At 46.9% G+C, this 71962-nt stretch overlaps 2 protein-coding genes across 2 annotated transcripts; both read left to right on the top strand.

The window, feature by feature from the left end:
* Positions 1-32906: 32906 nt before the first annotated feature.
* Positions 32907-45598, top strand: LOC146342955 (vomeronasal type-2 receptor 26-like). The gene is made up of 4 exons (XM_084808671.1): positions 32907-33197; positions 39455-39676; positions 41977-42103; positions 44697-45598. Exons 1-4 carry the CDS (start codon positions 32907-32909, stop codon positions 45596-45598), a joined length of 1542 nt encoding a protein of 513 aa, XP_084664797.1.
* On the top strand, positions 34862-35716 carry LOC146342956 (vomeronasal type-2 receptor 116-like). The gene has a single exon (XM_084807083.1). The coding sequence runs from the start codon at positions 34862-34864 to the stop codon at positions 35714-35716; it is 855 nt and encodes a 284-aa protein (XP_084663209.1).
* Positions 45599-71962: the final 26364 nt, after the last annotated feature.

Below are 71962 nucleotides of genomic sequence, written 5' to 3'. Positions count from 1 at the left end.
CTCCCTATACAAGGTGATACACTAATGGTGCTGCCATTAGCGTATTGCAGGAAAAAAATACAGACATAAATAGCGTATTGGACACCACTTGCAGCCGTAAAGCCCTGACTGACATAATTGCAGCCATTTACGGCTGTATTTAGGTCAAAATCAGTGCTTTACAGCTGAAAGTGGCATCCAATATGCCTTTTGCATCTGTATTTTTCCCAGCGATAGGCTAATGGCAGCCGCCATTCATGTATCACCTTGTATAGGGAGCCGGAGAGCTGCTCTGTGAAGTGCCTGGCGGTGGAGCAGCTCTGGAGGATTTCGAGGGGCCCTGAGTGGTACGGATGGCCTCTCTATGGACCCCCAGCCCTGGAACCAGAAAGTGGGGGGTTTGTAAATCACTAGGAGCAGGTGAATGACATGGTAATAAAGTTGACTGCTTCATCAAGGTGGTTGTATGCCCCAGCCATGGGCTTCCAAGTTTTAGAGGTGCCTAGGAAGTGATAAGTCAGATCCAGGTTTGCTTACAAGGAGATTTTTATCGAGTACTTACAGCGCATAGGCATACCCAATGGCTGGATTAGGGAAAAGCTGTGAACAAAGAGCTCTGCTACAAGAAGACTTTTATATCATACATGTTATTCAGGCATAGCAGTGAGGTAGTATGACAGGTGTAAGCATTAATTAGAGTCCATCTACAACTTTCCCAGCTTAGCCTAACAGTGCTTAGTAACATATTTGGCAGAAGCAAGACTATCGTAATATTCTCAGCATAGATACCTGTGGCTTCAAATAAACATACTGTAGCTTCACTCTCAGGCACATCCTAGGCTCTGATAAGATAATGGTACCAGATCTCGTTGGCATGGAATGTGCTGAGGGGGCTCTACACTGGCCTTTGACTCATTTTCTGAGCCAAGAGGCCCAAGTGCAAGGAATTGCAACTAATAATGAACCAAAGCAGAGAGCATTATAGATCTCTAAATGAGTCTAAAACTACTATTAGCTTGCTTACAGGCCCAGGGCCCTACATTTTTTTGGTCCACATTTTTTTTAAATGGAATTCTATCTCATTATTGATTGCTTAGGTCGCATCAGGGCAAGGCTATTAGGGGAAGCCACAATTTTGATGTCACAAAACCAAGTTCTTGGAGACTACAAGCATAGCCAAAACAATTATTCAAGTCAGATCTGTGAAGAATACACCCTTCCTGGAGTAGGGATATTTGTTACCAGGAAATCCAGCACTATGCTGGGGGCCTGACAGATTCCTGTGGCATCACTGCCTCAGCTTGCATTTGTGAGACAAGCTGGGGGTTTGTTCCCCAAATCTGGAAATGGGGGGGGGGTAGCAAAAACAACACCAAAAAGCAATTCACACAAAATTGCAGGTGCAATTTGTGCAAAATCACAGGCATAATTTGCATAATTAGCTCAAATTACCATGTAATTTGCTCAAATGGGTTTTCACACACACACAAGTGCACACACACAACCTGAAATCCATGAGCACAGCCGGCTCATTCCAGATTCAGTCAGGCCAGCTTGCAGGAAAGTGAGCTGAAATCCAGGGGGTCGAGCTGACTAAACATCGGTGAGCTTCACCCCCAGGTAGGGATGCACGAAAGGTACTAACCTTTCCGCGGATTATGCTGATGCTGGGGGGGAGGTGTTCCGTCCCTCCCCCCGGAATCCTGGCTGGGGGGGAGGCACTCCCTCCCTCCCCCCGGAATCCTGGCTGGCCGGCTCCGCTCCGCAGGGATTTTGCGAAGCCACCGGCTGGCTCCGCCAGCAGCCGGACATCTGGCCGCTGGCTAGCAGGGATGCAAATGGCGGCGGCCATAGCCGCCGCTGTTTGAGTCCCTGCAGTCAGCCATGATAGGCTATGTAGATGTTTACATAGCCTATCACAGCTGATTTTTTTTTTAAAAAACGCTCCTACGCAAATGGTGGCGCCCATGGGCGCCGTTCCTTATTTTGGCACATCTTAGTCTACGTAAACATTTACGTAGACTAAGACGGCGAAAATAAGGGGAACGCAAATAGCGTAGCGTCCATTTCAAATCTTCACCAAGGTTGGCCGTAGAATCCCTGTCCAAATGTCTGGAGACGGTGAGTGGCTGGATGGGGAGGAATAAGCTGAAGCTCAACCCTGACAAGACCGAGGTACTTTTGGTGGGAGACAAGAGGAGGCTGGGGGATGTTGACCTGGTGTTGAATGGGGTACGGCTACCCTTGAAAGACCAGGTCCGCAGCCTGGGGGTCATTTTGGACTCCCAGCTGTCCATGGAGGCTCAGGTGTCAGCTGTGAGCCAGACAGCACTGTATCAACTCCATCTGATACGGCGGCTGCGCCCCTTCCTTCCCGACCATCTGCTCCCATCGGTAGTACATGCCCTGGTCTCTTCTCGTTTAGACTACTGTAATGCGCTCTACGTGGGGTTACCCTTGAAGACGGTTCGGAAACTGCAGCTGGTACAGAACGCGGCGGCTCGCCTGATTAAAGGCAGCCGCCGGCAAGATCACATCACTCCAGTGGTGAAGGAGTTGCACTGGTTACCAGTTGTTTTCCGGGCCAAATTCAAGGTGTTGGTTTTGACCTTTAAAACCCTATATGGTTCCGGCCCAGCCTATCTTAAGGAGCGCCTCCAGCAACACCAGACAGGCCGCTTAACAAGATCAGCCTCGGATGGCCTTCTCTCTGTCCCATCAGCCAGGACAGCTAGACTGGTGGGGACGAGGGAGAGGGCCTTCTTTGTGGTGGCCCCCACTCTGTGGAACTCCCTCCCTAGGGAACTCCGTCATGCCCCCTCTTTAATGAGTTTCCGTCGTGCATTAAAAACGTGGTTGTTCAGGCAGGCATTTGGGGTGGGTTAGGGTATTTAAAAAAAAAAAATTATGGTAAAATTTTATTGTTTTAAATTGTTTTATGGTGGGTTGTACATCGCCCAGAGTGGCTGGGTGACCAGTCAGATGGGCGATTAATAAATTTAATAAATAAATGCAAAATAAAATTTGCGTTCCTTATTTTGGCACATCTTAGTCTACATAAACATTTATGTAGACTAAGACGGCGAAAATAAGGGGAACGCAAATAGCATAGACGCTACGCTATTTGCGTTCCCCTTATTTTCGCCGTCTTAGTCTACGTAAATGTTTACGTAGACTAAGATGTGCCAAAATAAGGAATGCAAATGGCGGCACCCATGGGCGCCACCATTTGCATACGCACATTTTTTTTTCAATCAGCCGTGATAGGCTACGTAAACGTTTACGTAGCCTATCATGGTGTTTTTTTAAAAAATCTAGCCATGATAGGCTACGTAAATCTTTACGTAGCCTATCTCATTTTTTTTTTTTTTGGTTTTTTTACCTGGAAATGGTGGCGGCGGCAGCTGGTTGGAAGACCGGCTGCCGCAGCCGCCGCTGCCGAACCGCCGCTGCAGCCGCCGCCGGAGCCGCCGCCGGAGCCGCCGCCGCCCGAAAGATCCGCCCCAGGTGAGTCTCGTCCCGGGGGGGATCCGCAGGGGGGCGGGGGGTGGCAGGCCATTCCAGCACGGAGTTCGGGGGGCCGAATGCACTGGCATTCGGCCTCACTGTGATCTGTGGCAGAATTCTCTGCCATCCCTACCCCCAGGACGGATTCCTCCAAGAACCTTATCCTGGAAACCATCAGCCCAGCTCTGCTCAAGTACATAAAGAACCACAGTGCTGTATCTCTACATTTTGTTTGGCATAGTAGTTAAAGTACTTGAATTGATGGGGTTTGTCTCCTTCACTTGGTGATGTTAATTCAACTTGAAGGATTTGGGTTCAGAAGGGATTCTCACTGAGCGTATTAAACTCCTTTCTTCTAATTTCGTCATCCAGTGTATAGCAGTTTGAATCAAATTGGAAATCTGCATGTAGCTCCGTGTAAAAGAGCAATACAGCCCTTTGGCAACTTATAACCTATATCTCTTAATGTATGCACAGTACACATTATTTGGGAGAGGGGGAACAGATAGGGAACAGTTAGTTGTCATATCTATTTACAGCCATAAGACAATAATGATGAGGCCAAAGCATGTGACAACACGGAAGGTTTAGAAAATAAAAATAATTATTATAGGGATGTCAGAGAATTCCGCCACGGATCTCGGTGAGGCCAAGTGCCAGTGCATTTGACCCCCCGAAATCCATCGCGGAACGGCCTGCCACCCCCCTGCCCCCAAGGATCCCCCCCGGGATGAGACTTACCAGGAGCAGATGTTCCGGATGGCGGCGGCTCCAGCAGCGGCTTTGGCGGTGGCGGCGGCGGCTGGTCTTCCGAACGGCTGCCGCTGCCATTTGCAGTCTGTTCCCCCCCCCATTCGTGATAGGCTACGTAAAGACTTACGTAGCCTATCACATCTGGGTTAAAAAAAACCCAAAAAACCGCATACGCAAATGGCGGCGGCTACGGCCACCGCCATTTGCGTTCCTTATTTTTGGCTTAGCCTACATACATATTTACGTAGACTAAGATGGCAAAAAATAAGGAACGCAAATGTCGGCGGCCGTATCTGCCGCCATTTGCATAAGCGTTTTTTTTTTTTTTTTTTAACCCAGATGTGATAGGCTACATAAGTTTTTGCATAGCCTATCACGGCTGAATACAGGGACGCAAACGGCGGCGGCTACAGCAGCCGCCATTTGCATCCCTGCTAGCCAGCGGCCGGATGTCTGGCTGCTGGCGGAGCCGGCCAGCTAGGATTCTGGGGGGAGGGATGGAGCTCCTCCCCCCCAGGGTAACCTGGTCAGAGCCAGGTAAGCGGGGTTTCGTACACCCCTAATATTAACTTAAAATGCAGTAGCTCAACAATGAAAGAAAGAGTTGCTGAATCTCTCCTAGGACTTATGGCTACCCACTAGGGTTGGTTTAAGTTTAATATCCCACTTGGGATATGTTGGTATAGACCTAGATCAAGGTTGTAACAGATTTTGCCCCCGAGGGTCACATACAGTGTTCGTTGTGGGGCTAAGGATGGCATGTGTGTATGTAGATGCAAACTCTGGGGGTGGGGGTGGGTCAGTAAGGTTCCTCTTTTTTTAGCTAAAGGGCAAGAGAGAGTAGATGGAGAGTATCTGCCATCTTGTTTGTAGTGACTGGTGAATTCCACAGCATTCTCTCATACAAAGGGTCCATTAGTCCATCATTCTGTTCCATCCAGTGGCCCACCAGGTGTCCATGGGAAACCCCAAAGCGGGACATGAGTGCAAAAACACAGTCCCACCCATGTTCCCCTGCAACTGATGTCCATAGGCATATTGCTTCTGATACTGGAGGAAGCATATAGCATCAGGCTTCTCCATGAATTTGTCAGATCCCCTATAATTAGATATGATAACTACCTGTTCTCCATCTTCCAAATAATGTGTATTGTACATGCATAAAGATGTATGTGGAGCTGTATGCAAATGCAGGCACAAATTTCTCTTTCAACCAGTCACACCCTCCCTCCTGCGCCAGGTACTTCAGGAGACATTACCCTGTATCTCCTAGAACTTTCACGCGATCAGCAGGATGTGTCCATAGACTTATATGCAAAACAGAGCTGTGAATCTTGCATATAAGCCTATGGACATATAGACTTATACACAAGATCCATGACTCTATTTGCATATAAGACTATAGGCACATCCTCCCAATCGCGATTTTTTTTTTTTTTTAAGATATGGCAATTGGCAGGGTCAGGGAGGAGGTGAATGGATCTGGCTGGCAGGAGGGAAGGTAAGCGCCCCCAAACCAGTTCCCCCCCCCCAGAATCTGAGCAGAGCAGAACTGCTCTAAAGGATTCTGGGGGGGGGAGGAACGGATTGCCTCCCCCCCATGGATTCCCCACCGGAACAGATGGTGGGGAATCCATACACCCCTACTTCTTTGGGTGGTTGAGGTAGGAATTCCCAATGGAGGGTCCTAACACTAAGAAACATCACTAACCCCGAGACTCAGCTCTCTACTCAGCTCTCCAAGATCAAGGAACCCCAGTTATGAAGCGTCTCAGCCCCGGGGACAAAGCGTCAGCACACAAGTGAGTTAAGCACCTGTGCAAGTATAGCAACAGGGCAAGGAAGGCAGGGCAGTTGACTCTCCCCTCTCTACTCATAGTACATAACTGTAAATGAATAACTATAAATAAATTCCCTGCTTTGTCACAGTAACAACTAAGTTTTCCAGGGAAACCCCCCTCCCCCAAAAATCAGTTATGGAGTTAGAAAGCCAGCAGAGGTGTGGCTGTATTGCACTGAGTGCCACATGTACGACTATCTGCCTGCTGGGCAGAAGTTGTAGGTGTATGCTCAGTGTAATGAACTACTAGTTCTCAGGAACAAGTTCATTCCCTTGAAGGTTACTGACCTGGACAAGCTAAGAGAGACAGGGAGGTTTTTGGATGAAACCTTCAGGGACCTAATAGTGGTGTACCACTCCCAGGGTGACAGCTCTGCAGTCATGGAGAATGGGGGTCTCTGGGAAGGAGGGTGTGATTCTGAGGAAGAGGGAAATGATCCTTTCGAAGGGACCCATTCTTCAGAAGACGAGCAAATATCATTTCACACCAAGGATGTGCCTCTGGGGCAGGGGGTGTTGTGGTAGTGGAGGATTTGATCATTAGGCATATAGACAGCTGGGATTGTGATAAGCATGTAAGTTCCTCCTGTGCAAGCACCGAGTCATTACTGACTCCTAGAGGGACACCGCTTTTGCAGGTGTTTTCATGGCAGACTATAGCAGGGTGGCTTGCCATTGCCTTCCCCAGTCGTGGCTACCTTTCCCCTAGCAAGCTGGGTACTCATTTTACCCACCTCGGAAGGATGGAAGGCTGAGTTGACCTGAGCTGGCTACCTGGGGCCCAGCTTCCGCTGGGATCGAACTCAGGTCGTGGGGAGAGTTTTGGTTGCAATATTGCCACCTACCACTCTGCGTCACACGAGGCTCGATGAGCATGTAGACCACATGGTAAATTGCCTGCCTAGTGTGAAGGTTGTGGATATCACACGTCACCTCTATAGCCCAGTAGATAGTGCTTGGGTAGAGTCAGTGGTTGTGGCCCATGTTGGTACCAATGGTGTGGGAAAATGTAGTCATGAGGTCCTGGAAGCCAAATTTAGGTTGCTAGGCAGGAGGTTCAAATCCAGGACCACTGAAGTGGCTTTCTCTGAAATGCTACCTGTTCCATGCACATGGCCAGCTAGACAGGCGAAGCTGAGGAGTCTCAGTGCATGGATGAGACAGTGGTGCTGTCAGGAGGTCACTCCCTGTTGCCTTCTGAAATCCTCAGGTAGCCAGAATCAACACAGAGACAATAGGGCTTTTTTCCAAGGCTTGATTCCCATTCAACCTAATGACACTTACAGATGCTAATTGCTTGACCCTACGAGTAAGACTTAAGGGGGCTGCCTACTCTGGGGTTCTAACCTTAGGAATCAGTTGATCTCCATTTGAAGGGGAAAGCGGGAAACCACTGTACTTATGAGCTAGGAGGAGAGAGTCCACCCTTTTCCCGCTGGGCATCGGGGCACTGCTGTTGCCGATGTGCCAAGCGAGCTGAGCGCCGCCTCTCAGCACCCGCCATCTTGTGCTTGAGGGTGTGCCAGTGCCTAGAGTCCAGAAACTGCTGTTGCTCCACCCTCTCCCTGCCAGGGTCACTATCACTCTCAGGAACATGTACCGGGAGGGGCTCTCCCCATGGCTGCTACTATGAAACGTGCGCGGGTTCCTCTCCCGTGGTTTCTAACTCTTCCTCAGAACCAGAACTTCTTTGGGGCTCTCTGGGCTCCGATTCCAACCCCAACAGGTGCAGGGAAGAGAGGTTCAGATTTGTTAGGCACTGCGGAACATTTCGGGACAAGCCAGGCATGTACAAGAGGGATGGGCTGCACTTAAACCAAAATGGAACCAGACTGGTGGAGTTACACACAAAAATGGTGTCAGAGCAGCTATTAGAGAAAAGAGGTCTTCTTTCAGAAAATGGAAGTCTTGCCCAAATGAAAAAAACAAAAGGGAGCACAAGTTTGCAAAAAGGCGATGCAAGCAGACAATAAGAGAAGCAAAAAAAAATGCATTTTGAAGAACATATCACTAACAACATCAAGGTCAACAATAAAGAATTCTTTAAATATATCAGAAGCAGGAACCCAGCTATGGAGGCAGTTGGGCTGTTGGATGACAATGGAGTTAAAGGAGTACTAAAGGAGGACAAGGAGATTGCAGAGAACCTGAATGAATTCTTCTAATCTGTCCTCACTGCAGAAGATTTAGGGTAGATACCTGTGCCTGAACTGATGTTTTCAGGAAGGGAGTCTGAGGAAATGAGGCAAATAGTGGTGACATAGGATGATGTTCTCAGCCTTATTCAAAAATGAAGTTCTCAACTATGGAATTCACTGCAACAAGACATAGTGAAGGCCAGCAATTTGGATGACTTTAAAAAGGGGTTAGACAAAGTATTTGAGGAAAAGGCTGCCAATGGCTACTAGGCCTGATGGCTATATGCTACTTCCAGTATCACAGGCAGTATGCCTATGTACAGCAGTTGCTTGGAAACATAGGTGGGAGGGTGCTGTTGCACTGATGTCCTGCTTGTTGGTTTCCCATGGGCAGGTGGTTGGCCACTGTGTGAACAGAATGCTGGACTAGGTGGACCTTTGGTTTGATCCAGCATGGCTCTTCTTAGATTTGTATGTTCCCACTGGCTCATCACTGTAGGGTCTCAGTAGCAGCATTCCTCACCAGGACATATGAGGGAAAGTGTTAACTTTCATAGGCAGAGCAATCAGGAACAGTGTGTCTAAGAGGATTAAGAAAGAAGTATGATTAGTAGGGATGGCAGAGGATTCTGCCACGGATATCAGTGAGGCCGAATGCCAGTGCATTCGGCCCCCCAAAATCTGTAGCGGAATGGCCTGCCACCCCCCTGCCCTCCGCGGATCCCCCCTGGGATGAGACTTACCTGGGGCAGATCTTCCAGGCGGCGGCGGCTGCAGCGGCGGCGACGGCGGCGGCTGTGGCGGCTGGTCTTCCGACCAGCTGCTGCTGCCGCTGCCGCCATTTGCAGTCTTGTCGTTTTTGTTTTTGTTTTACAAAACATCCGGCTGCTGGCTAGCAGGGACACAAATGGCGGTGGCCGTAGCTGCCACCGTTTGCGTCCCTGTAGTCAGCTGTGATAGGCTATGCAAAGACTTACGTATCCTATCACGTCTGGCTTAAAAAACAAACAAACGCATACACACACAAAAAAACCGCGTGTACACAAATGGTGGCAGCTACGGCCGCTGCCATTTGCATTCCTTATTTTCGCTCTCTTAGTCTACGTAAATATTTACGTAGACTAAGACGGCCAAAAATAAGGAAGGCAAATGGCAGCGGCCGTAGCCACCGCCACTTGTGTACATGCGTTTTTTTTTTTTAAGCCAAATGTGATAGGCTATGTAAGTCTTTACGTAGCCTATCACGGCTGACTACAGGGACGCAAACAGCAGCGGCTATGGCCGCCGCCATTTGCGTCCCTGCTAGCCAGCGGCCGGATGTCTGGCTGCTGGCGGAGCCGGCCGGCGGCTCTGCAGAATCCCCGCGGAGTGGAGCCGGCCAGCCAGGATTCCGGGGGGAGGGACAGAGTGCCTTCCCCCACCCAGCAGAACCAGGCGGAGCCAGTAAGGGGAGTTTTGTACATTCCTAATGATTAGTGAGCACCATAAGGCATCAATCTAGGATGATGGGGGCTCCCCTGGAACAATGTCTAAAAACATGACAAAACAAAGCCCCCCTCACAAAAAACGACAGAGAAACAAGTCCTCAGCAACAGTGCAAAGCCCTAACAAAGTTGTGTAAGAACAGAGGAAGCTCCCAAAGAAGCAACCAGCTAGGCAGTCTCAAGGAACTGAGGAATGGGCAGGAACCCACTGGGACATGCACAGTGGATGGTGTTGGAGGGTGCCCACCAAAAACATTCCTCAGTTTTAGAAGCTTCCCAAAAGAGAAAATGTAGTCATGAGGTCCTGCGTAAGTGCAGAGCCCATATGTGTGATGCAGAGACCACAACGAAAAACAAAAGAAGAGCAGTTCTGGATCAGACCAAGGGTCCATCTAGTCAAGCATTCTGTTCACACAGTGACCAACCAGCTGTCAACTGGGAACCTGCAAGCAGGAGAAAACTAGAGATGTACGAAAGTCACTCATCTTTTCAAAGGGTGACATTCACGGTGGGGGGGAGGCGCTCTGTACCTCCCCCCAAATCCTATCCCAGCCAGCTCTGCTCCACAGCAACTCCGTGGAGCCGCTGGCTGGGTGCAACTGCACGGCAGGTCTGCGGACACAACTGGCGGCTGGCGTAGCAGCCGCCATTTGTGTCCCTTCACTGAGCCATGATAGGCTACATAGATACTTACGTAGCCTATCACGGCTTGCCAGGGATGCAAATGGTGGCCGGCGTAGCGGCCGCCATTTGCGGCCGCAGCCCGGCAGTGGCTGGAGCCACCAGAGCTGCTGCTGCTGCCAGAACCACCACCAGAGCCACAGCCAGGTAGGCTCCGTTTCGCGGGGCTTTTGCGGGGTGGTGGGGTGCGTTGCTCCCTTTCACCATGGATTCCGGGGGGGCGAATTCACTGGAATTCAGCCTCCCTGGGATCCGTGGTGGAATCCTCTAACATCCCTAGATAACATGTAAGAATCTAATTAAGAGCAAAACATTGCTTCCAAAATGGTGTCATTACTGCTGCTGCTGCTTCTCTTCCATCACATAGTGTGCAAAGTAGATACCAAGGATTGCCCTACAACAGATCCCCTCCTGGTTCCACCAGCCAGGTGGCCTCTCCATTGCTGAGAGTGCTTCTTAGATGATGTACTTGTCCTCCACAGTTTCCTACAATTAAGAGCCTCCTCAGGAGCTTGGCTTTGATCTTCCAGTGAAAGGAATTTCTTATTTCTTTTATCCTTCCTGTGTAATGTGAGTTTATATAACTAAGAATGCAGGGACAGATCTCAAAGAATACATGCATGACTTCTCTCCACATCACACTGCCTTCTTGGTATAATGCACATAGCTTTCTTTATGGCATGGATTTTCTCTTGCCATAATGAAAGGGTATTCCATTATGAAAGGTGGAACTCAGTATTTTGTTTTATTTGAACCCATGTTCATATAGCCATGTAAGTTTTCAACTGATATATACCTGGATATAACTTTAAACAGTGCAGTAATTTGCTCCCCGCTACCCAAGAATCTGAGAACCGAAGGACACCCCCACCAAACAACAACAACAACACTTGCAGGAGATAAAGAAATATGCTGACATAGGGGAAATGGGTGAAAAGAAAACAGAGTTATATAAAAAGTACCTTGCTTGAAAACAGATGAGCTGGCAAGCTAGAAGGTTGTTGTTTTTTTTTTTTAAGGAAATGCTACATAGTGATGGGATTATTTATTCATTACATTTATTTAATAATGATGCCTCCTGTTAGAAAGATAATGAGCAGAGAGAGAGAGAGAACAAAAGGCAAAACACAATGTGTGTTTACCAGTCCTGCATGCACACAGGCCATCTTAGAATGATAAAAGGAGACCACACCCTTCTTCAGTAAAGAAAAGAAAACAGTTTTCCTCACAAATATTCTTGCATATACATTACATGTGTAGAGTTTCAAAAGGGTTTGTTGAATCCATTTTCTATTCTATTACACCAGCAGGAACAAGAGAGCAAACATGTGGTCCCAGCAATGGAGGAGGTCAGAGAGGTGGGTGGGAGGAGCAAAAGGAGGAAATCACAGGAAACCACGTTGTAGGCTATAGAGATCCTGTGGCTAGCTGTGGTTAAAATTCCCATGAACTAACTAACAGTAATACTGCCCCCTTCCAGTAACTTGCAGGCAAGGTTGCAATATTCCCAGTGCATAGATGCTTAAGTTAAACATCCCAATAAAACTGGCTGCCCCAATGGAAAGAGTGGAGAATGTGTGTCCAAAGGACCATCAATGGTGAAAGAGGGATTACTAATTTTTGTATATTTCTAATTTGGAAACAGTGCTCAGCATAATAAAGTATGCAGTGTTTAGTGAACACTTGCGATCTAGTAGCTACTATTAGGACAAAACAAATTATGTCAAAAATGAACATAAAGCATTGTCATATTGTAGGGACTCACCTTTGATCGCTGGTAAAGTATACGCCTTGCATGTGGAATGTTCTGTGTTTGGTTCCTGACAGCGGCAAAGGCTGAAAAAACAGGGAACATGATGTATGAGCTGATATCCTTGTGTAGATGGATAACACTGAAAAAAGTTATGAACATGAGACAGTGTTTGCTCTTTGGTCTCTGTCAATGTCTCATAGTCACAGATCTATGGGTAAACAGGTGTGTGTGTGTGTGTGTGTGTCTGTGTGCATTTGTGTGTGTGTACCATGGGACCTGGGTTCAGGTGCTTAGAAGTGTGTGAGACAGAAAATTTTGATCCCACTCCCCACCCTACCCCAAGTAGTGTGTGGTGTCTCTAGGCCACCAGGGCCCCTGCTCCCTGAATGGGCTGTGTGGGTGTGGGGAAAACAGTAAGGAACTTGCATACAAAAGGACTAGGATTCATTTAACATGGAAGGGAAGCTTGCTGGATGGCCTGGTAAGGCCATGCTAATGGATAAGCATAGCATTTTACAACACTGGAATGCAAATAAAAAATAAAACCCAAATATACACAGTTGGATTCAAGACTGATTGCCTTAGATGACCGTGAAAAGGCATATTACACTAAGGGTGCAACCCTATGGCCGCTAGACATCTCCACCCTGTGTTTGAAAATCTCGTGTGGCAGAAGTGCAAAATGATGTCATTGTCTCAGAGCTCCCCTGCTTGTGACAGCCAATGAAATGGAGAATTTCAAACACCACAAACAGTGCTTTATAAACATGACGTGTTGCTGTTATTATAAATAATGCAACCACATTTGAACCAGGACAAGCACATTCTTTTTTCTAGGATTGTGCCATGAAAGGACAGATGCAATTGTACAGACCCTGATGACAGTGTGCTGCCACCTATTTAGATGCTGCGATTGCTCAAGAAGAGGTGTTTCCTGCTAAGAAAAACTCAAAGACGTTAGGCCACATTGTCTTTAAAAAGATCTGTTAAAACCCTATATGATGCAGACCAAACTGTATTTGTGGAGCAGCCATGGATTGACCAAAAGGGTTTCAGTTTTCTACTTATTATATTAGCTCTGCTGCTCACCTACCTTAACAGTTGCCCATGACAAAGCATAAGTTGCATTGCACACCACTTCCGGCCATGCCAGAAAGTGTTTCACCAGCCAGATTTCTATGAGGGCCCATTCATCCATTTGTTTTTAGGTGAGGTTTCATTAAGTGAACATCCAAGGATGCAATGTCTGAAGATAGACCATTCTTTAGCTCTTTGGAGATATGTCTATGCTAGAAGTTTGGTTGTGGTAAGAGTAGAGATTGGCTGCAGTTCTGTGTCATGTGAACTTCTTTGCCATATCCAGGTGTGCTGCCATGTAATGTGCAGATCGACCAAAACTCAGCAGTGGAGCACATGCAGATGGTTCCAAGTTCAAACGATTTAAAACACAGGTGGGCAACCCATGAGCTAAATGAGCCCCTCGCCATTTTTTTATACCCTGCCATGTCCTGCTCTCCCCCAAAGAAAAAGCAACTTTCTGCTTAGAAACACATTGCCTGCCCCCTGCAAACTTTATTTCTTTGCTAAATCAGCATGATATTTGTGGCCGCCACTGTGGAAATTCAGCAGCAAGTTTTCAAGGATGAGATATTTCATTTAAAAATAACTACATGAATGCTGATTCTCAAAATTCTGAAGTCCTCCAACCCCCCCTCTTTTTTTGCACTTGCAGTTGCAACACACAGTCTTAGAAACCTCTGATACATCACACAGCATTTGTGGTGGCCATGTGCTGGACTGGTCAACTGGTGGAGAGCAAAATGGAACTGAAACATCTCACATTATGAAGTCTTGAAACAGGCTTAATTGGAAGGTTCTGATGCACTGTCTGGCCTTGCCCTAAACATTTATGTCCTTTATATGTCCCTTGTTCCCATGTGATATTTTTGCAAGCGGAGATGGGTTAAAGAAGATGCAGACAACAAGCTTGGGTTGAAAACTGGTCCACATTTATTGAAATAGCTGCAAAGGGGTAACTAGGATGGGCATCTAACTGTGTCAGCGGCTAGCTGGCACTTCTTTGGAGAAAACACACCCAGCCTGAGGGGTGGCGGTGATCTCGCCATCCCTCCGGACTGCCCCTTCTGGGGGAGGTAGACCTTCCGGTGTCACCCCCAACCCGGTGCCGCGAAACACCTGGGTGAGTGAGTAGGGTTGGTCTCCCAGGCAACCCTTATCCCCCCGCCGAGCCGCACAACCCGTTCGGGGGGCCTCAGGCGTCACCTGTCACCATAAGGTGCCTCTGCATGCACACCATCCCTACTTTCCTGTTTTTGCCCGTCCTAGCCGCCAACTGGAATGTGACCGATGATAAAGACCATATTCCCTTACAGGACACACTCGACCCGCAGAACAGTGTGACGTAGGCAAAAAAGACACACAGTAATAGGCCAATCGAACTGTGAGCCAAAAAATTCCTACATGGTTCCCAAAGGGCAACTGGTAATAAACCCACACTGCCTAGGGGAGGGTGGGAGGAAGCTGCATTGAGCCAGAGAGCTGAGATTGGGAGGGGGAGCTGAGTTTAAGGCAGCTCAGCCTGCCCCTCCCTGCATGGTGGTGCCACTGGGGTGCACCAATCAGAGGCCCCTACGTCTTGTCACCCCACCCGCCCACAATGCCCCCCCCCTTTTAGCCAGACAAGCTGGCGCCGGGGTGAGGGCATTTGCGAGCGGAGATGAGTTAAAGAAGATGCAGACAACAAGCTTGGGTTGAAAATTGGGCCACATTTATTGAAATAGCTGCAAAGGGGTAACTAGGACTGGCATCTAACTGTGTCAGCGGCTAGCTGGCACTTCTTGGGCGAAAACACACCCAGCCTGAGGGGTGGCGGTGATCTCGCTATCCCTCCGGACTGCCCCTTCTGGGGGAGGTAGACCTTCCGGTGTCACCCCCAACCCGGTGCCGTGAAACACCTGGGTGAGTGAGTAGGGTTGGTCTCCCAGGCAACCCTTATTCCCCTGCTGAGCCGCACAACCCATTTGCGGGGCCTCAGGCATCACCTGTCACCATAAGGTGCCTCTGCATGCACACCATCCCTACTTTCCTGTTTTTGCCCGTCCTAGCCGCCACAGGAGTCACAAGCCTAGAGCTTGTGAAACTCCCCCCACCTGTGCAGAAGAACTTCCCGCAGGCCCCTTTGCAGATCAGACATAAATATGTTATACACTACATGAGACAGGCAGACACTGTCCGTCCTGTAATGCTCCCTCCATGTCCACAGAATTCCCTGGCAGGTGGTGCATCCATCACCTCATTCGCATAGGTCATAAGCCATTTCTCTGTGCACTTTCAGACGTCCCCTGCCACTGGCAACGTCATTCAATTCCTTCCCATTGATCCATGGGAGCAGTGAGGGCTGCAATAGGCTACTTCCGGCCAGGTATGCCGGACCACCTGCATCTCAACCAAGGCCTGTTCGATCAGGTCCTCTCCTGGCTTACAGCCGAAGTCATTCCTCTCAATGTGCAGCACCTGGACCTGCGGAGGAATATTGACAAACTTTGGTGGAACAGAGTGAGGAGGGGACTCCCACTCTATGCCATGTCTGTGAAGCCACTGGATCTTAATGTGATGGGGTGACAAAAGCTGAAGTCTGAAGACGACATACGAGCCCTTCATGCAGCTCCATACACCATAACGTGCCCATGTAAGAGCACCCCTACCAGCGTAAGATGAGTCTGCTGGTCTAAGGAATAAGCACATTAGGGCAAGCAAGGCGAAAATTGTGTCAGGAAGAAGTGGACAACTCGTGAACGCAGGCCGGAATGCTGTGAAGCCCCATTTTCTAACTGCCATAACATGCCTGAGAGAAACCTCCAGCGGCTACCATGGAGACTGCTTCGATGTAACAGTGGGTTCTGACTGTAAATTACCTAGGCCTAGCGGGGTAGAGCTAATGTAGAATCTGCCCAAATTGCCTTTATGTCAACAGTAAGCCGTTGAAGTGATAAAAATGGAGGCCCCTCCTCAGACCCGTGACTTTCCCTAAAACCCATAAGGTGGCGACAGGGCATAACTCATTGCCTTGCGTTTGGCCATGGGCCACTGCCGTGCCCTTGCCATACCGAATAGTTTGATCACCAAATACGTAAATGGGTTACACTGGTCCAGACGTGTATCTTGAAGCATATCGAAGGCCCTCCGGGACAAGTCGGCCTTGGGAGCCCAAATCAACCCTGAATTCCGAAGGAAACGTTTTACTGTAAAGCTCAAATGGAGGGCTGTTACCCCCGGAGCCCGAAAGGGGTATCTGGGGAGAAAGTGTGGCTAATTTACTAAAGCAGGCAACATCTGTGCCCTGTCAATGAACCCCACCGTTGTGGGCCAGAAGGCTAAATGGCCAGCTTGCGACTTATGGTCCCAGATAGTCTGTTGTTCCTTAAGGAGGTGCAAAATTGCAGCCAATCATCTATAGATAAGAGCCATGAGTCCTATCGCTGAAGCTTTGTCTAGTGTGCAGCACCCCCTACCTGCTGTGTCACAGGCGGCTCCTGTATGGAGAGCCATGGAATGAAGGATGGCATGCCTGGCTTCAGTATCCCGGACTCCTATGGTACTGCAAGGATGGGATTTGGGAAAGGAGTACCCACGGGACTAAGGCCCAGAAGATGTTGACCTAATTTTCTGACAATTGGGTTTGCCTAACCCAGTACCTGGTGGACCCAGAACCAGATGTTGTAACACCAACTCTGGAGCGCGAACACACTGACACATGACATGACTTTCAAATTTCAGGAGGACGGAGGATGAATAACGAGTTCATGTTGTCATGCTGAAGGGGGGAGTGTTACTGACTTGGCTGTAAGGTCATCCAAAATGTGCTTGGCGGCGGCATCAGCCTCCACTCTACAGGCCGTTACCCACAGCACAATCGGACCTGCCCTAAGAATCTGAAACCCCTTAGGGTAGTGGCAACCCAGGGAGGTAAGCTAAGGTGGCAATCCCACGGCCCTGAAGGTCGCCTGTCTGGACAAGTGGGGCAAAGTGCAGTCATCTCACCCATATCCAGGAGCCAGGGAGACGATGCCACTTGCAGTGCTCCTGATGGAGATGCCCTATGAGGGCGAACTGCCTCCAGCTGTGGCGCGTCGCCTGGGTGAAACCCCAAAGAGGAGGATGTTGCTTGGATCATTGCTAACAGAGATGTCACCGGAAGGTGGACTGCCTGCAGCGGTGGAGTGCTGCCATGGTGAACCTGTGAAGCGAGGTGGAAGGCCTCCATGGCGTCCAAGTGTACTGAACCCAGAGACGAGCTGAAATAGAAAGAATTAGTGAACATTGGGTCTGCTGTCACGTTCACTTAGGCTGGACCACCAGGGGTTTCTTAGGCCTGGCCGGGGAAGGGATCCCTGAAGAACGCTCAGCAGCTTCCAGATGAGCGAGAATTGACGCCAGAACCGGGTCCGTTTCATCACCAAACTCGGAATCGGGCCTTGGCAGCAATCTGTTGGGAAGGGGAGGCAGGGCCCTACCCCTCCTGTTCTTTCAACCTTGGCCCTTCTTGGGGGGCATGATGTAGAAAGGGAGGTAAGCTTGGCACAACATTGGCAAGAAGAAGCAAGGGCCCAGGACCCTGGACCCAGTCCAACACACCAACCACCACTCCTTAAAAATAATGTGGCAGAGGTCAAAGCACATAGAAGGAGGTTCCCGTGGGCTACTCACTGGGCACCCCGGGCAACAGGCAGCAGTGCCGCTACTACCGCCAGACAGAAGGGGCACCCTCCATGTCTGTCAGTGGCTAGAGAGTTGAGTGCCAACAACATAGACCCTCTTTCTGTATGGCTCTACATGTTGACATGTAAGACACTGTGTGTCTAGCCGTTAACCTTATTAGTTTATAGGGGAGGAGTGGAGAAACTGTCCTCCCCCCCCCCACTGGCTCTGCCAGGGGTTCAGGTAGGGGTTTACAAGCCCTACCTGGAGATGCCAGGTACTGGACCTGGGATCTTCTGCAAGCCCAGCAGGGGCTCAGCCCTAAACTATACCCCTGGAAAGGAGACTAGAACCTGGGTCTCTAACGTCCCAGTCCAACACTGTAGCTGCTACAACACAGCGGCTTTGAAAGGGGTGCAGTTGCCACCTGCCACAAGCCCAGCGCCCAAGAGGCGCAGCAATGGCCCACGGCCACGGGAGCCACTCCTGAGTGCGGGCATCCCCAGCCAAGAGCGCCCGCGACCCGGGAGCCGCGGTGGGCGGACTATGGGGAGCCTTGGCTGTGATTTTGTTTCTTTGTTTGTATGTATGTATTTATTTATTTGGGGGGATGCACATGCCTCCGCCGTGAGCGCCCCACGCTCACAGGAGGCGGCAAGAGTCAGCACCAAACTGCTTGGCGCCCCAGCCTGCGAGACTGCCAGTGGGGAAAGAAGCGGAGGGGCAGGCACGCCGTCGCCGCAAGCGCTGGCACCCCTCAGAGCTAGCGACTGCTTGCAGCCACCGGTGGCCTGCTCTAGCGCCCGCTGAAAAAAAAGGGGGGTCGGGCGCTCGCCCCTGCGAGGGAGCGGATAGACAGACGCTGTACATGGGCGCACGCCCGTGCAGCCACCGTTGCTCCCGTCAGGGTGGCAAGCGCCGGCTGAAGGGGACTACTCCTGTGCACATGCACCCCTGCCGCGAGCGCCGGGAAGCCCGAGGCCGTGGCCGCGTGGCCCCCCGCCTGGGGCGAGAAGGAGGGGGGGCGGGTGCCCAGCCACCACGAGTCAAGGCTCCCCCTGAGGGGAGCAGGACAGCCGGTGCCGCACCCGGGCGCGCGCCGGCACAGTTGTTGGCGCCCCCGCTGTAGCACTGGCCGAGGGAGCGGCGCCCCCGCCCCCGCCGCGACCGCCAGCAACCCCGGGGCCGCGGCGGTGCAGGCACGCGGCAACAGAGTGAAGGAGGAGGCGCCGTGCCCAGACGCACGCCCGCACAGGCATCGGCGCCCCCCACCGAGCAGCAAGCATCAGCGGATGGGGGGGCGGCACCCACGCCCCGCCGCAATCATCGGCAATCCCAGGACCGCGGTGGGGCAGGCGCGGGTCAACAGGCCGAAGGAAGAGGCGCCGCGCCTGGGTGCATGCCAAGACAATGATCGGCGCCCCCGCCGGGCGGCAAGTGCCAGCCGAGGGGGCGGCGCCCGCGCACACACGTCCCTGCCGTGACTGCCGGTATCCCCGGGGCCGCGGCTGGGTAGGCGCGCGGCCACCACCTGAGTAGGAGGAAAAAAGGGGGGCGGGCACTCAGCCGCTGTGAGTGCCAACACCCCATCAGAAGATCAGGAGGCGCCGTGCCTGAGCACGCGCTGGCACAGCTGTGGGCGCTCCATTGGGCGGAAAGCGCCAGCCGAGGGGGCAGCGCCCGTGCTCACAAGCCTCCACCGCGAACGCCATCAACTCCGGGGCCGCAGCGGCAGAGGCGTGCAGCGACTGCCTGAAGAAGAAGCGAGGAGCAGGAGAGGTAGGTTTTGGTGTGTAGATTGCACGCCGAGTCCAGGTGGCTGGCAAATGACGAAGGCGGTCTTCAGGAGGCAGGTGTTTTCCATGGTTTCCTCTCCAGCTGCGTCGAGCCAGAGAGCTGAGATTGGGAGGGGGGCTGAGTTTAAGGCAGCTCAGCCTGCCCCTCCCTGCATGGTGGTGCCACTGGGGTGCACCAATCAGAGGCCCCTACGTCTTGTCACCCCACCCGCCCGCAATGCCCCCCCCTTTCAGCCAGACAAGCTGGTGCCGGGGTGAGGGCATTTGTCATCAGAGGAATGAAAAGGTGAGACCATAGCTTAAATGAGGGCCACAGCTTTATAAGATTGCATTAAAAGACTTGCAGTGTGGAATAAGTGCTTTGACTTGAAGTAAACGTCCCACAGTGCTGGTGGCTTCATTGGCTCAGGATTCAGATGTTAATTCTTCACTCCACTCATATCTGCATCCAAGCCAGTCCCATCTAGGCCCCAAACCCCAAACCCAGGAACTGCTCCTAGCTCCTTCTTACCTTGCATGCCAGAAAATGTTAAAACAGGCCTGACTGAGTCTCCTCATGTCTGTCAGCTTGGGGTGGGTGAGATTGGCATTCCCCAAAGGGGATCCATGCCTGCTTCTCATAACCCTGTCTACTCCCAAGAGATGGTCCCATGGAAGCCCCTTCACCCTGGATGGTGATGTGATTACTAGATTATGACATGTTCTTGAAGAAGAACAGGCTCTGAGATATTCTCAGTTTATGAGTAAAGTCATCATTGTATATGTAGCCATATTGTCTATTTACATTACTGATGAAATGAAATGGGCATTCAAGAAAATCACAAATGTTCTTCACATAACCAAGTTTGATACTTCAAGTAAATTAACATTTGCTCTAACAGACATTTTTACAGATAATGAAATAAGCTGACTTATTTTTGCATACAAAGTCACCAGATTTGCACACACATGCCCCCAAGAAATGTCCCCTGCTACATACTATTTACCTGAATTGAATTGGTTAACCTTTTAATTCATTTTTTTGTGCTTTGTTTTCTTTTTCCATCTCATCTTTCTGCCTCAGAACTTTAGTGTGGGCTTTCACTTTTTTCTGAAGTTAGTTGCCTCATGGTGTCACCAATCATAGTCATTTCTTAATCCCTTCTTCAATGCTCTGATCCTGCTAGCTGTGCCTAAGAAATTTAACACATTGCCTCACATGTCCTGTTGAGGAATGCTGCCACTCAGATCTCATCTGACGGTGAAGAGCAGGTAGGGAAAAAAAATACCCCAAGGCCAATGCAGGATAGAGGTAAACACATCTTCTTGGTCTTGAAGCAATAGGCAAAAAAAAATCTTGCACTAAAAAGTGGGAAAGCAGATGGGTTCCCAGTGAACTGACATTTGGGAGGTCCGGTTCCCACCCTTAATAGGAAGCAGAGCTGTGCCTTGCCATTGGCCAGACTTCATGGGGTTTGTGCACCTGGCCATTATGATGCTGCTTGCACCTTACCCCTGATTGGGTTCAAAGCTACTTGCTGCATGGAGGAGGGGCTGAGTGACATTTTAATAATATTGACTACTTAATCAAGGTGGTCCAAAGTGTGTTGGGATTCTATCCCATGATGTACTGAAAACATAGCAGCAGGACAAGACTGTTAGGGGAAGCCACAAAGTTAATTTTACAAAGCAGAGTTCTTGAGCACTACAGAATAGGGGTTGCACCAGGACAGATAGATGATAGATAGATAGATAGATAGGTAGATAGATAGATAGATAGATGCTAGATAGATAGATAGATAGATAGATAGATAGATAGATAGATAGATAGATTCAAGTGAGATCTGTGAATAATACATCCTTGTTGCAGACAGTTGGCCCAGCTCTGTTATGGTATGGGAGTTCAAATCTCATACAGAAGAAAAGTGATGTATCTCTACATTTTATTTTGGCATAAAAATTAAAAGTCCTTCAATTGATGGGGGGGGGGGGTTGTCTCTTAACTAGGTGAGACAAATGAACCTAAAAGATTTGGGTCTGACAAATGTTCACACTGGGGGTATTTAACATGCTTCTTCTAATTACTTCATCCAGTGTACATGCAGCTAATTATCTCCGATCTATTTAACAATGGAATGAAGGGCATTTAGTGCAGAAGAAACCCTGGAGGTTCATGGTGTCAACAGCCTGCAAACCTCCATGAAGGAGCAATCTCAATTGCAGGATAAAAGCTCCATGTGAAGAAAGCTTGTGTCTGTCAAGGGCTCCTTGGAGGCCTCTCTCAGTCTAATCCAGTAGCCAAGTCCAGACACAGACAAAGGGATTCTTTTCAAAGCTTTATTCCTCTTTTACAACTTAACAACTCTACTGTTAGCAACTAGATATGAGCAGCAGAGTACCTATGCCCTAAGTTGGAACAGTTGGTCCCCGGTTGAAAGGGAATCACTGGCAGACCCTGAACTGATGGGCTAGGGAAAGTCCCTCCCCTTTTCCCTTGGATCCTCCAGGCGCAACAGTTGTTTGCGCACCAACTGGGCACTATGCCTCCTTTCCGCACCCTCCATTTGGCGCCGCTCCCTGCATCGGCGTCACACATCCAGCAAGTCTGCTTCCCACACTCTGTCACTCCCAGGACTGCTATCTAAGCTAGGAATGCTGGTGGGAGGAATCTCTGTCAGCTGTTGGCCCTGGGAAAAATGAGCGCGCTCCTCAGGAGCGGCTCCTCTTCCTCAGAATCAGAACTACTCTGGGATTCTATGGGCTCAGTGTCCACCCTGACAGTGTCTCTCACACAGTAAAACACAGCCATGTCCTCTGATTTCAAGTTGTACATTTGGAGATAAAACAGGCTTGTGGGGTTGTTGCTGGAGGTGGTGAAGTGCCCTTTTACTGAGTCAGCATAGTATTGATTGTTCCAACTAACCCATATCCCTGGAATCCCTTCTAGTCCTTTCCCAGGAGCCTGTTGCACCTATTCCATCCAGTAATCATGAAAAGTTGAACCATTTTACACCCCCTCCAGACTCCACCAGCTGGATATTCAATTGGGTACCTGGAAATGACAGACATTTTTAAAGAGATTTGCTTGATATTAATCCTGAGAATGGAACTACCTTCCACATTTTCAAGGGAAAACAATACCTCCGAAGGCTGCTAAGAAGAAAATTAATTGAAGCTAAAGCATTATTTCTTTCCATGTTTCTTTGAGGAGAATTGACCAGAAAATTGTTCAACATACATAGTAATGTTTCCTGATGTAGCTGGGGCAGAGGGGAGGGTGTGACTGAAAAAGTGAGCTGTCCCTCCATTTGCATACAGCTCCAAATAAAGCCCCTTCACAGATCACTACCTTGTTGTGGCAAAGGGGCTTGCACAACTCAGTGAAGCCATAAGCTATGCCGTGAGGGCCACCCAAGATGGACAGGTCATGGCGGAGAGTTCTGACAAAATGTGGTCCACTGGAGAAGGAAATGGCAACCCACTCCAGTATTCTTGCCAAGAAAACCCCATGGAACATATCACAAGGCTAAAAGATATGACGCCGGAAGATGAGCCCCTCAGGTCGGAAGGTGTCCAATATACTACTGGGGAAGAGCAGAAGGAATTTCCAAGTAGCACCAGAAAGAATGAAGCGGCTGGGCCAAAGCTGAAAGGACACTCAGCTATGGATGTGTCTGGTGGTGAAAAGAAAGTCCGATGCTGTAAGGAACAATATTGTTTAGGAACCTGGAATGTCAGATCAATGAATCAAGGTAAGCTGGCGGTGGTCAAACATGAGATGGCAAGACTGAACATCAACATCTTGGGAATCAGCGAACTAAAATGGACAAGCATGGGTGAATTTAATTCAGGTGACCATTATATCTACTACTGTGGGCTAGAATCCTTTAGAAGAAATGGAGTAGCACTCATAGTCAACAAAACAGTGGGAAAAGCAGTACTGGGGTACAATCTCAAAAATAATAGAATGATTTCAGTACAAATCCAAAGCAAACCATTCAACATCACAATAATTCAAGTCTATGCCCCAACCACTGAGGCCGAAGAAGCTGAGGCTGATCGGTTCTATGAAGACCTACAACACCTTCTAGAACTAACACCAAAAAAGTTGTCCTTTTCATCATAGGGGATTGGAATGCTAAAGTAGGAAGTCAAGAAATCACCAGGATAACAGGCAAGCATGGCCTTGGTGTACAAAATGAAGCAGGACAAAGGTTAATAGAGTTTTGCCAAGAGAACATGCTGATCATAGCAAACACTGTTTTCCAACAGCACAAGAGGCGACTCTACACATGGACATCACCAGATGGTCAATATCGAAATCAGATTGATTATGTCCTTTGCAGCTAAAGATGGAGAAGCTCCATACAGTCAGTAAAAACAAGACCTGGAGCTGACTATGGCTCAGATCATGAGCTTCTTATTACAAAATTTCAGCTTAAATTGAAGAACGTAGGGAAAACCACTAAACCATTCAGGTATGACCTAAATCCTATCCCTTATGAATATACAGTGGAGGTGAGGAATAGATTGAAGGGATTAGACCTGATAGACAGAGTGCCTAAAGAACTATGGATGGAGGTCTGTAACATTGTTTAGGAGGCAGCAACGAAATCCATCCCAAAGAAAAAGAGATGCAAGAAAGCAAAGTGGCTGTCTGATGAGGCTCTACAAGTAGGTGAGGAAAGAAGGGAAGCAAAAAGCAAGGGAGAAAGGGGAAGATATATCCAACTGAATGCAGAGTTCCAGAGAATAGCAAGGAGAGACAAGCAGACCTTCTTAAATGAACAATGCAAAGAAATCGAGGACAACAATAGAATGGGAAAGACTAGAGATCTTTTGAAGAAAATGGGAGATCTCAAGGGAACATTTTGTGCAAAGACGAGCATGGTAAAGGTAGGGGTGGACGAAAGTCACTTAGCTGTCCTCGAAGGACGTTCGCGGTGGGGGGGAGGCGCTTCGCTGGTCCCCCTACGAAGTTCAGGCCAGGGGGGGAGGCTTCCCGCCTCGCCCCGGCCGAAATTCAGGCCGGGGAGGAGGCTTCCCGCCTCGCCCGGCCGCGAACGCGAAAGTTTAAAAAAAAAAAAAACGCCCCCTGATAGGCTACGTGACGATTCACGTAGCCTATCACGGCTAGATCTGCAAAGTCAGCCGTGATAGGCTACGTCAATCGTCACGTAGCCTATCACGGGTGACTTTAAAAAAAAAAAAGCGCGTACGCTAATGGCGGCCCCCATAGGGAGCCGCCATTCGTGTTCCTTATTTGGTCGCTGTAGTCTACGTAAATCTTTACGTAGACTACAGAGACCAAATAAGGAATGGGAATGGCGGCTCCCTATGGGGGCCGCCATTATCCATACACACTTTTTTTTTTTTTTTTAAGTCACCCGTGATAGGCTACGTGACGATTGACGTAGCCTATCACGGCTGACTTTGCAAATCTAGCCGTGATAGGCTACGTGAATCGTCACGTAGCCTATCAGGGGGTGTTTTTTTTTTTCTTTCATTGCAATGGCGGCGGCGGCAGCCGGTCGAAAGACCGGCTGCCGCTCCCGCCCCGCTGGAACACCCGCCGAACCGCCGGCCGGACCCGCCGCCGGGATTGACATTCGGCGAAGGTAAGTCCCGTCCCGGGGGGGTCCGGGGGGTGGGGGGGTTCGGAGGATTTCTCCCCGAAACTTGTTCGGGGGGCCGAACACGTTGGCGCTCGCCCCCCCGAAGTTTTGGGGAGAAATTCTCTGCCAACCCTAGGTAAAGGACAAAGAAGGCAGGGACCTAACAGAAGCAGATGAGATTAAGAAGAGGTGGAAAGAATACACAGAAGAACTATACAGGAAAGATCTTAATGTCCCTGATAGCCATGATAGTGCGGTCACTGAACTTGAGCCGGACATCCTCGAGAGTGAAGTCAAGTGGGCCTTAGGAAGCATTAGTAACAACAAAGCTAGCAGAGATGACAGTATTCCAGCTGAGCTATTTAAAATCCTAAAAGATGATGCTGTTAAAGTGCTGCCCTCAATATGCCAACACATTTGGAACACTCAACAGTGGCCACAAGACTGGAAAAGGTCAGTTTACATTCCAATTCCAAAGAAGGGCGATGCCAAAGACTGCTCAAACTACCATAGAATTGCACTCATTTCACATGCCAGCAAGGTTATGCTCAAAATCCTACAAGCTAGATTTCAACAGTATGTGAATCTAGAACTACCAGAAGTAGAAGCTGGGTTTCGAAGAGGCACAGGAACTAGAGATCAAATCTCCAACATTCGCTGGATCATAGAGAAAACAAGAGAATTCAATGCTATTTGCGTTGCCCTTATTTTCGCCGTAGTCTACGTAAATCTTTACGTAGACTACAGTGACCAAATAAGGAATGCAAATGGCGGCTCCCTATGGGGGCCGCCATTAGCGTACGCGCTTTTTTTTTTTTAAAGTCACCCGTGATAGGCTACGTGACGATTAACGTAGCCTATCACGGCTGACTTTGCAGATCTAGCCGTGATAGGCTACGTTAATCGTCACGTAGCCTATCACGGGGGCGTTTTTGTTTTTTTAAAAAAACTTTCGAGTTCGCGGCCGGGCAAGGTGGGAAGCCTCCTCCCCGGCCTGAATTTCGGCCGGGGCGAGGCGGGAAGCCTCCCCCCGGCCTGAATTTCAGCCGGGGCGAGGCGGGACGCCTCCCCTCGGCCTGAATTTCGGCCGGGGCGAGGCGGGAAGCCTCCCCCCCATCCTGAACTTCGCGGGGGGAGCAGCGAAGCGCCTCCCCCCCACCGCGAACAAGCTTCGATGAAAGGTAAGTGACTTTCGTCCACCCCTACAAATCAGTCCATCCTAAAGGAAATCAACCCTGACTGCTCATTGGAAGGACAGATACTGAAGCTGAAGCTCAAATATTTTGGCCACTCAATGCGAAGAGAAAACTCCCTGGAGAAGACCCCGATGCTGGGAAAGATTGAAGGCAAAAGGAGAAGGGGACAACAGAGGATGAGATGGCTAGATAGCATCACTGATGCAATGAATATGAACTTGAGCACACTCCGGGAGAGAGCGGAGGACAGGAAAGCCTGGCGTGCTATGGTCCATGCATGGGTTCACGAAGAGTCGGACATGACTTAATGACTGAACAACAACAACCACATAAAAGAGCAACACAACCCTTGGGGAACTATATTTCTATATTATGTATGCACAGTGAGCATAATTTGAGAGATGGAGAACAGTTAGCTATCATATCTATTTATAGCTGTTGGACAGTAATTATGGGTACAAATTGTGATAATAAGGCAGATTAAGTTAAAATAAAATGAATTATTAAAACAAAATCTTTTTTAAAATAAAATGCAGAAGCATGAAAGAAAGGGTTGCTGAATCCCTTCTAGGATTTATGGCTACCCACTAGGGATAGTTTAAGTTTGTATATGCCACTTTGGCTCAGAATATTGGTGTAGACCTACATCAGGGCTGTACAATCTTTTTGCCCCTGAGGGCCACATCTGGAGTTAGATGTGAGGCTGGGGGCTGCACATATGCACAGAACAGAGAAACACAGACAGACAGGCAGAGAGCAGGTCAGGGATAAATACCATGCTGTTTCTAGATTTAGGTAAAAAGGCCCAAGAGAGAAGATGGAGAGTGTCTGACATCTTGTATGTAGTGTTCAGAAACTCTCCAGTATTATCCTAGATTACTTTGCAATGTGTCAAATCCTTAAAAGTAGACACTTAGTTTTAAAATAACCACATGAATGCCAATTCCCAGAATCCTGAATTTGACTTCCAGTTTTTGTGCTTGCATCACATGGTCATATTTAATTTATTTTATTTAAAACATTTGTGTCCTGCCCTAGAATCATGGAATCATAGAATAGTAGGGTTGGAAGAGGCCTATAAAACCACTGAGTCCAACCCCCTTCTCAGTGCAGGAATTGAGGTCAAACCATCCCTGACAGATGACTGTTTAGCCTCGTCTTGAATGCCTCCACTGTGGGAGACCCCACCACCTCCCTAGGTAATTGTTTCCATTGTCATATTGCTCTAATGATCAGGAAGTATATCATTAAGATCTGAGGGCAGCATACAGATAAAATCAATTTGCGCAATATGCAACAATAAATAATTTAAACACCTAAAACATATTAAACCATTAAACAAACTAATGTCAATTAAAATCCAAATGAATAAAACAGTTAAAACAGTGTGCTACTTAAGGGAATGCATTTAGCCCTCAAAGGATTTGGTAAAAAGCCATGTTTTTACTTGGTGCCAAAACGAGACCAATGTCTGTGCCAATCAGGCCTCCAAGGGGAGGGCATTCCACAACCAGGGTACCACAACAGAGAAGGCCTTCTCCCACATCCCACCGTAGTGTATGTCTTGCACTGGTGAGATACAGAGGAGGGCCCCTCCAACAGATCTCAGTCCTTGGGCAGGCATATATAAGGAGAGGCACTCGCTCAAATATCAAGGTCCCAAGCCACTTAGGGCTTTAAATGTCATCTCCAAAACCTTGAATTCTGACCGGAAGCGTATTGGCAGCCAGTACAAGTTCTTTAAAATTGGTGTTATATGATTTTTATGAGATTTTCCAGTCAGCAGTCTAGCTGCTGCATTTTGCACTAGCTGTAACTTCTGAGTCATCTTCAAGGGCAGCCCCATGTAAAGTATATTGCAGTAGTCTAATCGGGAAGTTACCAGTTCATGTACTACTGTGATTAGGTTACCCCTGTCCAGGAAAGGATGTAGGTGGCAGATCAGCCAAAGCTGGTCCCAAGTACTCTGGGCTACAGAGTCCACCTGGGGCTCCATTGACAGGAATGGATCTACGAGTACTCCCAAGCTACACACCTGCTCCTTCAAGGGGAGTACAACCCCATCCAGGACAGGTCGCTTACCCAGTACCCGGACTTGGGAACCACCAATCCACAGTGATTCTGTCTTGTCAGGATTTAGCTTCAGTTTATTGGCCCTCATCCAGAACATTATAGCCTCCAGGCACCAGTCCAGCACCTTCACTGCCTCAGCCAACTCCAATGACAAGGAATAATAGAACTGAGTATCATCAGCATACTGGTGACACCCCACCCCAAAACTCCTAATGACCTCATCCAACGGCTTCATATAGATGTTGAACAACATGACAGCCAGTGTGGTGTAGTGGCAAGAGTGTTGGACTAGGAGGTGGGAGATCTGGGTTCTAGTCCCCTCTCAGCCATGGAAGCTCACTGGGTGACTTTGGGCCAGTCACAGACTCTCAGCCCAACCCACCTCACAGGGCTGTTGTTGTGAGGACAAAATGGAGAGGAGGAAGATCATGTAAGCCGCCTTGGGTTCCTTGCAAGAGCAAAAAAGGCAGGGTAGAAATGCAATAAACAAACAAACAAACATGGGGGATAAAATAGAACCCTGTGGCACCCCACAGTTTAATAGCTATGGGGTAGAACAGGAATCCCCCAATACTACTCTCTGGAATCAGCCCTGCAGGTAAGAGTGGAACCACTGTAGCACCATGCCCCCAACTCCCATCCTGCAGAGCTGATCCAGTAAGACACCATGATCAATGGTGTCAAAAGCCACTGAGAAATCCAGGAAGATGAACAGGGTAGCACTCCCCCTGTCTTTCATCCAGCCGGCATAGGTCATCAGTCAGAGCAACCAAGGCTGTTTCAGTGCCATACCCTGGCCTGAAACCAGACTGAAATGGGACCAGATAATCAGTTTCATCCAAGAACGTCTGAAGCTGCCCAGCCACCATTCATGGAAGCCTGCCATTCAGCATTGTGTTGGTCATGTGCTGAACTGGACCCCATCAGCTGGTGGAGCACAAGATGGGAAGTCTTGAAAGAAGCTTAATTTGCAGATTCCTAGGCACTGTCTCATCATGCACTACACTTCTATGTACTTTATATGTCCCTTGTTTCCTACCTGGTGAGCTTTTTTGTTTGTTTGTTTCAGAGGAATACAGATTAAGGGCAGTAGTCTAAATGAGGGCCAGAACTTTATTAGGCTGCATTAAAATATTTGCAGTGGAATAAATGCACTGAATAAGTACATCTTATTCTTGGCATGGTTTTTCAAAGTACTTGAACTGATGGATTTTTGTCTTCTGAAATTGGTGAAGTGAAATCAAACTAAAGGATTTGAGTTCAGCAGAGATTCTCACTGAGCCTATTTAACTTTCTTCTTCTAATTTCTTCAGCCAATGTTGTAGCTGAAGCAAATTCAAAAGCAGATCTGAGAAAAGCAGGGTCTTTACCAAGCTATAGATTAACTTCTCACTTGGCTTCTTGTAATACAAAGCAGTGTACTCTGTTTTCAGGTTTTCATTTGCAGATACAACATGTTTGAATGGTTGTTCCTGGAAATGGTGATGCACCCTTTCACTGAGAAAACATATTATCGATCACTTCCATCAGACCACATCCCTGCAATCCATTCCAGTCCCTTTCCAGGAACCTGAGACATCCACTCCATTGAGTAACCACCACAGTTGAACCTGGAGGCTTGACAAGAGAGGTGGAGGGATTCTCTGGGGCTTTTTATTCCTCTTTCCGATTTAAATAGGAAGCTGTCCCTGCATTTTCATACAGCTCTGCATAAAAGAACAACAGATCAATTTCATAGAATCATAGAATAGTAGGGTTGGAAGGGGCCTACAAGGCCATCGAGTCCAACCCCCTGCTCAGTGCAGGAATTTAGCAACCTATATTTCTTTATGTGTACACATTAGATGGGATATAATGGATGATTGGTGACTGTATGTATGCATGTATTTATGTATGTATTGGGCAGGAATTATAACAATAAATCATTACACTAAAAAGCATTTAATAAAAATAAAATGTAGCATCTGAACAATGACAGAAACTGTTGTTGGTCTCCTGCCTTGGATTTATAGATACCTGCTTAGGTTAGTTTGAGATTCAGTATCATCTGTCATTTGACTTTGGGTCAGAAGATTGGAGGAGACCTAGATGATCCTGTACTAGGTCCTTCTCAAAGCAGATAATCCCTTGTCTCTTGTATTGTGTGAAGCTGCAGTTGTGAAAGATGTGATGGGTTCCTTGCAAGGAAAGGTGGTATATAAAAATAATAAATGGTTTACAATAAAACTGGACTGAAAGCTTTGGCCCATTTTTTTGGGCCATGTGCAGTGGTGATGGGTGCAAATTGAAGGCGCCCATGCAGATGGGGAGGGGTGGGAAAACATCAATGACATTTTCAGGGACAGGAGTGGAGTTTCGGACTTAACTTACTTTATCTACACAAGCTGGATGAGAGTTGTTGATCCCCCCCCATGCTTAATTAATTTAAAATTAACAAGGCAACCTCACAACCACTAGTACTGATGGAAGTTTTTGAGCAACTTCACAGCTTTGCTGCACTTCCTGGAATGGCCATGGGAATACTGTTGCACAAATAAAACTCCTTAGCGTCACTCAAAGACCTAGTTTTTCAAGAGTAATTATCTCCCTTGCAATTATCAGAATCATAGCAATTCTGAGTCGTCAACAATATTCCAGCAGCTTTCCAGAGGTTACTAGAAAAATACAGTCAATGTGCATGTCCAAAATTGGCTATAAACCTCCCGACATCTGCCATTCGAAGAGGGGCTGATGGCCAAGAGGCAGACAGAACTTGAAAGTTTCCTCTCTTTCACTGTATATTGTTCTGGCTTTCAAACGGTACATTGTGATTGGCATGCAAGCAAAATACATGTTTCTCACCTTGTTGATGATGAAGATAAAATGCCTCTCTTTATAAATTATACTGACTGAGTCTGCTGCTTGTTGCTTAACAATGCCAATGTGAGGGATGAGATTATAAATGGGTACCACATGAGAATCTAATTAAGAGCAAAGCATTGCTTCCAAAATGGTGGCATTACTGATGTTGCTGCTTCTCTTCTATCGCATAGCATGCAAAGCAGATACCAAGGATTGCCCCACAATTGATCCCCTCCCGGTTCCTCATGAGTGGTACCAGCCAGGTGGACTCCTCATTGGTGGGATTGCTTCTCAGATGATGTACTTTTTCCCCACAGTTTCCTACAAGGAAGAGCCTTCCCAGGAGCTGGGCTTTGATCTTCCAGTGTAAGGAATTACTTCTTTCTGTTATCCTTCTCCTGTCATGTGAGTTTAGATACCTAAGAATGCAGGGATAGAGATCTCAAAGACTGTTTGCATGGGTTGTGACACATCGTGAGTATAAGGCACTTCGCTTTTTTATGGCACACTTGGATTTTCTCCTCCTGTAATGAAAAGATATTACATTATGGAAGGTGGAACTCATAATTTACTCTTATTTGAACCTATGTGCATATTGCCACCTGTAACTTTTAAACCGATGCATAGCCAGATGTAACTTTAAGAAGTATAATAATTTGCCCCCCATCCCCCCAAAAATCTGAGAATTTAAGAGCACCCCCACCAAAGAACAACAACACTTGCAGGAGATTCAGATATATGAAGCCTAGGGGAAATTGGTGAATATACACCACTTGTTCAGTCGTTAAATCGTGTCTGACTCTTTGTGACCCCATGGACCATAGCACGCTAGGCCTTCCTGTCCTCCGCTCTCTCCCAGAGTGACAGAGTATATTAAAAAGTGCCTGTTTTGAATACTGATGAGCTTGAAAACCACAACACAATTTTTAAAATAAACAAGCTAAAAAATGGTTAAGTTACACACGCTCATAAAGCTGGCTTCTCCAATAGAAAGAGTGGGGAAAGTGTGTCTAAATGACTATCAATTGGGAAAGAGGGATTACTATTTTTTGCATGTTTCTAATTTAGAAATACTGTTCATCATAATAAAGGATACAGTGTTCATTGGAGACTTGCAATCTGGTAGCTGCTATTAGGACAAATTATGTAAAAAATTGAACACACATTTTGAGAAATGAAGAACTGCATTGTCATACTGTAGGAACTGACCCTTCCTCGCTAGTAAAGTACCTGTTTTGTATGTAGAAGGTTCTGTGTTCAGTTCTTGATATCTGAAAAGCTCCAGTCAGGACTGGGAAAGACATTTGCTTGAGAACATGATGAACTACTATCATGGTTGGGATGGATGGATCAAAAGTTGATATCCAGTTTGTTCCTTTTTTCAGTTGTACTTCACAAATTCATACATTTTCACACTGTCCTTATTATATTTGAATGGGATTGTTTCAAATTTAGATAGTTAATTTAAAGCTGGATAGGCACAGAGTTCTGATAAAACACTGACATGCATTGTAGAATCTGTTTGTGAAATAACATATAACTCTGTTCTCAGTATGGTAACAAAGTTCTACCAGCATGTCCTTGCATTCGATTTTACCTTAAATGAGATCAACATGAATCCCAAGATCTTACCCAATGTCACACTTGGGTTCCATATCTATGACAGCTACTACAATGAGAGGCTGAGCTATCGTACCACTTTGGACCTGCTCTTTAAATCACTTAGATTTGTCCCCAACTATGTATGTGGCACCCAGAAAAAACTCATAGCTGTTATTGGGGGACTTGGATCTGATATCTCCTTCCATATGTCAGACATCTTAAGTCTCTACAAGATTCCACAGGTAACATATTTGCATGACGGAGCGGAGATATTCACAACTAACGGACATAATCATTTTTTTCTCATTCTGGGATTTTGTGGTTTAGAAAGGTGGAAGGGAGTGATTGACAAGCAAACATGGACTATTGTAATACACTGTATGTGGGGCTGCTTTTAAAGACAGTTCAGAAACTTCAGCTGGTACAGAATATGGCCACACAGAGGTTGGTGGGGACTGGGCAGTTGACTCATGTAGCACTAATAGCGCCATTATTGGAGGACTTGGATCCGATATCTATTTCCAAATGTCAGACATCTTAAGGCTCTACAAGATCCCACAGGTAAGACCTTTGCATGGGGGATTAGAGAGATATTAACATAATAAATTATTCTCATTATAGGAGTGATTTTATTCTTCATAAAGATGGAAGGGAGTGATTGATAGGGAACAATATACTATTGTAATGTGCTCTATATGGAATGCCTTTAAAGACAGTTCATCAATTTCAGCTGGTACAGAATAGGAATGTACAGATTTTCTGAAATTCCTTCCATCTGTGTTTTGCACATCATCAGGAGTCTTTCATTCTGCCATCTGCACATTAATGGGATCATATTTTTTTTAGAGATGTACAAGAACTTTGTTCCAATTGAGCTAATGCAACTTAGCGCCAATACCCATTTGTGCAAATGCGCATTAGTGTTAATGCAGATTAATGCAAGTGTCATCCCCCCACCCCCGTAAAACAAAAAAGCTAAAACAGGTCCAGAAATCCATGGAATCCTTGTGACCCAGGGGGAAATGAATAATTAAATCTGCAGCAGAAAACAACTGTTTGTTTCATAGAAATGTGAACTCACCTGAATCCTTTGCTGATTTCTCCAACATCCCTAGTGCAGAATATAGCTGCCCAGATGTTGGTGGGGACTTGGTAGTTGGCTCATTTAACACTTACATTGCACCAGCTACATTATTTGCCAGTCCATTCTTAAGTATAATTTAATGTGCAGATGTTTAACCTTTAAGGCCTTCAATGGTTTGGGGCCCAAGTTTCCTAAAGGACCACCTTCACCTGTATGAGTCTGACCACACTTTGAAGTCATCAATAGAGGCCCTTCTCACTTGCCTGCCAGGATGGGTAGTTACATTTGTGAGTACAAGGGAGAGGACATTTTCTGTGAGGTTCTTACACTTCTGGAATAAGCTTCTATCAGTGGTCTCTTATCAAGTCCCTTATTGGCAGGTCTATTTGCAATTCGGGTGTTATTGCTTTTATTATTGCTTGAGCTAGTTTCACCATAAAATGTAGCCTCCAATAATTTTTTAAAAATCTGTTTTGAAAATAAGGTCCAATGGAGAATGGAGACAGCTTAGGGATCAGAAAGCACAGGGTGGAGTCAGGGATATATAACAGATTTCTTTATCATTACTTGTTTTGTAGAAATTGCTCCACAATTACACATATCATCCCCAAGAGTCCTTGACTTTTCAATAATGCTAACTTTAACCAAAAGTGGACTTTCCAAACACCAAATATTTATTGGGGGGGGGGCAGAGTTAGATGCATGGATTCAGATACTCCTCTGAATGCATTTCTAAGATATACATACATTTTCTTTTAGCTCACGTATGGCTCATTTGCCCCAGAAGAGAGTGGTGTAACACAGTCCCCTACCTTTTATCGCATGGTCCCAAATGAATCCCATCAGTATATGGGGATTATCCGGTTACTCCAGCATTTTGGTTGGTCATGGGTTGGATTTCTAGCTTTGGGTGATGACAGTGGAGACCATTTCTTGCATGCAATGGAGCCATTACTTTCCCGGAATGGAATCTGTTCAGCATTCATACAAAGAATCCCAAGCCAAGGGCGTTTGCTTACCATTCCTGAAATGAATGTTATGGCCTCAAATATTTATTTAACTTTCATGGATAGAAAAGTCAGAACCTTTGTGGTCTATGGTGAAACGCTTACCATTATGTGGCTGAGCACATTAATGATTCTAGCAGATCCTGAATATCAAGAATACACATCGGTTGGAAAGTTATGGATTATGACAGCCCAGGTTGATTTTACAGTAATGGGGCTTCTGACAAGCTGGGATTCCAAAATATTCCAAGGCACCATTTCCTTTGAAGTTCACTCAAATGAACCTCTGGGATTCCAGATGTATCTTCAGAACGTACAATTTCACTGGGCAGAACGAGATGGTTTCCTTAAGGAATTCTGGGAGCAAGCCTTCCACTGCTCATTTCCAAATCCCAAAATGGCAGCAAAAGTTGATGAAACATGTACCGGGGAGGAGAAGCTGAAGAACCTTCCTGGGTCAGTTTTTGAAATGCGCATGACTGGCCAAAGCTATAGTATATTTAATGCTGTCTATTCTTTGGCACATGCACTGCATGCCATATACTCATCTAGATCCAATCAGAGAGCACTGATAGGTGATAAAAGGATTCAATTGCAAGACCTTCAGCCTTGGCAGGTAATCACCACAGCAAAATGGCTTTATTCCAATGAACACACTTGTGAGAGCTGAAGTAGCATCCAAATATAATGAATGAAATGTAACTTACATCAGCCTCTGGGAACAGGAGTGATAAAGTCTGACTTCTTTTTTCTTTTCTTTTTTAGTTTTCCCAGTTGGGAGAGAGAGAGGCCAGGGGATCAGTAATTTCTTCTTACTCTAGCTGATAGGAAAGGAATCAAAACATAAGGTGCTAGTTTTTTTGTTTTGTTTTGTTTTTGTTTTCACTTATGGAGCCAGGGTGTCAGCCATACATATCAATGCTTGTATTTGCTTCACAGTGACCTGCCACTCCTAGAGTCATAAATAGGCAATAAAACAATTAGCTTGATATACCAACCAACCAGCCAACCAACCAAAAAGGAATTCAACCCGATGAAGTTACAAAGTGGGACTTCTCAGATCATAAACATAAGAGTTATATTTTGAGAACACACAAACACAAGAGAGCTTCAGCTATTGGGTAGTATAGAAATGCAATACATAAATAAGATAGCATGGTATCAGATAAATAATTATTTTGTCACAAGGATGCCTGTAACATGTCATGGGATTGTGGCATGTTTTCATCTGTACATTGTTATAACCACCATTCTCTTTATGGGACATAATAAACGAAGGGGAAAAATAATGTAGAGTAGTTTAAGAGCATGCAAAAAGTTGTTGTTGTTCAGTCGTTCAATCGTATCTGACTTTTCATGGCCCCATGGACTATAGCACGCCAGGACTTCCTGTCCTGCGCTCTCTCCTGGAGTGTGCTCAAGTCCATATTCATTGCATCGGTGATGCTATCTAGCCATCTGATCCTCTCCCGTCCCCTTCTCCTTTTGCCTTCAATCTTTCCCAGCATTGGGGTCTTTTCCAGGGAGTTTTCTCTTGGCATTAGGTGGCCAAAATTTTTGAGCTTCAGCTTCAGTATCTGTCCTTCCAATGAGCACTCAGGGTTGATTTCCTTTAGGATGGACTGATTTGACCTCCTTGCAGTCCAGGGGACTCGTAAGAGTCTTCTCCAGCACTACAGTTGGGAAGCATTGATTCTTTGGTGCTCAGTCTTCCTTATAGTACAGCTCTCACAGCCATACGTTGCTACTGGGAAAACCATAGCTTTGATTATACAAACCTTTGTCGGCAAAGTGATGTCTCTGCTTCTTACTATGCTGTCTAGATTTGCCATAGCTTTCCTCCCAAGGAGCAAGCGCCTTTAACATCATGGCTACAGTCGCTGTCTGCAGTGATCTTGGAGCCCAAGAAAATAAAATCTGTCACTGCTTCCATTTCTTCCCCTTCCATATGCCAGGAAGTGATGGGGCCAGATGCCATGATCTTAGTTTTTTAATGTTGAGCTTCAAACCAGCTTTTGCACTCTCCTCTTTCACCCTCAACAAGAGGCTCTTGAGATCCTCTTCACTTTCTGCCATTAGGGTGGTATCGTCTGCGTATCTGAGGTTGTTGATAATTCTCCCAGCAATCTTAATTCCGACCTGTGATTCACCCAACCCGGCATTTCTCATGATATATTCTGTATATAAATTAAATAAGCAGGGTGACAGTATACAGCCTTGTTGTACTCCTTTCCCAATTTTGAACCAATCGGTTGTTCCATGTCCGGTTCTTACTGTTGCTTCTTGACCCTCATACAGGTTTCTCAGGAGACAGGTAAGGTGGTCTGGTTACTCCCATCTCTTTAAGAATTTGCCACAGTTTGTTGTGATCCACACAATCAGAGGCTTTAGCGTAGTCAATGAAGCAGAAATATATGTTTTTTCTGGAATTCTCTTGTTTTCTTCATGATTCAGCAAATGTTGGCTATTTGATCTCTAGTTCCTCTGCCTCTTCGAAACCCAGCTTGTACTTTTGGTAGTTCTCAGTTCACATACTGCTGAAGCCTAGCTTGTAGGCACATGAAATGAGCAAAAATGTGAAATGATGCAGAAAGTAGTGGCGATAAAAACTTTGTGAACCCCTTAAGTTTGTCACATTTCCAGCCTAAAATGTTAGACCTTAATCTAACCCCATAATCCTAGATAAAGAACAATAGATAACCTGATTAAACAAATGACACACAAACCTGATGCTTTTCAACATTTATTTATCTGCAACTGATTCAACATTCAATATCCATGTGTGAAAAAGTATGTGAACCTTTAGAATCTGGTCTTGAACCTTCTCCATTTGTAGACAGTGTCAACATCTGCCTGACAGTGGATTGGAGGAGCCCCAAATCCTTAGCAATGGTTTTGTAACCCTTTCTAGACTGATGAGCAGCAATAACTGCTTTCTGCTGTGTCACCCTGGCTGTGGAATGAGCTCCCTAGAGAGGTTCACCTGGCACCAACGTTGTATTCCTTCTGGCACCAGGTGAAGACCTTTTTATTCTCCCAGGCATTTTAGCATTTTAGCTTCCTAGTCTTTTAGCTTTGGTGTTTTAAATCTGTATTATCTTTGTAAACTGCCCAGAGAGCTTTGGCTATTACCTAGGGAGGTAGTGGGCTCTCTCACACTGGAGGCATTCAAGACAAGGCTGGACAGCCATCTGTCAGGGATGCTCTGACTTGGATTCCTGCATTGAGCAGGGGGTTGGACTCCATGGTCTTGTAGGCCCCTTCCAACCCTACTATTCTATGATTCTATGATACTCAGTCAATCAGTCAATCGATCAATTAAATATTTTAAATCTCTGCTTTGCTGCTTGGTTTTATTCTGGTTGTATTGTTACATTGTGGTTTTAATGCTTTTATATTTTATATTGTTTTATCCTGTGCTTTTTGGTCTTAATTTTTGTAACCCACCCAGAGAGCTTCAGCTATTGAGCAGTATAGAAATGAAATAAATAAACACATAAACAAATCAATAAAATCAATAAAATTGTTTTCATAATTTATACATCATTTTATTTCACAAGACATGGAATTGGTTAATATAGACCCTACTGGATATTTAGGAAGGACTGGTTTTGATCCACGAAGGCAATCATGGTAAAACTATGGAATTTCTGTAATTATCATTAGGGTTCACTGTTCCTCACCACTGTATATAATGGAGATTCAGAACACACTACATTGTCATTACCTGTAGGAAAGTCTGGTAATCTTGGTTCTTAGTATTACTTTTGCTCTGTTTAAAGCCTTGACTTAAATGATTTTGAATGCATCATGTATTTGAATCTATGCATGTATTTGTAATTAGCACTGTTATGGTTATATTTTAATAATAAAGAAACAAAAGAGAGATCTGGTCTGAGAGAGTGATTCCTTGTAAATATATATAACTCTGTAAGTCTATATCAAAGTTTTAGAATTTAATCTTACTCTGAGATGACATAGTTGCTGTGGAGGAATTTGAATATTTTCTCATTAAACAGGTAGCTTGGGGTTATCGAGAAACACATAGCATATTTTGAGGGAACCTCTGAGAGACCTATATCTCACAACAGCATTGACAGGACCACAGCCTGAAAAGGTACACCCCCGTGGCTGCTGTTGGGAAAAAAGAAAAAAAAATCATCAAAAATAATCCCACATGTAAGATAATGTCTTCTTTTGCCCCTGGACACTGAAACAAACAAACAGGATAAGCTGTACACTTTCAGTTCTTGATGATTATAACAATGCCTGCATTTTCAGGGTGGGTATTTATCAGATGATATTACATAAAACTGTATCAGCACAACATGTTTGTATGTTATGACATTAGGTCTCCATTATGTGTTGTGTGCAATTCTTTTCTTTCTTTCTTTTCTCTTCCCACTAGCTTCATCTGTTTCTTCAATTCATTTCGTTTAATAATTCAGCTGGAGAAAGAGTACATTTTAATGATAAAATGGAAATCATTGCTGGATTTGATATCATGAAGATGGTCATATTCCCAAACAACTCCTTCCTTAAAGTTAAAGTTGGAAGGGTGGATCCCGATGAAGAAGAAGAATTGATCCTAAGCGAGGATAAGATTACTTGGCACAGACGGTTCAACCAGGTGTGGATCCTAGGTTGTCACTCCATTACCAGGAAAAGTGATCTAAGAGAGGTTTAATTTTATTCATTAACTAACCCTGTCAATCATTCATTAACTCCCTGTAATTAACCTACAAGTAATTGCCATATATCATAATCCCACACTAAAATGAGATGCGATGCCTAATACTTCAATTCTTCTCAACAGTTGAATACAATTAAATGGCTCTATTTAAGGGATCCATAGACATAATTTAGCAAGCCTTGATTAAAATGTTGTTGGTCTGGGAGACAGCCAGATAAAAATTATTAGTAAGCCAACATTATACCATGGACAGCCAGGTGGCCATCTGTGTATTTATGGAAGGGGTGGAGAACACACAGGCTCCTCACTTCCCCCCATTGCTGTCTCTGCACTGCCAAAATTCAGTGGCATAATGGCAGCAGTGGCAAAGCAATTTGCAAGTTGCCACTGGATTTCAGTGGAGCAATGCCACAGAGGCTGTGAAGAGCTAAATTTAGCTTTAATAGAGCTTCGGCTATTGGGCGGTATAGAAATGAAATAAATAAAATAAATAAATAAATTTGGCCCTTTCCTGCCTTTCTCACATGGGACTAATGTATGAGAATTTCATTTTTTTCTCGCAAAACATACACACATGCCTCATTCAAGGCTCTGAATGTAAGTGTGAGCATGCGTCTGCTGAAAAATTTCATAAATTGTCAAACCTGTTCTCACGTTTGCTTCTTTCTTGATTCCCGGTATGATTTGCTCAAATTTCCCAATTTGCACAATTTCTAGGGATGTACGAAAATCACTTACTTGTTTGCAGATTATGCTGATGGTGGGGGGGGAGGCATTCCGTTCCTCCCCCCAGAATCCTGGATGGGGGGGAGGTGCTCCGTCCCTCCCCCTGGAATCCTGGACAGGGGAGAGGCGCTCTGTTCCTCCCCCCCTGGAATCCTCCTTGGCCAGCTGTGCTCCGCGGTGGCTCTGCAGAGCAGCTGGCCAGGCCCAGCCAGGCCAGAGCTGTCCGTAGCCGGATTTCTGGCCACTGAGGGCTATGGGGAAAAAAAAAAAAAAAAGCGCGTATGCAAATGGCGGCGGCTACGGCTGCCACCATTTGTGTTCCTTATTTTTGATGTCTTAATCTACGTAAATATTTACGTAGACTAAGACGGCGAAAATAAGGGGAACGCAAATAGCGTAGCGGATGCTATTTGCATTCCCCCTTATTTTCACCATCTTAGTCTACGTCATTATTTACATAGACTAAGATGGCCCAAAATGAGGAACGCAAATGGCAGCGGCTGTAGCCGCCGCCATTTGCATACGCCTTTTTTTTTTTTTTTTACCCAGTTGTTTTAGGCTACGTAGGTTTTAATGTAGCCTAAAATGTCTGGGTTAAAAAAAAAAAAAAGGCGTACGCAAATGGCGGCGGCCGTAGCCGCCGCCATTTGCATATGCCTTTTTTTTCTTTTCTTTTTTACCCAGACATTTTAGGCTACATAAAAACTTACGTAGCCTATCATGTCGGTGTAAAAAAACCCACACACACACCTGCAAATGGCGGCAGCGGCAGCCTGTCAGAAGACCAGCCGCCGCAGCCGCAGCCGCTGCCGCTGAAGCCGCTGCCAGAGCCGCCCCCCGGAAGATCTGCCCCAGGTAAGTCTCATCCCAGGGGGATCTGCGGGGGGTGGCGGGGGGGTGGCAGGCCATTCCGCCACAGATTTCTGGGGGGCGAATGCACTGGCATTCAGCCTCCCCGAGATGCGTGGTGGAATTCTCTGCCATCTCTAACAATTTCCCTCAGTGGACTGAATCAGCCCCACTTTAATCTATGGAGGAGGGTTGCACAACTTTTGGGAGATTTGTGAACATTTCCCATTTGATTGCTGCTCACTTTGTGCAAATCTCCCGTTCATGCAAAGCAAGCAGCGATGGCAAACGTGAATGGGAATTGGGCATAAGACGAACAGTGAGACAATGTTTAGAGGATCCTAGCAATCTTGAATATCACTCCATCACCCATCCCTGTGTAGCACAGCTGATCTTTGGTGGAAAACTACAGCATGGAACACCATGCTGCTTTATGTCAGTGGTGGAAGGAGTGTAGCACCTGGACATGTGCAGGTGGTGGAAATTTGTCCTCATGCCCCCAGATGTTGCCCACTCCTGATTGTGAAACACTCAGCTGAATAGGTAGTTCCTTTTATCAAGTTTTCACATTTTAAAATGTAGCTCCTAACCCAAGTTATTGACTGCAAATATAATGCCTTCTCACTTGGCCCAACCTAAATTCTTTTCACCTTTATGGGTAGGTTCTTCCCTTTTCTGTGTGTAGCAACTCCTGCCATGCTGGTTATCAGAAGAAAAAGAAGGAAGGGGAGAAGTTTTGTTGCTATGATTGTGTTCCATGTCCAGAAGGGAAGATTTCTTACCAAAAGGGTAGGTGCTACAATGTATCAAATATTGCAGCATACACAGTTAATACAAATGACCATGTATGAAGGACATGCCAAAAGTTCTGGAGAATTTTATTACATTTCTGTATCTTGTGAGAAGTCAACAGAAGCAGATATTTTCAAACTTAGTAATTTCCAATGGGGTTAAGTCTACACATTCATTCATCTGTGAGCCATCAAGCAATCCAAATTAAAGACATGTACATACATGCGCACACATATGTGAATGATACTCTAACAGCCATAAAAGGCTGAAACTCGTTAAGTTTATGTATGCAAGAGAATCATGTTTTTCCTCTTCATTATTGAGTTCCATTATCTATACTATAGACTCTTAAAACCCTATTCAGATGTGTCTACATATTTTGGCTAATAAACATGTGAGGAAAGGGAGGCTACCCCTGTGTGCCACACCCTCCATCATTGCATTCATCACACCTGTAGGGTGTGACTTTTGGAAGAGAAGAGACTAGGGATGGCAGAGAATTCCGCTACAGATCTTGGGGAGGCCAAATTTCAGTGCATTCGGCCCCCCGAAATCTGTGGCGGAACGGCCTGCCCCCCCGTCCCCCCGTGGATCCCCCCGGGATGAGACTTACCTGGGGCGGATCTTCCGGGCGGTGGCAGGTCTGGCGGCAGCTGCGGTGGCAGCGGCTGCAGCGGCTGGTCTTCTGACCAGCTGCCACTGCCGCCATTTGCAGGTTTGTTTGGTTTTTTTACACCCACGTGATAGGCTATGTAAGTTTTTATGTAGCCTAAAACGTCTGGGTAAAAAAAAAAAAGCATGTGCAAATGGCGGCGGCTACAGCCGCCGCCATTTGCGTTCCTTATTTTGGGCCATCTTAGTCTACGTAAATAATTACGTATACTAAGACGGCGAAAATAAGGGGAACGCAAATAGCGTCCACTACCCTATTTGCATTCCCCTTATTTTTGCCGTCTTAGTCTACGTAAATATTTACGTAGATTAAGACGTCAAAAATAAGGAACGCAAATGGCGGCGGCCGTAGCCGCCGCCATTTACGTACGCGGGTTTTGGTTTTGTTTTTCCCAGAGCCCTCTGCAGCCGGAAATCCGGCTGCGGACAGCTCTGCCCTGGCTGGGCCTGGCAGGCTGCTCTGCAGAGCTGCCATGGAGCACAGCCGGCCAAGGAGGATTCCAGGGGGGCGGGAGGAACGCAGTGCCTCCCCCCCCATCCAGGATTCCGGGGGGAGGGATGGAATGCCTCCCCCCCAACATCAGCATAATCCGTGAACAGGTAAGTGATTTTCATACATCCCTAGAAGAGACTCCTGTACCTGTAAAGGTTTTCCACACAATCCACAATGCTGATTTCCCAGTGCTCCAGCCTCCAGGTCTCATGGAGAGCCTCCAGAAGTACAGGGGGCTCTCCTTTTCAAAAACTTAGCCTTCTCAGATAGAGAATGATTAATGCAATAATGTGTGTTTTGTGTGTGCTAGTGTCAGGTGTAGAATACCTACTTCTGGGGCAAGAGACTTTATAAGAACAGGAATTTTTCTAAAGGCTTTAAAGCAGAATAGATCCTCATGATTGCATCTGACATGGCAGTCATAGACTGTACTGATGTCCAGCTGTCAGTGCTGGTGACAGCAGTGATGCTGTAAGCAGTCTACTCATTAGGTATGTGCACCGAATTTCTGTTTTGTTAATTTAATTTCATTTGTTGTTGTTGTTCCTGGCAGCTCCATTCCTTTATTATTCTATCTGTCATTCACTAATGCAGTGTTTCCCACAGTGGTGCATCCATGCCTGGACTATGCCATGGGCACAGGTCCAGGAACATGGGGTCTGGAGGGCTCATGAACTGCCCCCTAAACTGGCAGTGGCAGCTTCTTCCCCCTCTCCCCCTAGACCAGCCCCACTAGCAAAAAAAAGTACAGTGGCAGTTGGCCGAGAGTGCCTGAGAGCCCTGTGGCACACCATTTTAACAGCCAACTTCCTTTTTTTCTTACATTTTGAGTAAAGTGTCAGAAAACCAATCATACACTGCTTTGGGGGGACACAGCCAATGAGGGCAGAGGAACAACAGAAGGACTGCCCCTTTGCTGCTCCGATGTCCTCCCAAAGGCAGCATCTGAGTGGTTTAGACTGCTGTTACTCAAAACGTAAGAAACAAAGAAGTTGACATTTAAAATTGAATGCCAGTTTGGGTGGGGGGAGGAAGGTGGGAGGGTGGGCTGGTTGGTGTTGGTGGGGAGGGCTAATGATAGCAGGGGGGCTGGTGGCAGGGGGTGAGTGTGTAATTCCCCCCCCCCCAAGATAGCTTCACACTAACATGGTGTCCTCCAGATGTTTTGGACAACAGCTATCATCAGCACCTGCCAGCATAGGGAATAGAGAAGAATGACAGGAATTGTAGTCCAATACATCTGGATGTTGAGGAAGGCTGATCTAATTACTTTTGTTTCACTTTCATTACTATTTCATTCATTTTTGTGCTTTTCTAGTTGCAGTTTTCTACATTGGTTACCCTGAAGATCCAATCTGCTGTCACCTCCTTATAACATTGTTAGTTACTGACACTGTGATTGCTGCTATTTATTTCATTTTGCAGATGTGGATGACTGTTACAAATGCCCAGAAGATCAATATCCAAGCAAAGACAGAGATCAATGTACTACCAAATCTATAAGCTTTCTGACATATAAAGAACCTTTAGGGATCAGTTCAGCTTCAGCTGTTGTCTCTTTTTCCCTGATCACAGCCTTGGTGCTAAGAACTTTTTTAAAGCACAAAGATACCCCCATAGTCAAAGCCAACAACCGAGATCTTACATACATTCTCCTCATCTCCCTCCTTCTCTGCTTCCTCTCTTCTTTGCTATTCCTTGGACGACCTGGGAAAGTGACCTGCCTTCTCCGACAACCAACTTTTGGCATCATTTTCTCATTGGCTGTTTCTTGTGTGTTGGCCAAAACCATCACTGTGGTTGCAGCTTTCATGGCCACCAAACCAGGGTCCAATATGAGGAAGTGGTTCGGGAAAAGACTGTCCATTTCCATTGTTCTTTGTGGCTCCCTCATTCAAGCAGCCATTTGTGCCATGTGGCTAGCAACATCTCCACCATTCCCAGATCTTGATATGCAGTCACAAGCTGAAGAAATTGTAGTGGAATGTAACGAAGGGTCTGTCATCATGTTTTATCTTGTCCTGGGCTACTTGGGACTTATGTCCATCATCAGCATCACTGTGGCATTCCTAGCCAGGAAGTTGCCAGACAGTTTTAATGAAGCCAAGTTCATCACCTTCAGCATGTTGATGTTTTGCAGTGTTTGGTTGTGTTTTGTTCCAACCTACCTTAGCACCAAGGGGAAATATATGGTAGCTGTGGAGATCTTCTCTATCTTGTCTTCCAGTGCAGGGTTACTTGGTTGTATCTTTTCCCCAAAATGCTACATTATTTTGCTGAGGCCTGAACTGAATATCAAGGAACACCTAATAAGAAGAATGAATTAAGGAATTTAACTACCCTATTACAAGTAACTGCCCTGTTTCTTCTGAAATACCTATCACTTTGAGACAGTGGTGCTAACTGAAGATTCAGGTTTGGCTAGATTGCACACCAGTCCAATCTATTTTAACTCCTGTGTCTCCAGCAAACACAGCCAATAGAGGACAGATTCAACCATTATATGATTTAACAACAACCAATATATAAAATGGAGATTAAAATAGGGATGTACGAATCCCTTACCTTGCTCCGCTGAGGGGCATCCATGGTGGGGGGGAAGTGCTCCATCCCTTCCCCTGGAATCCTTGACAGGGGGGGAGGTGCTCTGTCCCTCCCCCTGGAATCCTGCTTGGCCGACTCCGCTCTGTGGCCAAGCCATGGAGCCTCCGGCCGGCATCCGGCCACCCGCAGCCAGACATCTGGCTGCTGGGCAGCCCTGCAGGGATTCAAATGGCAGCTGTCGTAGCCACTGCCATTTGTGTGCCTGTATTGAGCTGTGATAGGCTACTTAAATACTTATGTAGCCTATGACAGCAGGGGGGAAAAAAACCCAGCATATGCAAATAGCGGTGGCTACTGCCATTTGCGTACGCTGGGGATTCCACCCCCACGCCGTGATAGGCTACATTAATACTTATGTAGTCTATCACAGCCTCCGCAGGGATGCAAATGGTGTCCCTGCGTTAGCCATGATAGGCTACATAAGTATTTATGTAGCCTATCACAGCTTGAAGAGGAGGAAGCGAATGGCGGCCGCAGGATGGCCGCCATTCGCAAAGCAGCGCAGACGGGAGCAGGTGAGTGCTCCATTTTATGCGCCTTTCGTGGTGTGGGGGCAGCAGGGACTTCGTCCCATATGCCTTTTGTGGGTTTGGGGGGCAAGGGCTTCATTCCGCGACGGATTTCGGGGGGCCAAATGCACTGCAATTTGGCCTCACCGTGATCAGTCGCGGAATTCTCTGACATCTCTAGATTAAAACCTGTGATTTTCTGATGACTAATCATTTTTCTGTCATGTATTTTCTCAGATCCAATAATGAACATCTCAAATAATGTATGTGACATCTGAAATACAAAATTCTCACTGACCAATCACCAATGAACTAACTGAAACCATAACTTTCAAATCCTTAACTGCCCTTTCCAACTAGGGATGGACGAAAGGGACTTACCTTGTCCCGCAGCTTGCTTCGCGGTGGGGGGCAGGTGCTTCGCTTCTCCCCCCGAAGTTCAGGCTGGGGGGGGAGGTGCCCCGCCTCGCCCAGCCGAAATTCAGGCGGGGGAGAAGCGTCCCGTCTCCCTGGCTGCGAAAGAAAAAGTGAAAACAAACAAACAAACCCGTGATAGGCTATGTAAATCGTCACGTAGCCTATCACGGGTGTTATTTTTTTTATACTTTAGTGTTGTTGTTTTTTTGCAATGGCACTGGCAGCAGCCGGTCAGGAGACCGGCTGCCGCCCCTGCCCACAACGAACTGCCGCCAAACTGCCGCCGGGACCCGCCGCCGAGAGGGACATTCGCCGAAGGTAAGACCCGTCCCGGGGGGGGCGGGGGGCCGGTGGAGAATTTCCCAACCAACTTCGGGGGGCCGAATGCATTGGCGCTCGGCCTCCCGAAGATTCGGGGAGAAATTCTACGCCATCCCTAAGCCTATCACGGGTGTGTGTGTGTTTTTTTTTACTGCACTTTTTTATTTTGTAATGGTGGTGGTGGCAGCCGGTCGGGAGACCGGCCGCCGCCCCCACCCTCACCGAACCGCTGCCGAACCACCGCCGAACTGCTGCCGGGACACGCCGGGAGGGACATTCGCCTAGGTATGGCGGAGAATTTCTCCCTGAATCTTTGGGAGGCCGAATGCCAACGCATTCAGCCCCCTGAAATTGGTGGGGAAATTCTCCGCCGGCCCCCCGCCCCCCCTGGGATGGGACTTACTGTGGCCGAATGTCCCTCTCGGTGGCGGATCCCGGCGGCGTTTCGGCAGCGGTTCGGCGGGGGCTTCATTGCAAAAAAAAAAGTAAAGTAAAAAAAAAACACCACACCCGCGATAGGCTACATAAAGATTTACATAGCCTATCACGGCTAGATTTCCAAAGTCAGCCGTGATAGGCTACGTAAATCGTCACGTAGCCTATCACGGGTGACTTTGAAAAAAAAAAGCGTACGCAAATGGCGGCGGCCCATGGGCGCCGCCATTTGCGTTCCTTATTTTGGCATGTCTAGTCAACGTAAAGATTTACGTAGACTACGGCGAAAATAAGGGAACGCTATTTGCTCTTTTCTACCTATTTAAACCCCCATCCAATCTGTCTGAGGTTACCTTGTCACCTAGCAACAACTACTAAAACTGTTCTTCAACACAGTAACATCACTAGGAATGTTAGAGAATTCCACCACGGATCCCAGGGGGGCCAAATTCCAGTGAATTCGGCCCCCTGGAATCCATGGCGGAACGGAGCCCCCCGCCCCTCCACCCTGTGAAAGCCCCGTGAAATGGAGCCGACCTGGCTGCGGCTGTGGCTTTGGCTCTGGCTGCGGCAGTGGCGGCGGCTCTGGCCACTGCCGGGCTGGTGCAGATGCAAATGGCGTCCTGAGTAGGGGACGCCATTTGCATCCCTATGGTAGCTCATGATAGGTTATGTAAATATTTATGTAGCCTATCACGGCTAAAGCAGGGACGCAAATGGCCCACCTGGAGGCCCTGCTGTGGGTTGGCCCAGCTGGCGGCTCTGCAGCCTGGCCGCGGAGCAGAGCTGGCCGCAGGATTCCTGGGGGAGGAACGGATCACCTCCCCCCACCTGCGGAACCCGGCGGAGCCAGGTAAGCGGGGTTTTGTACACCCCTAAACATCACTAGGCCTCAGGCCTGCAGTTATATATTAGAGCCTCACAGAGGTCTCACAAATTAAACACTGCAGAACAACAACCATCATATACATGGTATTTCTTCACAAGTTTTCACACACGTTTTCACACAGAAAAGGGACACTTTTTGCTATCTTCCAAAAATATAGGACATAAAATGATAAGCTAAGTTACAGATTGGGATGTACAGATTGAATAACATTTGTTCCATCTGTGTTATGTGGGTTGTCAGGCACCTCTCCTTCCATCGCCTGCCCATCAATGGAATTGGATTATATTTTTTTTTCTAGTTTCTGAATTTGCAGAAATCCACAAGGCAAAAATGCACACATTTCCACAAAATGTGCAAATCCCCCAAATATGCATTTCCACTCTTTAGCCTATGGGGGAAATGCTCATTTTCAGCTGTTTCTTTTTTATTGCTTATTTTTTCTATGTTGAAATTTGCACAAAATTCCCAAAGGTTAGAAAAACAGCACACAAGTCCATGGAATCTGCCCAACTATGAAAAGCCAGTCCACTGCGGAATCTGCAGGTCAGATTCATGAAAATCTGAACTCATTTGCTTCCATCACAGATTTCCCAAATATCCCTGGTTACAAGGAGGCAGATTTTAGTTGAACCTCAGGAAAACTTTGCAACTATCAAAGCAGTCAGACAATGCAACCCACTGCCTAGGGAGGTGGTGGGCTCTCTGTTGCTGGAGGTATTCAATCCAAGACTGGACAACCATTTATGCTTTAAACAAGATTCCTACACTGACTAAGGGCTTGGACTCAATGTCCTACATGACCCATTCCAACTCCATGGTTCTATGATTTATTAATGTTATTGCTATGGTGCTTTATGGCTTTAAATGGATTATTGATTGCATATTATGAACGTATATGTTGGATGCAACCTTAACAGGATTCCAGTGGAAGCTTATAACTCCGATGTCAGTGGGGCAATGAATCCACTCTGGGTTTCAGTCAGAACTCTAAAGGAGCTATACAACCTTGGGTAGCTCCTTCAGAGTTCTGACTGATTCTGCTGAAACTTGAAACAGATTCACTGCCCCACTGACATTGGAGCCACCAGCCTCCACTGGAGGGTTGACCCTAAAAGTTGGCATTTAAATATTTTAAATGAGTATATACATTTTCATTGAACCTGCAGTGTGCAGGGCAGGGAGATTCAGCTCCGGTATTACGTTTTTAAAAACAGACATTATTGCTAACCATTTGTTTAGTGTCACATCTAACTAGGCCTGTATTGATGAATTGAATCTATTGACAAGCATTGCTTTATCAAATAAGGAAAAAACAAAAACAAATAAAAGCTTTGTTTTTGAGGGAATAGGAACATGTGACACATGCAAGTTGTCTTGACATTTCTGTCAAGTGACTGACAGACCAGTCCCAAGGCTGATTCTACTAATTAGGATCTTCTCCCTGTCCTTGAAATCTTTTCATAAAACATATTATTTGGTGTTCATAGACCTCAAATCTCTTTGTCATGTAAATAGAGATGGGTGAGATTTTCTCATTTCTGTTCATTTGTTAATACAATACTACTACTACTACTACACCCCACATTCAAAAATATAGCATATTTGGGAGAAAATAACATAACATTTTTTGTTTTTGTTTTAAATGAATGTGGGGGGAAACAAAATGGGACCATTTCAGTTGTCTCCAGGAGAGGCAGGCAGAAATACAGCAGGGAAAGATGGTATCATTAAGATCATTGGAGGAGGCCCTGCTGGTTGTACTACAACCTGCGGATTGCCACCTTGCAGCAACACAGAAGTAGCTTGATTTAGGCACCAATGAAAAACCCATCTCTTCACCCAGGCCTTCCCTGAGTGATTGTGCTGTCCAGTTTGTTAATTATAGTGTTGCATTGCTTTTAATGTGTATATATATATATATATATATATATAATGTTTTAGCAATTATTATATGTTTTAACTGCATTTTAATGTGTATTACAATGTATTTGCATGTAATTACAGTCTTCTGTAATCTTTTGAAATCCACTTAGAGATACTTTTAAAATATGGTAAATGGAATATAAATATATTAAGGGCGCAATCCTATTGAGATAGTTGGTAGCCCCCAAACTCAAAGTCTACTGACTATCCTCTGCAGGGAGGATGGCACACAGAGGGCATCCTGTCCTTCGCACTCCTTCGTGTTGTCCTTCGTACAACACTGCTAATTGTGACAAAACTAATGCTCATTTAGAGTGAACCCCCCACACACACGCACTCTAAATACCCCGCCCCGCAAGCAGGCGATGTACACATTGGCCCTGTTCACACGTAACACGACACGTAACATGATGGCTAGAGAATTTACAGCAACCACAGTGGCTTTGTGTGTCATGTGGGGGGAGGAAAAACCTGTTTACTGTGGTTCTGGAACAGGGTTAAGGTGCCCAGGGTGGCTGACGATGTCATCTGGAAGGCTCCTCAGTGGTTAAAATGGGCTCTGGAGGACTTCCAGGCCATTACCATAGAGTCTGCTGGTTAGAGTGTCTGCAACTGCTGGCAATGCTGTAGCCATCACACACCGGGAAGATCGCCAGGTAACTGGGGGGGGGGGTGTTAGTGGAATCATGCAGTGCTGCATGGTTCCCAGTCATGTAACAGGTGTACTCATCATGGTTTCACTAACACCTCCCCCCCCATAGTTACCCTAACCACCCTCTGCCGAAGGACAGGGTGTAGTGTGGTGTAGTGGCTAGAGTGTTGGACCAGGAGCTGGGAGATCCAGGTTCTAGTCCCCACTCAGCCATGGAAGCTCACTGGGTGACTTTGGGCCAGGCACAGACTCTCAGCCCAACCTGCCTCACAGGGTGGTTGTTGTGAGGATAAAATGTAGACGAGGAGGATTATGTATGCCGCCCTGAGTTCCTTGGAGGAAAAAAGGTGGGATATAAATGCAATCAATCAATCAATCAAGCACATCTGAACAGTGCCAATGTAGAATAGAAAAAACCTACTCCAGACATCGGCCAATCAGTTTGTCATGCAAAAAAAGATTCCTACTAAGCCCATCATACAACCAGATAACAAAGGGAAGACATGTGGGTGCCACAAAACAGCAAAGGGAGAGAAATTAATCCAGGTTACATTTTAACGTAAGTGTATGTAATTTTGCACTTTTGAACATGAACCAGGCTTTGAAAATCTGTCTGTTCAGGTGGACATTTGGGGTGGGTTAGGATTTTTTTAGAGTAATGTTGTTTTGTTCAGTCGATATGTTGTATTTTGTGCTGTTATTTGTATCATACACCGCCTAGAGTGGCCAGATAGCTGGCCAGATGGTCAAATATAACAACAACAACCAGAACTCAGTTATCTGTCAAATATACATTTCTCTAAGATAGAGTTTTCATTAAAAAACAACAACACGTTGCCCAGAAAAGAGCAGGCATATATAGCCCTTTGTGCCATGCCAGCGTCAATATAGCATGCATCCCCACACCATGTCCTAAAGTGTTCCACCTCTATGTATAAGCCACTCCCCCATATGCTTATTATGGACAGTGAGCTTATTGACCAATGACCATATTCCCTCAGATCAATGTTTGGGGACCAGGTCACATTGTCAGGGTGTGAGCCTATCAATTGCAGGTCCAAGACTTCCCAGGTGATTGGCATGAACAGGGATCACGCAAAAGGCAAGGTCTCAAAAGTCCAGGTCACAGCCAGCAATTTCCAAGGCAACAGACAGACAAGGGGCAGGCAGGAGGAGCATCAGAGTTTAGTCTAGAAGTACTCACACCAGGAATCAGTCAAGGAAGCAGTCTGGAGTCAAGGCAAAGGAAGCCGGATTCAGGAACACACAACCAATTACCAACCAACATGGAACCAATTACCTAGGGAGGTGGTGGGCTCTCCCACACTGGAGGCATTCAAGATGAGGCTGGACAGCCATCTGTCAGGGATGCTCTGACTTGGATTCCTGCATTGAGCAGGGGGTTGGACTCGATGGTCTTCTAGGACCCTTCCAACCCTACTATTCTATGATTCTGATTCCAACGGATGTTATTTCAAGCAACTCTCTCAAACTTACACTGCTATTTTTATGCAGAGGCTGCCACAGCCACAACCAAGCTGCAGCTGTGAACTGTTAGTGACTGCAGCTGCTTGTGAGCAAGCCTCCTACATGTGAGCAAGCCCCCTATATTTTTCTCACAAGAAGGCCTCTGGCTCAGTCTAGCACCCCTTCTGTGTTCCTATAGTTTTTTGGTGACATATCTCCTGTGGTCTTGGGGGTTTCTCTGGGGGTTTCTCTGAGGCAGAGTCCTTGTCTTCACAGGTAATGCCCTCATGGCGGTCACACTTGAGGGTCCAGACTGGTCCACTGGCCAGTCATGGGTATTGCTGGCAGCAGGTGGTTCCTGGTCCTCTGGCTCATGCTCTGAGGTTGAATCTTCTAGTAGGGGCAGGATATCCCACATGGTGGCAGTGGGTGGAGCCAGGACTCGCAGTGGGCCAGCTACACACACACACACACACACACACACACACTCTCTTTCCCATTATTCATACACATACCTATATTCCACTCATTCACACACTTGGGAATGGTTGGAATGCAGCTAGCTGTCAGGGGAGGAACAGAGTGATCCGTTTCTCCCCAGCCATACCACTGTATTTCTGTGCTAGGGGAGGGAGCTTTTCATACTGATGGCTTGCAGTGTACCATGAATAGGCCAAGGTGGAGGACAGTCAGAGTCAGAGGGAGGAGATGCTCAGGGTTGGATAGACAGGCTTGGTGGACCACATCTCCCATGGAGGCTGATGGTTCCTCACCAATGGAGCCAATATTGTGGGAAAACGCTGGGTCATAGCTTGATGCTGGAACAAAAATGTGTCATGGGCCATGTTTTGCCAATTGTTTTACCAATAGGCAATACTCTTTTTGAATATTCCAAGGCAATGAACACGCCAATGCGTGAAAGAAATAAATTTATTGAGCTAAAATAGGCTAATAAAGCAAGAAAAAGCAAGATGATACATTAAAAGCATAAAGCATATGTTCCATCAGTCAACAGGGACCCCATACTCTTATCTTAAGATCAGCAAATCAGATAAAAGCATTGATGAATCGGCTCTGTAATGGCCTGGCCTGGCCAACAGCACCTGTTCCGGATTGACCTACAACAAGATTCTGCCTCTCAAACCTCCCTCAGAGATCTATATACACCTAGTGGGCTCATTCTCCCCGCCCCCTTAAAAACAAAAATAAAAAAAGCTGGGAGAAGAGAATTAGCCTTCATCATTGGCAGGCAGCCAAGCTAGATGGCAGGACTGAGCTAAAGCTAACCTTGGACCTCTTACGTTAAAGCTAAGCTAGAAGCTTGAGAATACATACAATTCAAGAGGCATTACACAGTCCTACTAGGCTTGGAGGAGAAATCCAGGTACAGATGTAAACTAGGTTGTCGTGTACACTGGGGCATGGAAGAGAACAGTTGTGGTTCATCACTAGTTCCTTGTCTTCCACATTTCCACTATGGGCCGGAATGGCTGGCTTGTGTATATGTATGACTTAAGAGTGTTCATAAAACGTTAAACCAATCCTGCACATCCTTCCAGCACTGCAAACAGATCTACATACAGGCTCTTGGCCTATCAACACTGCTTGGAATGCCAATATGAAATTGTGAAGTCACATAGTCACATGGGCATTCCAAGCCGTCCTGCCAGCCTGGAAGCTTACATACAGAGAGCCTAGTGCCACTGCAAGCATGCAAGGAGGTAGGGCTTAAAAAAAAAAAAGAATAGTCAAGAGCCCTCAGCCACCAAATACGTTCTGCTGACTGGCCCCATTTCAGTGGCATGTTTGGTTTACTCCCACCACCACTCCGATGGCTGAAGAACAGGTGCATGAAATGAAAGTGATCAGCCCTGGTACAGAAAGTCTGTCTTTAGGCAGTGGGCGTCCAAGTAAGCAATATAACACTGTGAGGCAGCTTCATGCATATCCCAAGCACAAAAATACATGGCTGAGTGCATGAGTGTTCAGCTGAAGAGTAGGGATGTACGAAACTCACTTACCTTTCGCGGATTATGTTGATGGTGTGGGGGGGAGGCGCTCTGTTCCTCCCCCCCAGAATCCTCCACGGCCGGCTGTGCTCCGCGGCAGCTCCGCAGAGCAGTCGGCCAGGCCCAGCCAGGCCAGAGCCCTCTGCAGCCAGATTTCTGGCCGCGGAGGACTCTGGGAAAAAAACAAACAAAAAAAAACCACGTACGCAAATGGTGGTGGCTGGCCATGGCTGCCGCCATTTGCGTTCCTTAGTCTGGGCCGTCTTAGTCTACGTAAATATTTACGTAGACTAAGACGGCGAAAATTAGGGGAACACAGATAGTGTAATGGACTTACCTGGGGCAGATCTTCCAGGCGGCGGCGGCAGCTGCTGAGGTGGCGGCTGCGGCGGCTGGTCTTCCGACCAGCTGCCATCGCCGCCATTTGCAGGGTTTGTTTTTTTTTATCCAGTTGTTTTAGGCTACGTAAGTTTTTATGTAGCCTAAAACGTCTAGGGTGGGGAAAAAAAAGGTGTACGCAAATGGCGGCAGCCGTAGCCGCCGCCATTTGTGTACACTTTTTTTTTTTTGTAACCAGACGTTTTAGGCTACGTAAAAACTTACATAGCCTATCACGTCTCTGTAAAAAAACAAAAAAACAAAACTGCAAATGTCGTCGTCAGCAGCCGGTCGGAAGACCAGCCGCTGCCACCCGGAAGATCCGCCTCAGGTAAGTCTCATCCCGGGGGGGATCCATGGGGGGGCGGGGGGGCAGGCCATTCCACCACAGATTTTGGGGGGCCGAATGCACTGGCATTCGGCCTCACCGAGATCCGCGGCGGAATTCTCTGCCATCCCTACTGAAGAGAGATCTCACTGTTGGAGGTGTGTGAAGAAATGGTGGTATGCCTCTACACAGAAGGGATATGCACCCTATCCGCTTCATAGGGATATGTCCTTGCAAACTGTTCTACAGCTTTCCTAGGAGGCTGACAATTCTAGCCCCAAAGGTTATCTTAATGAGAAATGGAGAAGCCTGTCACATTACAGACCAGACAGAATTTCTCTCCAGGTCTCACATTACCTGGACCATGGGATCATAGAACACCCCCTGAGAAGAGTGAAGAAGCTAGGGAATGCATTTTCATTAGCACACTGCTGGGCTGTACCTGAAAGAATTATTCACGTCAGTTCTGTAAACAATACACTCTGGCTGGAGACCATCAGCTCAGCTGTGTTTAAATGGGATAGTTCTCATATGGCATAGAGAAGAATGGGGATGTCTCCCTAGATTTTATCTTGGCATAGTAGTTAAAAGTACTCCATTTCCTGTGGGTTTGTCTCATTTAACTTGAAGACATTGAAACAACCTAGAGGATTTGGTTTTATCAAGGTTTCTCACTGGGGGTATTTAACTCCTTTCTTCTAATGTCTTCATCCAATCTTTTGTAGCTGAATCAAACTGTAAAGCTGATCTGAGCAAAGAAGAGGTTTTTGCCAGGCTTAAAATTCACATCCTCTCACTGTGTCTCTTGTGCAGTAATACATAGCAGTGTCCTCTGTTTTTAAGTTGTTCATTTGCAGATACAGCATGTTTGTAGGGTTGTTCCTAGAGATGGTGAAGTGCCCTTTCACTGAGTCAGCATAGTTTTTTGTGCTACCAGTTTGTTGTTTATTTGTTCAGTCACTTCCGACTCTTCGTGACTTCATGGACCAGCCCACGCCAGAGTTTCCTGTCAGCTGTTACCACCCCCAGCTCCCCCAAGGTTGAGTCCATCACCTCCAGAATAACATCCATCCATCTTGCCCTTGGTAGGCCCCTCTTCCTTTTGCCTTCCACTTTCCCTAGCATCAGCATCTTCTCCAGGGTATCCTGTCTTCTCATTATGGGGCCAAAGGACTTCAGTTTTGCCTTCAATATCCTTCCCTCAAGTGAGCAGTCTGGCTTTCTTTCCTGGAGTATGGACTGGTTTGATCTTCTTGCAGTCCAAGGCAATCTCAGAATTTTCCTCCAACACCACAGTTCAAAAGCATCTATCATCCTTCGCTCAGCCTTCCTTATGGTCCAGCTCTCACAGCCATAGGTTACTATGGGGAATACCATTGCTTGAACTATGCGGACCTTTGTTGTCGGTCTGATGTCTCTGCTCTTCACTATTTTATTAAGATTTGTCATTGCTGTCCTCCCAAGAAGTAAATGTCTTCTGATTTCCTGGCTGCAGTCAGCGTCTGCAGTAATCTTTGTGCCTAGAAAGACAAAGTCTGTCACTGCCTCCATGTTTTCTCCCTTTATTTGCCAGTGATCAATCAAGCTGGTTGCCGTCATCTTGGATTTTTTGAGGTTTAACTGCAACTCAGCTTTTGCACTTTTTTCTTTCACCTTCATCATAAGGTTCCTCAGCTCCTCCTCTTTGGATTCTTTCAGCCATCCAAGTGGTATCATCTGCATATCGGAGATTGTTAATGTTTCTTCCAGCAATTTTAACTCCAGCCTTGGATTCATCAAGCCCAGCACGTCGCATGATGTGTTCTGCATACAGGTTGAATACGTAGGGTGAGAGTGTACAACCCTGCCATACTCCTTTCCCAATCTTAAACCAGTCCGTTGTTCCATGGTCTGTTCTTACCGTTGCTACTTGGTCGTTATACAGATTCCTCAGGAGGCAGACAAGATGACTTGGTATCCCCATATCACCAAGAATTTGCCACAATTTGTTAGGGATGAATTAGCTGCAATCCATTCCTCTCCCTTCCCAGGAGCATGTCACAACCAGTACATCTAGTAATCAATGAAGTTGAACCCAGAGGCTTGATAGGAGTGGTAGAGAGACCCTCTGGGCCTTTTTACACCCAGACTCCACCAGCTGGATCTTCAATTGGGCATCTGGAAACAAAGACATTTTGAAGAGACCTGCTTCATATTAATCCTGAGAATGGAATTTTCCTTTTTTATTTTGACAGGAGAAAAATATATCTGAAGGCTGCTAAACAGAAAACAAATGAAATCCAAAGCATAGTTTCTTTCCCTGTTTCTTTGAGGGGAATTGACCAGTAAGTTGTTAGACATATAGGTTAATTTCTCCTGATATAGCTGGGACAGGGGAGAGGGTGTGACTGATTTAAAGGGGAAACTGTCCTTGTATTTGCATACAACTCAGCATAAAATGCCAACACAACCCATTGGCAACCTATATATTTTACTGTATGCATGTGGGCATGTTTTGGTTGGGGAGACAATTATTTATTATTTATTTTATTTATTTATTTATTTCTATACCGCCCAATAGCCGAAGCTCTCTGGGCGGTTCACAAAAACTAAAACCAAACAACACACAATAAAACAATTTAAAATATATAGAACGTTAAAACCACAATATAACAATACAACCACAATAAAACCTAGCAGCAGTACAGGAGTTTAAAATACAGATTTAAAACAGCAAAGATAAAAATTTAGAAAGCTAAAATGCCTGGGAAAATAAAAAGGTCTTCACCTGGCGCCGAAAGGAGTACAATGTAGGCGCCAGGCGAACCTCACTAGGGAGCTCATTCCAGAGCCGGGGTGCCACAGCAGAAAAAGCCCTCCTCCTAGTAGCCACCCGCCTCACTTCCTTTGGCAGGGGCTCACGGAGAAGGGCTGCTGCTGATGATCTTAAGGTCCGGGCAGGCACATATGGGAGGAGGCGATCCTTCAGGTAACCTGGCCCCAAGCCGTTAAGGGCTTTGAATGTTAACACCAGCACTTTGAATCGGGCCCGGAAATGGACCGGCAGCCAGTGCAGCTGGAAAAGTACTGGCATAATATGAGCTCGCAGGCCAGTCCCTGTTAACAATCTTGCTGCCCTATTTTGGACCAGCTGAAGTTTCCGGACCGTTTTCAAAGGCAGCCCCACGTATAACGCATTGCAGTAATCCAGACGAGAAGTTATCAGAGCATGGATAACTGTAGCTAGGCTATCTCTGTCCAGATAAGGGCGTAGTTGGTATACCAGCCTAAGCTGATAAAAAGTGCTCCGTGCCACTGAGTTCACCTGTGCCTCAAGTGACAGTTCTGGATCCAAGAGCACCCCCAAACTACGAACCTGATCCTTTAGGGGGAGTGCAACCCCCTCCAGAACAGGTTGATTATCACCTAGCCGGGCAGACGAACCACCCACTAACAGTACCTCCGTCTTGTCTGGATTGAGTTTCAGTTTATTGGCCCTCATCCAGTCCATTACCGTGCCCAGGCACTGGTTCAGAACAGCCACTGCCTCACCTGGTTTTGATGAGAAAGAGAGGTAGAGCTGGGTGTCATCCGCATATTGATGGCACCTCAGCCCACACCTCCGGATAACCTCCCCCAGCGGTTTCATGTAGATGTTAAACAGCATGGGGGATAGAATAGAGCCCTGTGGAACCCCATGGCACAATTGCCATGGCACAGAGCAATAATCCCCCAGCACCACCTTCTGGAATCGGCCATCCAAGTAGGAGCGGAACCACTGTAGTGCAGTGCCTCCAACTCCCAACCCAGACAACCTATCCAGAAGGATACCATGGTCGATGGTATCGAAAGCCGCTGAGAGGTCCAGGAGAATCAACAGGGTTGCACTCCCCCTGTCCCTCTCCAGGGAGAGGTCATCCCACAGGGCGACCAAGGCAGTTTCCGTTCCAAAACCAGGCCTGAAGCCCGATTGAAATGGATCTAGATATTCCGTTTCATTCAAGAGTGCCTGGAGCTGTCCTACAACCACCCGCTCAAGCACCTTGCCCAGGAAGGGGATGTTGGCCACTGGCCTATAATTGTTAACATCCTCTGAGTCCAGGTTAGGCTTTTTCAGGAGTGGTCTAATTACTGCCTCTTTTAAAGCAGCAGGCACCACTCCCTCTCTCAAGGAGGAATTTACAACCTCCTGGACCCAGCCGGACAACCCCTCCTTGTTTGATTTAATAAGCCATGAAGGGCAAGGGTCAAGCACACAAGTGGTCGATCGGACTTGGCCAAGCACCTTGTCCGCATCCTCAGGCCTCGGTAACTGAAACTCATCCAATAAAACTGGACCAGACGGTGCTCTGAACGCCTCTACCAATGGAACTGCATTAATCGTGGTGTCCAATTCATGACGAATCTGAGCGACTTTATCCTCAAAGTGCTGCGCAAACCCGTCACAGCGTGCTACCGAGGGTTCCACCGTCTCTCTCCCTGGCCCAGAATGTAACAGGCCGCGAACAATTGATATTGTTGTTGTTGTTGTTGTTATATTCATACCTCACCTTTTCCCCAGTACTGGGAAAATTAATTAATTTTAATTTACAAAAATTAAAACATGTACAATTAAAACATATGAAAATATACAAAAGTTAAAATATACATTAAACAACAATATAATTAAAATTCTATTAAAACATTAAAACAGCACAGCATTTTAGCAGCTTACCCCCAGGTTCCAACTATGTCCCAAAGGCCTGCTGGAACAAGACTGTTTTAGTCTGCCTCCGGAAATGCATCAAGGAGGGAACCATCCTAGCCTCCCTGAGAAGGGTGTTCCACAGCTGTGGGGCAGCCACTGAGAAGGCCTTCTCCCGGGTTCCCAGCAAACGTGCCAGTGACAGTGGTGGGACTGAGAGAAGAGCCTCCTCAGAAGATCTCAAAACATGGGCAGGTTCATAAGGGAGGTCTTTCAGATAACCTGGACCGGAGCCTATTGATAGGTATGTGGCAATAATTACATTGAAAAGAAATGGTTACATTACAGTGCATTTAGTTAAAATAAAATGCAGAATCTCAACGATGAAATAAACAGTTGTGGCATCTCCTCTCTAGGATTTCTGGATACCCACTAAGGATGGTTGAAGTTTTAACATCATCTATCTTTTGTGTTTTGTGTTAGGATGTTGGAGTAGACCTTGATGATCCTGTACTATCTAAGATCCTTCTCAAAGCCGAGAGTCATTTGTCTCCTGTAATGTGCGAAATAGCAATTATGAAAGATGTGATGGGTTCCTTGTAAGGAAGGGTGGTATATAAATGACTAAAGAGATAAATAAATACATACGTACATACATGCATGCATGCATACATACATACATACATGCAACGTGTTCAATTATTTGAGCCATGGATTTGATTACCATTACTAGATACAGAAGTATGTCACTTGCCTGATCACTAGTTACATGTGTGTACGTATGTATGTATGTATGTATGTGACTTATACCTTCCCTTTCTATCAACAAAACGACATCCAAGGTGGCTAACAATAAGGTATTGTTAAGCAATAATTAAATTAAACAATAATTTTTATGTATTTAATATTCATTTATTATATTTCTATACAGCCCAATAGCCAAAGGTTTTTGGGAGGTTCAAAACAATTAAAACACAATGTAAAATCTAAGAGTTTAAAACTACAGTATACAAATACAGCCCAAAAAAACCCCTGGCAGCAATGCAGAGGTTTAAAATACAATAACAGATTTAAAGCAACAGAGTAAAAGTAGGGATGTACGAAAGTCACTTACCTTTTCGCAGCTTGGCTTCACGGTGGGGGGGAGGTGCTTCGCTTTCCCCCCCGAAGTTCAGGAGAGGGGGGGGAGGCTTCCCGCCTTGCCCGGCTGAAATTCAGGCCGGCGGGGGAGGCTTCCCTCCTTGCCCAGATGAAATTCAGGCCGGGGAGAAGCGCCCCGTCTCCCCAGCCGCGAAACAAAAAGTAACAAAAAAAAGAAAAAGACCCCGTGATAGGTTACATGACGATTTACGTAGCCTATCACGGCTAGATTTCCAAAGTCAGCCGTGATAGGCTACGTAAATCGTCACATAGCCTATCACGGGTGACTTTAGGAAAAAAAAAAGCGCGTATGCAAATGGCGGTGCCCATGGGGCGCCGCCATTTGCATTCCTTATTTTGGCACGTCTAGTCTACGTAAAGATTTACGTAAAGATTTACGTAGACTACAGTGAAAATAAGGGCAACGCAAATAGCATGCCCTTATTTTCGCCGTAGTCTACGTAAATCTTTACGTAGACTAGATGAGCCAAAATAAGGAACGCAAATGGCGGCGCCCCATGGGGCGCCGCCATTTGCGTACGCGCTTTTTTTTTTTTCAAAGTCACCTGTGATAGGCTATGTGACGATTTACGTAGCCTATCACGGCTGACTTTGGAAATCTAGCCGTGATAGGCTACGTAAATCGTTACCTAGCCTATCACGTTTTTTTTTTTTTTTTACTTTAGTTTGTTTTTTTTGCAATGGTGGTGGCTGCAGCTGGTCGGGAGACTGGCCGCTGCCCCCGCCCGCGGCGAAACACCGCCGAAACGCCATCGGGACCTGCCGCTCAGAGGGACATTCGCCGAAGGTAAGTCCCGTCCCGGGGGCTGGGGGCCGGCGGAGAATTTCCCAACCAACTTTGGGGGGCTGAATGCGTCGGCGCTTGGCCTCCCGAAGATTTGGGGAGAAATTCTCCGCCATCCCTAAGTAAAAGATTAAGATGTGTGGGAAAATAAAAAAAGTCTTCACCTGGCACCAGAAAGAGCAAGGGAAGCTTTTCTGGGAAGCTTATTCCACAACTGAGGTGCCACAGCAGAAAAGAGCCTCTTTATAGTCACCACCCACTTCACTTCCCTTGGCTGGGGCTCCTGGAGAAGGACCCCTGAAGATGATCTTAGGATCTGAGCAGGTACATATGGAAAAAGACGATCCTTCAGATAACCTGACCCCAAGTTGTTTAGGGCTTTGTGTGTTACCAGAACACTTAGAATCTGGCACAGACATGGACTGGCAGCCAGGACAGCTGGAAAAGTACTGGCATAATATGATCACATAGGCCAGTCCCTGTTAACAGTCTTGCTGCCCTACTTTGGACCAACTGAAGTTACTAGATCATTTTCAAAGGGAGCACCATATATAATGCATTGCAGTAATCCAGAAGATAGGTTATCAGAGCATGGATAAAAGTAGCTAGGCTATCTCTGTCCAGGGTGATATACCACATAGTTGGTATACCAGCCTAAGCTGATAAAAAGTGCTCCGTGCCACTGAGTCCACCTGTACCTCAAGTGACAGTTCTGGATCCAAGAGCACCCCCAAACTATGAACCTGATCCTTTAGGGGGAGTGCAACCCCCTCCAGAACAGGTTGAATATCACCTAGCTGGGCAGACGAACCACCCACTAACAGTACCTCCATCTTGTCTGGATCTCAGAGAGTGTATTGGCCCTCATCCAGTCCATTACCGTCCCCAGACACCAATTCAAAACATCTACTGCCTCCCCTATTTGATGAAAATGAGAGATAGAGCTGGGTGTCATTCCCATATTGAGCCCACTCCTCTGGATAACCTTCCCCAATGGTTTCATGAAGATGTTGAACAGCATGGGGGATAAAATAGAGCCCTGTGGAACTCCATAGCGGAGCTGTCAAGGCAGAGAACAATCATCCCCCAGCATCACCTTCTGGAATCAGCCATTCAAGTAGTAGGATCAGAACCACTGCAGTGCAGTTAGGGATGTCAGAGAAATCTGCTGCGGATTCAAATGAGGCTGGATTCCAAAGAACTCCGGAATCCACAGCAGATCAGGTTACCTCCGCTCCAGAACTGGAGGCAGAATGGCACTAGGCTGCTTCTTGACAGCCAGAGCCGTTCGCCTCCTCCCTGCTGATCACCATGTCTTTTAAAAAAAAAGGACAAGAGCAGGATGTGCCCATAGACTTAGACACAACTAGAGCCATGAACCTTGCGTATAAGAATATGTACACATAGACGTAGATGCAAGATTCATGGTTCTAGTTGCATCTAAATCTATGGGTACATCCTGCCAATCACTTTTTTTTTTTTAAGACATGGCGATCAGCAGGGAGGAGGCAAACAGATCTGGCTGGCAGGAGGGAAGGTAAGCGGCCCCCAAGCTGCCCCCCCCAGAATCCTTGCAGAGCAGAGCCTCTCCAGAGGATTTCAGGGGGGGAGGGAACAGATCACCTCCCCCCACACACACACAGATTCCCCACTGGAATGGATGGTTCTGTCTCATGTCCCCACCAAACATGCTTCTCATGAGAGTGGTACCAAGAGAAGGGCGTCCCCTGAAGATATTAAAACCCAGGCAGGCACATATGGGGGAAGGTGGTCTTCCAGGTAGACTGGCCCCAAGCATATAGGGCTGTATCGATCATAACTATCTCTTGGAATTGTGGCTGGAAGCAGAGCAGTAGCCGCTTAAATTGTTGCAAGAAGGGATACAGATGCTCCCTGTAACCATCTGAGCACAGCATTCTGGGCCAGCTGAACTTTCCAAACAGTTTTTAAAGGCAGCCCAAAGTGGTCCAAATAGGAAAAAGCTATGGGGTGTCTGTTCACATGTGATCTTTTCTTTTGGAATTCACTACCACAGGATGTAGTGATGGCCACCAATTTGGGTGGCTTTAAAGGGGTGTTGAACAAATTCCTGGAGGAAAAGACTATCCATGTCTATTAGTCCTGATGGCTATGTGCTACCTCCAGTACCAGCTGAAGGTGTACATAGGCAGTGTACACTCTCTGACATCCCTATCAGGGACACAAATGGTGTCCCCTATGCCATTTGCGTTCCCGCTTTAGCCATGATAGGCTACGTAAATATTTACCTAACCTATCACGGGCTTGTGTAGGGACGCAAATGGCATCCCCTACACAGGATGCCATTTGCGTCCGCAGCAGCCCAGCAGCGGCTGGAGGGCCTGCTGCAGGTTGTCCTGGCCAGCAGCTCCATGGCCTGGCCGCGGAGCAGAGCCGGCCGGGCAGGATTCTGGGAGGGGGGAGGAACGGATCATCTCCCCCCTCATCGAGGATTCCGGGGGGAGGAACGGATTGCCTCCCCCCCATCGAGGATTCCGGGGGGAGGAACAGATCGCCTCCCCCCACCTGCGGAACCCGGCGGAGCCAGGTAAGTGGGGTTTCGTACACCCCTAATTTTTTTAAAAGGAAGATCCAAAAATCAACAAAATCTTATAAAAAGAAGAAAAATGAAATTAAATGTGGGAATACTCAAAAATATTTTCTGGGCAAAAACACAGCTTTGGGATAAATGAGAACTTCCTTTAGGGATGTTGTGTGGTTCTGGCTTAGCCCCCCAGATGCCAGTCCACAGATTTCTTGCTGGCTCAGCCCTCCAGACAATATTCCATGGATCCTGTGCTTTCCCAATTTGGTGATGGGGACTCCTGCTACTGCCACCTGACAAACCTTATCCTCTCCTTCCTTCCAAGGAGAGAATCAGGGGTTGGCGGGTGGTGACGGGGACTCCAGCAGCCACCATTTTGTGCAAAATGGTGGCTAAGGCTTTCCATAAATCCCCTTTGGATTTCATCTTCACATACTAATTAAAAATACTTGACTGGATAGAGGTTTTATGTCATTTTACTTGATGAAGTTAAATCATTCTAAGGGTTTTCAGGTCAGCAAGGTTTCTCATTGGGGGCATTTAACACCCACCCCCCAATTTCTTCATGCAATGTATTGTAGCTGAATAAAATTGGAAAGCTGATCTCAGCGAAGGAGGGTTTTTGCCAGGCTTCAGATTCACTTCCTCTCAATGTGTCTCTTGCACAGTAATACACAGCCGTGTCCTCTGTTTTCAAGTTGTTCATCTGCAGATTTAGCGTATTTAAAGGGTTGTTCCTGGAGATGGTGAAGCGCCCTTTCACTGAGTCAGCATAGTTTATTGTGCTACCTGCCCAGAATGAAATGCGTGCAATCCATTCCAGTCCCTTCCCAGGAGACTGTCGCACCCAGTGCATCCAGTAGTCACCAAAGGTGAACCCAGAGGCTTGACAGGAGAGGCGGAGGGACTCTCCAGGCCTTTTCACATCCCCTCCAGACTCCACCAGCTGGATTGCCGATTGGGCACCTAGAAAGAAAGACAGTTTAAAGACACCTGCTTCATATTAATCCTGAGAATGGAACTGTCCTCTCTATTTGAAAGTAGAAAAATACCTCCAAAGGCTGCTAAAATACAAACTAATGCAAGCCAAAACATCATCTCTCTCTTGTTTCTTTGAGGGGGATTGACTGGAAAGTTGTTGGTCATACTGGGTAATGTCTTCTGATGAAGCTGGGACAGGGGAGAGGGTGTGACTGATTTAAAGAAGGAGCTGTCCTTGCATTTGCATACAGCTATACATAAAAGAACAACACAGCCTTTTGGCAACCTATATCTCTTAATGTATAAACAGTGAGCATGTTTTGGTTGATAGCTGACAATTGGTGACCATATATATTTATAGGTATTGGGCAAGAATTATGCTGACAGTCAAGTGGTTATGCTATAATGCATTTAGTTAGAATAAAATGCAGCATCTCAACAATGACAGATACATTTGTCTAATATCCTCTCTAGGATTTATGGATACCCACTAAGGATAGTTGAAGTCTTAATATCATCTATCACCTGACTTTGGGTCAATAAAACACTATAAAAGAATAACTAAAGCACCCAACACAACGTAACAACTTTTAATTCAAAGGCCTGTTTGAATAAAAATTATTTGTCCACTGGCAGAAGGACAGGTGAAAGGGATCTACCTAGCCCCCCTGCACAAGAAGTTACAAAGCCTTGGAGCACCCACCAAGAATGCTCTGTCTCATATCCCCAACAATTGCACCTCTGGTCGAAATGATACCAAGAGAAGGGCCTCCCCCAAAGATCTTAAGATCCAGGCAGGCTCATATGGGAGAAGGTGGTATTTCAGGTGGCCTCATCCCAAGCGTATAGGTCTTTATAGGTCAAGAAAAGCACTTTGAATTGTCACTGCTGGGAACAGACTAATAGCCAGTGAAGCTGTTGTAACAAGGGATTCTCATGCTCCCTGTAACTGGCCCCAGTCAACAGTCTGACCAGGCATTCTGGACTTTCCAAACAGTTTTCAAATGCAGTGCTACCACATAGACCACATTGCAGTAGTCCAAACAGTATGTAACAAAGGCATATCTGGGCATGGCCACTAGAGACATTTATAGTGTGGGAAACAGGAAAAAGAGCCAGTGTGTGGTGTAGTGGCGAGAGTGTTGGACTAGGAGTTGGGAGATCCAGGTTCTAGTCCCCACTCAGCCATGGAAGCTCACTGGGTGACTCTGGGCCAGTCACAGACTCTCAGCCCAACCCACCTCACAGTGTTGTTGTTGTGAGGATAGACTGGAGGAGGGGAAGGACTATGTAGACCGCCTTGGGTTCCTTGCTTGCTTATACATACATAAGCAAGCAAGCAAGCAAGCAAGCAAGCTATGGGGTAGCTATTTACACAATTCTTTCTCCAAAGATGGTATTTTAAGAGCTCACCTGCCCCTCATCCAACTCACATTTTCTCTCAACTGTAGGATTCATCACTGTATGTTGATTTCAATTTAGTGCCTTGGCCCAAAAGATTTACTAGATTATGATACAGGAAGATTGAGCTGGTTCTTTTAAAAACATGTTAACTGAGATGATGATGATTCCAATAAGATCACTTTGCCCAGTGCATGCTTTGTAATGGCAATCCTCAGTCAAATGCTTTGTAATGGCAATCCTCAGTCAAATGCTTTGTAATGGCAATCCTCAGTCAAATGAGATCATAAATATTAACAAATAAATAAGGCTCATCCAAAATGCCTAAAAGAAAATGCTTTTTTACAGAACAATATAATAATCCATACTTGGTTTTACGTTTCAGAGAAACTGAAGCTCAAACCACATGAGAAATGTTACATCTACTTTGGCCTGTAGGATGTTGAGTAACCCTCCCTCATCCTTTATGGGAAACGGCTTGTGGGAAAGTCTCTTGGGGATTAAGAACCTCAAATGATCAGTAAATATTAATTTTTCAACCAAATGGCTCAGGAAATCATATCAGCCTCACAGCTGAAACCACAAAACAGAACACTTGTCTGACCATTTTATTTCCTCCATTCGTGGTGGCATTTTGTGATCTTTACACTGTTGCTGCCCCCTCGTGAGGACCAGAAATGATGGAGGAGTGTTGAGAAGCCCGCTTTTGTGAAGACACTGCCTGCTTCTGCCCAGGTTTAAGACCTGACATTGACCATTCATATCGTAACAACCCTTGCATTCAGGACCAGGTGATACAAGAATTAATGATACAGAGCTGGTTCATAGACATCATCTAGAAGCAAGCAAAAAGTAAATAGACTTGTTCATCTTCTCTCCTTGCTTCTGCTTTAGTATGTGAAGGGTGAGGCTGATGAGCTCCAAGTGAACAGCAGAGTTGTCCTATCTCACTGAATCAGATTTCAGATTTTGTGTGAGATGCAGGATAAGAAGCACTATTTACACTAGAGCCAGCCCAAACTTTTGGCCCAGCATTGCAGGGTCATGGAGGGGGAGTACATATTGAAAGTACCCCTTAAAACCGCCAGAATGCTGGGGGGAGAACATCAATGAAATGTTCAGGGACAGGGTGGGAGATTTGCACTTTTGTTACCTTACGCCAGGTGGCCAAGAGGTTTCTTCTTCTTGCTTAAAACATCTTTTTTCTTTTCTTTTTAAACACTGTTCCAGAATCACTGAGAAGTGAACAACTTCTCAGCTTTGCTGCACGTCCTGGAATGCCCACAGGAATAATGTAGCGAGGGAAAACCTTTGGCACTGCTCAAGGACCTCATTTTGCAGGGGTAATTATCTCCCCTACAATTATCATAACTGTAGGAATTGTCATCACCAAAGCTCCTGTTGCTTTCCAGGGATGATGATTAGAAAAAGAGATAAGATGCAAGAGTGGTTGTAAGTGCCTATATGTCTACCATTTAGATTTCCACTGGACGTTTTCTATTTGAAAGACATTTCCCCCCTTTCACTAACTAGTTCTGGCTTTCAAAAAGTACTTTGTGGTTGGCATGCAAGGATCGTGTGTCTTACTTTGTTGATGTTGAAGGACATAGTTTTTTTTTTATGAATTATATGGGCAGAGTCTGCAGCTTGCTTAATGAGCCCAATGTGAGTTATGCCTTTATAGCTGTACACATAAGAATCTACTCAAGAAAGAAACATTGCTTCCAAATTGATGGTATTAGTAGTTTTGCTGCTTCTCTTCCATCACATAGTGTGTGGAGTAGATACCAAGGATTGCCCCACAATGGATTCCCTCCCTGTTCCTCATGAGCAGTACTGGCCAGGTGGCCTCCACATTGGTGGGATTGCTTCCCAGACAATGTACTTACCCCCACAGATCCTAAAAGGAAAACCAGTGTCAGGGTAATGTGCATCCCCACACCATGTCCTACAGTGCTCAAACTCCCATGCAAAATCCACTCCCCTACTCACTTATTGCGAAGAGTGGGCTTTTCCACCAAGGGATCAATATTTTGTGGGCTACATGATGACAGTGGATGGTTCCAGAGCTGGCAGTGGGCATGGGCATTTACACACACACACACACACACACACGATCCATCCATCCACCTCCACACACAAATGCCCTCACCCGGCGCCAGCTTGTCTGGCTAAAAGGGGGGGGCATTGCGGGCGGGTGGGGTGACATGACGCAGGGGCCTCTGATTGGTGCACCCCAGTGGCACCACCATGCAAGGAGGGGCAGGCTGAGTTGCCTTAAACTCAGCCCCCTTCTCAAACTCAGCTCTCTGGCTCAACGCAGCTAGAGAGAACTACAGCTCCGCCAGAAACGACGAAAGACACTGGCCTGCTGGAGACTGGTGTCGTCGCGCACGCTGAGGGCCCCGGCTCTTGAGGCTGCAGTGCACCCTCCCCCCCTTTCTCCTCGGTCACGACGAGGGACTTTGGCCTGCTGGAGAACGGCTTCGTCCTCGTTCCAGCCGCGTGGACCCAGCGTGCTTCTGCACGCCAAAATCTTCGCTTGGTGATACTGTTCGCCTCCCTCCCTCCTTCGCCGGCTCCTTTCCTCTCGCCCGCCCGTCCGTTCGGTCTCCTCGTGTAGACGCTCTCCTGCCCACTCGCTCGCCTGCCCGCCCGCGTGCTCGCTCAACCCGCCCACCAGCCCTCCCGCCCGCTCGCTCGCCCACCCGGCCGCTTGCCTGACTGGCCCGCTGGCCGGCCGCCGGGCTGGCTCATGGCCTGCCCGCCTGCCGGCTGGCCTGTCTACCCAGCCGCCGGCCTTGCCGGCCTCTTCCTCCTCGCCTTGCCGGCCTCCCTGAGGTGTTGCTCCCGGCGGCGGGTGTCGGCGGGCGGGTGAGCGTGGCACCGGTGTTTGCCGGCGGCAGCGCTCCAAGCGACGGTCTGACTGCCCCCCCCACTGGTCAGCCGAGCCTGCCTGTTGGAGGGGCGCCTGGCTGCTGAGCCGAGTCGGGGCGTGTATATCACAGCCCTATTGGTCACCTCCCATGGGCTTGGGACGTCTCCCCCTCCCACCCAATCAATAATAATAATAATAATAATAATAATATAAAAAAAATAGGAAGAGCTGCGGCTCAGTGGTAGAGCACATGCTTAGCATGCGGAAGGCCCCAGGTTTAATCCACAGCGTCTCCAGGTAGGGCTAAGAAATAATCCTGCCTGAAACTTTGGAGATCTGCTGGTGCCAGTCAGTGTCAACAACTCTGTGCTAGATGGGCCCAGGGTCTGGCTCAGTATAAGGCAGCTTCCTATGTTGGTATGAAAAGAAAGCTTTAATTAAATAAATAATAATATTAATATTAATCATAATAAAAATAATAAAAATTAATTAAATTACGATTATTAAATATTTCATTAATAAAATTGCGTAACAGCGGCGACTGCCTGTTTGGCGCCTCCCGTGACAGGGTGCCCTCGGCTGTGGGCGCCCACGCTCAAACGCAGCTCCATCACCTTTGGCCCCTGGCTGCGCCTCTTGAAAATCTGATTTTCTGTCTAAACGGTAGTGCAGCGCTCCCATCTTCATCCCCAGGCCTCTCTGTCTCGGTCTGGAACTCATACCCGCAGATCTTAAGACTGTGGGGTGGCTGCCTATTGTCTGGGGTGCCCAGCAGCTTTATTAACTCTTTGATGGTGTCAAGGGCTCCTTGGAGGGCTCTCTCAGTCTAATCCAGTAGCCAAGTCCAGACATAGACAAAGGGATTCTTTTCAAAGATTTATTCTTCCTTTGCAACTTAACAACTCTACAGGTAGCAACTAGATCTGAGCAGCAGCATCCCTATGCCCTAAGTTGGAACAGTTGGTCCCCATTTGAAAAGCAATTACTGGCAGACCCCCGAATATAAGGACTAGGGAGAATCCCTCCCCTTTTCCCTTGGATCCTTGGGGCGCAGCCGTTGCATGCGCGCCTTCACTAAGTCTGCTATCTGTGCTCGGTCACTCCCTTGACTGCTAACTAAAACTAGGAATGTCGGGGGGAGGACACTCCGTCAGCTGTTGGTCCTGGGAAAGAGGAGCGCGCTCCTCTCCCAGGAGCGACTGCTCTTCCTCAGCATTAGAACTGCTCTGGGATTCTATGGGCTCAGTGTCCACCCTGACAGATAGCTTGCTTAATTCACCTCCTGCAACATGCCTCCTAAGAAGGGCCAGGGTGGTAAGAAAGGGAATGGGAGGGCCCCGCCCCCCCTCCCCCTCCCCCCCCTCCCCCCCCTCCCCATAGTCAAGGCCCGATTCTGACTCTGATGTGGATGCAGACCCGGTACTGGCATCAATTTTTTCTCGTTTGGAAGCTGCTGAGCATTCCTCAGGGATCCCTCCTCCTCCCCTGGCCAGGCACAAAAAATCCTCAGTGGTCCAGCACAAGTGAACACGACAGCAGACCCAACACTCGTTGCTCCTTTCTATTTCAGATCACCTGGACACTATTGAGGCATCCACCTCCTCTTTATCGGCTCTTCCAGAAGGCTCACTGCCTTCAGCGGAGCTCCTCCCTTCTGCTGCCTCATCTTCCCTGGGCACACAAGCAACAACCTCGTTTTTTTCCAGCTGGGGATCAGAGTGTGCCCACGATTGGTACAGCTCGTCTCTGGGTTCAGGGCACCCAGACGCCATTGAGGCCTCCATCTCGCCTTCGCAGGTTCACCATGGCAGCACCCCACCACTGTAGGCAGTCCACCTTCCTGCGGCATCTCCGTCAGCAGTGATCCAAGCAACATCCTCCTCCTTGGGGTTTCGCCCAGGCGACACAGCACAGCTGAAGGCGGTCCGCCCTCATGAGGCATCTCCATCAGGAGCAATGCAAGTGGTATCTCCTGCCTTGCTCCCGGGGACCCAGACACAGCTGCCCTGGATATGGGTGAGATGACTGCACCTCACCCCAGTTGTTCAGATGGGTGACCCTTAGGGCTGTGGGGTTGCTGCCTTAGCTTACCTACCTGGGGGCGGCTGTCTCTCCCAATGTCATCTCCCTATATGACACCTGGGCCGCCTGCAGCTCCGTCAGTCACACCCCAGTAACCCCAGCTGCTTAATGCATCATCTTACAGGGTTTTTTCCTGGATTAATTAGGATCCCTCGCCTGCCCCCGCCCGTTTTGGACATCCATGTAAGGGGCATATCAGATCTCTACGCTAATCTGGCGAGTTGTATTGTCACCAGGGCTACTCCT

This window comes from Heloderma suspectum, chromosome 6 (genome assembly GCF_057233095.1).
Source record: "Heloderma suspectum isolate Gila_16-S chromosome 6, 16-S_ref, whole genome shotgun sequence".
Classification (NCBI taxonomy): Eukaryota; Metazoa; Chordata; class Lepidosauria; order Squamata; family Helodermatidae; genus Heloderma; species Heloderma suspectum.
The sequence above is the reverse complement of the archived record's forward strand: the minus strand, read 5'-3'. Positions and strand labels throughout refer to the sequence as shown.

Coding starts and splice junctions, on each gene's coding strand:
- LOC146342955 (XM_084808671.1), top strand. CDS start 32,907: ATGGTAACAAAGTTCTACCAGCATGTCCTTGCATTCGATTTTACCTTA. Junction 39,677..41,976: donor GGCACAGACGGTTCAACCAG/GTGTGGATCCTA, acceptor CTTTATGGGTAG/GTTCTTCCCTTTTCTGTGTG. Junction 42,104..44,696: donor GAAGATTTCTTACCAAAAGG/GTAGGTGCTACA, acceptor TTCATTTTGCAG/ATGTGGATGACTGTTACAAA.
- LOC146342956 (XM_084807083.1), top strand. CDS start 34,862: ATGGTCCCAAATGAATCCCATCAGTATATGGGGATTATCCGGTTACTC.